Below are 72,089 nucleotides of genomic sequence, written 5' to 3' on the forward strand. Positions count from 1 at the left end.
AGTGTTACAAAGAACAGAAATGGAAGAAAAACTTCCAAACTCATTCTAGGAGGCCAGCATTACCTTGATTCCAAAACCTGACAAAGACCCCACTAAAAAGGAGAATTATAGGCCTCCTGATAACCCTGATGAGCATGGATACAAAAATTCTCAATGATATACTGGCAAATCTAATCCAGCAGTACATTAAAAGAATCATGCACCATGATCAAGTGGGATTTATTCCTGAGTTGCAAGGGTGGTTCAATATTCTCAAATCAATCAATGTGATACACCACATTAATAAAAGAAAGGATAAAAACTATATAATCATCTCAACAGATGCAGAAAAAGCATTTGACATAGTACAGCATCCACTCTTGATAAAAAGCCTCCACAAAGTAGGTATAGAAGGAACATACCTCATCATCATACAGGCCATCTATGAAAACCCACAGTTAATACAATCCTCGATGGGGAAGTTTTTCCCCTATAGTCACGAACAAAATAGGAATGTCCACTCTCACCATTGTGGTTTAACATAGTACTGAAAGTGCTAGCCTCAAAAATCAGACAGCAAAAGAAATAAAAGGCATCCAAGGAAGGAGTCAAATTTTCACTGCTCACAGATGAGATGATACTCTATGTAGAAAACCTGAAAGACGCCACCAAAAAATTGCTAGAACTGATACATGAATTCAGCAAAGTCGCAGGATACAAATCAATGTACAGATATCTCTTGCAATTCTATACACCAAAGAGAAATTAAGAAATCAGTCCCATTTACAATTGCACCAAAAACCATAAGAGACTTACGAATAAATTTAACCAAAGAGGTAAAAGACCTGTACTCTGAAAACTATGAAATGCTGATGAAAGAAATTGAAGAGGACCCAAAGAAATGGAAAAGCATTCCATGCTTATGTATTAGAAGAACAAATATTGTTGAAATGCCTGTATTACCCAAAGCAATCTACACATTCAACACAATCCCAATCAAAATAACACCAGCAATTTTCACAGAATTAGAACAAACAATCCTAAAATTTGTATGGAACCAGAAAAGACCCCAATAAGCCAAAGCAATCCTGAAAAAGAAAAGCACAGCAGGAGGCATCACAATTCTGGACTTCAAGCTATATTACAAAGCTGCAGTAATCAAGACAGTATGATACTGGCACAAAAACAGACACAGATCAATGGAACAGAATGGAAAACCCAGAAATGAACCCACAACTCTATGGTCAGCTAATCTTCGACAAAGCAGGAAAGAATATCCAATGGAAAAAGATAGTCTCTTCAACAAATGGTGTTGGGAAAACCAGACAGCAAAGGGCAGAAGAACAAAACTGACCATTTTCTTACACCATATACAAAAATAAATTCAAATGGATGAAAGACCTAAATGTGAGACAGGAAAGCATTAGAATCCTAGAGGAGAACACAGGCAACAACCTCTTAGACCTCGGCCATAGCCATAGCAACTTCTTACTAGACATGTCTCCAGAGGCAAGGGAAGGACACAAAAGCAAAAATGAACTATTGGGATTTCATCAAGATAGAAAGCTTCTGCACAGCAAAGGTAACAATCAAAAAAATTAAAAGGCATCCTACAGAATGGGAGAAGATATTTGCAAATGACATATCTGATAAAGGGTTAGTATCCAAGATCTATAAAGAACTTATCAAACTCAACACCCAAAAAACCAATCATCCAGTTAAGAAATGGGCAGAAGACATGATTAGACATTTTTCCAAAGAAGACATACAGATGGGCTAACAGACACATGAAAAGATGGTCAACATCACTTATCATCAAGGAAATACAAATCAAAACCATGATGAGATACCACATTACACCTGTCAGAATGGCTAAAATTAATGACACAGGAAACAATAGATGTTGGTGAGAATGCAGAGAAAGTGGAACCCTCTTACACTGTTGGTGGGAATGGAAATTGGAAAACAGTATGGAGGTTCTCGAAAAGTTAAAAATAGAACTATCCTACAATCCAGCAATTGCACTACTAGGTATTTACCCAAAGGATGCTGATTCAAAGGGACACTTGCACCCCAATGTTTATAGCAGCATTATCAACAATAACCAAAGTATGGAAAGAGCCCAAGTGTCCATCAACTGATGAATGAATAAAGATGTAGTGTGTGTGTGTGTGTGTGTGTGTGTGTGTGTGTGTGTCTATAATGGAATATCACTCAGCCATCAGAAAGAATGAACTCTAACCATTTACAACAATGTGGGTGGAGCTAGAGTGTATTATGCTAAGAGAAATAAGTCAGTCAGAAAAAGACAAATACCATATGATTTCACTCATATGTGGAATTTAAGGAACAAAACAGCTGAACATATAGGAAGGGGGGAAAGGGAGAGAGGGAAACAAACCATAAGAGACTCTTCAAAATAGTGAACAAATTGAGGGTTGATGGAGGGAGGTGGGTGAGAGATGGGCTAGATGGGTGACAGGTATTAGGAGGGAACTTGTTATGCGTAGCACTGGATGTTGCAGGTAAGTGATGAATCATGAATTCTACTCCTGAAACCAATATTGCACTGTATAAAAACTAACGAATTTAAATAAAAATTTGAAATAATAATAAGAAGGAAATCCTGCCATATGGGACAACATGGATGAACCTGGAGAATATTACCCTAAGTGAAATAAGCCGGTCACAGAAGGACAAATACTGTGCAATCTCATTTATGTGAGGTAACTAAATAATCAAACTCATAGAAGTAGAGAATACAATGGTGCTTACCAGGGTTTAGGGGGTGGGGAAATGGGAGTTGTTGCTTGGGGGCATGAATTTTCATTTATGCAAATGGAGAAGCTCTAGAGATCTGCCCTACATCATGATGCCTGTAGTTAACAATACTGTATTACACACAAAAAATTATTAAGAGGGTAGGTTTCCTGTTAAGTGAGCATTTAACCACATTTTTCAAAAACCGAAAGGGGCATGAGGAAACTTTTGGAAATGATGGATATGTTTTTTACCTTGATTGTGGTGATAGTATGGATATGTGCCTATGTCCAAATACATCAAATTGTATACATTAAATACGTACAGTTTTTATGTATCAATTATACTTCAATAAAATTGTTTTGAAAAAAGAAATAATATCTGAAGTTGTATGCACTGACTTATTCCCTTCTAGAATATACTCCCCTGCTGCTTTGATATTGATGACTTTATCTCCGGAAAACAGAGTATGATAATTAACTAATTATAACACTTCAGTGCAGTCTCCTTAATAAATAACCTTGAATGTAAAAAATGTGAAAAAAAGAAAAGAAAAGCATCTAGATGAGAACTAGGAGAATATCTTCATGATCTTGGGATAAAGAATATTTTTCAAACTGAAAACAAAAAAACACAAATTATAAAAGAAAAGTCTGGTAAGTTGGACTACTTTACAATTATGTCAATTTACAACTTGACAAGTTCAATCATCAAGAAACGTTAGAGTAAAAAGCAACCCAGACAGAGGGAGAATATATGCAAAATATACAACTTACGAAGGTCTCATAGACAGAATATATTTTAAATGTTTACAAATCACTAAGAAGACAGATGACTCTAAAACGACAGGCAGGATATTTGAACAGTTCTTCACAAAAGAGAATATTCAAATGGTTAATACACTTATAGATGAATCCATACAATGGAGTACTCTATAGCAATGAAAATAAGTACATTACTGCCACATGCAGAAGCATACATTAATCTCGCAAATATAATGTTGAGTGGAACCAAAAACAAACGAATACATAAAATTCCATTTGTAAAGTGCTTAGGAAACATTAATCAATGGTGTTATAAGTCAGGATATGGATTACCTTTGGGGAAGATAGAGAGTGTAATCATTTGTTTAAGGAAATGGGAAACTTTCAGGGTGTTAGTAAGTTCTATTTATCTTTGTGGCAATTATACAAACAAGTTCACTTTGCAATAATTAACTACATTTTCAGCATTTTTCTTACATATGTCATAATTAAATTTAAAAGTTTATTTCAAAAACAAAAGAATGAAAGCAAAACAAAGACTTTTCAGACAAAAAATAAATACTTTTAGACCTGAAAGCCCAGATTATAAGCATTAATAAAGGATGTTATTTCTGGCAGGAAAAAAAAAAATCTCAGATGGAAATTAAACAACACAACATTTAATATAGCAAATTGTGGAAACATGTTCAATTTGTGCTGAGTATGAGACCATTTTCATGCAGAGCAAGAGCCAAGAAATGTTTTTGGCAAATTATTCTAGGATAGGCATGCTTGGCATCATTCATTAAATTCAGGAATTTTCGAGCACTGCGCCTTGACAACCTTCCAACAAGAGCTTCTGTTGATGTTAATATTTACCTTTATAAATTAGATATGGCAAGGGGTAGTTCTTTAAGTGGGAAAAGGCTAATTCCTCCTGAAAATAATGTCTTTATGCAATTTCTGTAAAGTAATGCTGAAATAAATGACTGATTTTGGTATTGGTATATGTATTTATATAAATATATGATACATGTTAAGTCACACAAAGACAAATACTGTGATCTCACTTAGATGTGGAATCTAAAAAAAAACTGAATTCATAGGCACAGAGAGTAGAATGGTGGTTGCCAGGGGCTTGGAGGGGGGAGAATTGGGAGAGTGTTTGTCAAACGGTACATGGTTTCAGATGTGAGTCCTAGAGATCTACTGTAGAGTACACAACCTATAGTTAACAATACTTAAAAATTTGTTAGGACAGTAGATCTTATGTTAAATATTCTTACCACAAGGGGGAAAAAGAGGGAAAGAGGATACTTTTTGAGATAATAGTTAAGTTTATGGAATGGTTTCTGATGACATTTTCAGGAGTATAGATTTCAAATTCATCAAGATGGATACATTAAATACATACAGCATTTTTGCATGTCCATCATACCTCAGTATAAATAAATAAGTACACAAAAATGAATAAACAAATAAACTGCCACTTTAGAATCCATACTCAATTAAGATATCCTTAAAAACTAAAATTTGCTTCTGTTTCCAACAAAGATGAAGGAGAAGAGTTCCTTGCAGATCTTACAACTAAGAAAACCTGGAGACAACACAACAAACAAGCATAAGAAGAATCTGAAAGACGAAAGAAAAAGAAGACTACCTAGGGACCTCAAGAATGGAGGAAGAACATGACAGTGAAACCCCTGGGTTTTCTCTTACCTCCCATATATCCCAGACAGGGAACTTCAGAAGCTTTCAATCCAGAACCAACAGGCACAAAAATATAAAAACTCCAAAAAAGGCCTGTTTCTCCTAACCAAAGGACTAGGAAAAAGGTGGAGAATCTTTGGGGAATAGCTGCTCTACTCCAGCCAAACATCAACAGAAAAAATGCACACCCCCTCCTCTGCAGCTTCAGGGGAACCAGATAGGGAGCTTATCTTTGAGTCTGCATAAGTAAGTGGCACTGCTCTGATTTCCCCCACGAAGCAATATTGCTGGGCCTGAGGAGATAGCTTGTTGTAGCAGGTGGCTCTCTAATTCCTCCACCAAGTGGTGTCAGCAGGGCCAAGAGGGGAGCAGGTCTTCCATTCCCTGCTCCATGAAAGCAGCTCACTCTCTGATCTGCCAACCAGGGTACCATCAGTGAGCTGAGTAGGGAGCTGATCTTTCATTTTCATCCAGTGGAAACAGTCAATGCTTCAATTCCCCATACAAGGCAGGACCAGCCAGATCCAGTGATGAGCCAGCCTCCACTCCCACCTGGAGGTGGTGTTATTTGGAGCTTCATTCTACTTTCTTCCACCCTTACTGTCATGGAGTCCAATGGGGAACGAAAACTCCACACCCACCTGGAGCAACAAGACTGAATGAGGCAATGCAAAATAGGGCTAGGCAGCACTCTGGTCCTCTGCAGTGTAAGTGGGGCAGTGGAGAGCTGACCCTCCACTCCCATCTGGCATTAACAAGGCAAAATGATGCTGTGTGAAGTAGAGGCAGTGTGTATTCCACCTCCCCTGCCCTGTGTGAGCAGGGCGCAGCAGAGAACTGACCCCCCACCTCTACCTGTCATCATGATGTGGTACAGAGTGGAGTGAGGTGGGCCAGCTGGCCCCCACTCACCCACTTCCCCTGGCCAGCAAAGACTATCAGGGAACTGGGAAGCCCGATGGGGTGAGTCAGATCTCTGCTTGCCCTTCCCTGCTGAGTGCACATCCCTACTAAAAGGCAAAAAGACAGTGTGAATCGGTGCCTTACTTTCAGATGTCATCAGGGCCGAGAAGGAAGTTGCACTTGCACCCACCGATCTGCAATGGGGCAGCATGGGTAGACTGCTCCACTTTTGCCAGGATGGTGTTGGCAGGCCTGAGCAAGAGACCGAAAATACACACTCACTTGGCCTTGTGCTATGCCTCAACAGAGAGACCGCCTGCTAAAGAAATATATTATACAGGATTCGAAATATTATAATAAAGTTTCCAAAATATCAAGAAAATGGTAAAAAATTGCTAATCACATACAGAGCCAGAAATACAAAAACCTCAATGAGAAAAGACAATCAACAGATGCCAACATTAGGATGAATCAAATTTTGGGATTATCTCACAAGGATTTTAAAGCAACCGTCCTAAAAATGCTTCAGTACAACTGTGGATTCTCTTTATATAAATGAAAAAAATAGAAAATCTCACAAAGGAAGTTATAAAAAGGAATTAAAAAGAGATTATAAGACTTAAAAATACAATAACAGAAATTTTGAAAACTCATTGAATGACCCCATTAATAAAGATGACTGAAGACAGAATCAGTAAACTTAAAAACAGATCAGTAGAATTTACTCAACTGGAATGACAGAGACTAAATACATTTTTTTAAAATGAACAAAATCTCAGGCATCCATGGGACAATTAGAAAAGAGCTAACATTGATAAAATTGGAGTCCCAGAAGGAAAGAAGAGGGTAGAGCTGAAAAGGATTCCAAGAAATAATTACTGAAAACTTCCTAAATTTGAGGAAAAAAACACATAAACCTGCAGATTCAAGTAGCTGATCAGATTTCAAATAAAATAGAGCCAAAGAAATGCACACTGAGACACATCACAATTTTGGGGTGCTAATTATTTAGATGTGATAGTTCCTCAATCTATGCACTTCTTTTTTGTGTACTTTTCTTATGCTTGTTAAATTTATATATCAGATTTATTTTAAAAATAAGATGAAATAAAGAGATTTTCATATATAAAAAAAACTAAAAATACTTGCCAGGAGAAGAACCAGGCTATAACAAGTTATAAAATGTCAATGGATTAAAATGTCAATATCGTAGTTATACTATAGTTTTGCAAGATGCTACTATCTTGGGAAACTGGTAAAAGATACACAGGATCTCTCTGAGGCATCTCTCTGTATTAGAGTCTAAAATGGAAGAGATCACACGAAAGAAAGAATGGATAACAAGTAAAACTGTAAATACGCAGGTAAATATAAGTGAACATCTGCAAAATCAGTAATAGTTATACATTATGGGGTTTTAACAAAGCATAGAGCATAAAGGTATAAAATAAAAATGACATACTAATTAAGAGATATGAAATGAAGATAAAGCCCTACATTCCCTTTAATGACTGAGAGGAGGGTAAAGATACTAAGTAACTACAGATTTTGATAATTTTTTGTGCACATAACAGCTAGGCCTCAAAATTAGCAAAGTAAAAATTGGTAAACGTATAAAGATAGTTAAATGTAATATCACAGTGGGATTTTTTAGTCATAAAATCAATAGTAGGGCACTACAAAAAATATACAGATTTAAGGCACAAGATTAAAATCTGGACTTAATGAAAATATAGAAAATACACTGCAACCAACAAATTCAGAATTCACTTTCTTCCCAAGAACAAACAAATAAAAAACAAAAAAACAGACAGGACTTTTTTTATAATCACAAGAACCAGAATGCAAATCTCAAGGAATTTCAAAAGATTGGAAATATGGATTTATTCTCTGTCCACAGTATAATTAAGCCAGAAATCAATATGAAAAATATAACCAGCAAATACTAATATGTACGGAAAATTTTTAAACGCACTCCTAAATAACCTGGATATATTTCCAGAACAAACCTCTCTACATACACTGCAGCGTGCATATACAAAAATGCTCACTGCAGCATGTACAAAATTTCCCTGAATTGGAAACAACCTGAATTTCTATCCTAGTAAAATGGAAAAATAATTTTAATGATAAATTCATACAATGCAGTACAATGCTGTTGCATATTTTTAGAAATTATCTTAGATAAATTCTTTTTTTTAATATTTTTTATTATATTATGTTAGCCACCATACAGTACATCCCTGGTTTTTTATGTAAAGTTCAATGATTCATTAGTTGCATATAACACCCAGTTAGATAAATTCTTTATAGATCTTGGATACCACCCCTTCATGTGTTATATCATTTGCAAATATCTTCTCCCATTCCGTAGCTTGCCTTTTAGTTCTGTTGACTGTTTCTTTTGCTCTGCAGAAGCTTTTTATCTTGATGAATTCCCAATAGTTCATTTTTGCTTTGCATCCCTTGCCTTTAGAGATGGGTATTGCAAGAAGTTGCTGTGGCTGAGGATGAAGAAGTTACTGCCTGTGTTCTTCTCTAGGATTTTGATGGATTCCTGTCTCACATTGGGGTCTTTCGTCCATTTTGAGTTTATCATTGTGCATGGTGTAATAGAATGGTCCAGTTTCATTCTTCTGCATGTGGCTGTCCAATTTTCCCAGCACCATTTATTGAAGAGACTGTCTTTTTTCCATTGAATATTCTTTCATGCTTTGTTGAAGATTAGTTGACCATAGAGATGAGGGTCCCTTTTTGGGTTCTCTATTCGCTTCCATCGATCTATGTGTCTGTTTTTGTGCCAGTACCATGCTGTCTTGATGATCACAGCTTTGTAATATAGTTTGATGTCAGGCATTGTGAGCTTATCAAACGCAACACCCAAAAAAACAAATAATCCAGTCAAGAAATGGACAGAAGACATGAACAGACACTTCTCCAAAGAAGACATACAAATGGCTGAAAAAATGCTCCACATTACTTGCCATCAGGGAAATTCAAATCAAAACTACAATGAGACCCACCTGATACCAGTTAAAATGGGTAAAATTAACAAGACAAGGAACAACAAATGTTGGCAAAATGTGGAGAAAGGGGAACCCTCTTACACTATTGGTGGGAATGCAAGCTGGTACAGACACTCTGGAAAACAGTATGGAGGTTCCTCAAGCAGTTAAAGAGAGAGCTACCCTATGACCCAGCAATTGCACTACTGGGTATGTACCCCAAAGATACAGAGGTAGTGAAAAGAAGGGCCACATGCACCCCAGTGTTCACAGCAGCAGTGTCCACAATAGCCAAACTGTGGAAGGAGATGATAGGTCTTTCAACAGACTAATGGATAAAGATGTGGTTCATATATACAATGGAATATTACTCAGCCATCAGAAAGGTGAATACCGGGAGTTAAGATGGCGGAGGAGTAGGAGACACCGTTTTCACCGGTCCCCCGAGTCGAGCTGGATAGGTACCAGACCAGCCTAAACAACCACGGAACCAGCCTGAGACGCAGGAAGATGCATCTGGATCTCTACAAATGAACATCTCCAGCACTGAGTATTGAGGTACGAAGTGGGGAGCCATGAAACTGTGCACAGATATCGGAAGATAAACGGAAGGGGGAGGGAGCCGCTGCGTTCGAGCACCGGGAAGCGGTAGCCACTTGCACGGGAGAGCGGGCGGGGCTCGTGGTCAGCACCCGCAAAACAGCAGACTGAGACCGTGAGCCGGGTGCGCGCCATCAGGCATCTCGCAGAACACCGGAATCCCTGTGCTCTCACTGGATCCAGACAGAGACCGGGAGCTTCCGGAGCGCGCGCGGGGCGGCTGGCGGCGTTAGAAACACAAAGGACAGAGACGCGCCGGCCCTGGAAGTGAGGGCTGGGACACCGGGTGTGGGGCGCACATCCCGGGACACTGCAGGGTTGAGCAGCACCAACAGTAACAGAGGTAAAGTGGTCAGAACATTAGTAGAGAACGGGACGTAATCCCTCTGTTCTGTGACAGAGGCTGAAATTAGGCCGCTGCTGCTCTGACTCTCAGAAGAGGCACAGCAAACTGCCAGGGAAAGCCGCCAGAGAACAAAAGCCTGGAAATACCGGCTCAGACAGTACCCATCCCCATCCCCCCTCGCAGGGGACACGGAGACTCTACCCAAACAGGGTTGCCTGAGTATCGGCGCGGCAGGCCCCGCCCCCAGAAGGCAGGCTGAAAAATCAAGAAGCCCACAACCCGGGCGCCTGGGTGGCGCAGTCATTGAGCGCCTGCCTTCGGCTTAGGGTGTGATCCCGGCGTTCCGGAAAGGAGTCCCTCATCGGGCACCTCCGCTAGGAGCCTGCTTCTTCCTCTCCCACTCCCCTGCTTGTGTTCCCTCTCTCTCTGGTTGGCTGCCACATAAATAAATAAATAAAATCTTTAAAGAAGAAGCCCACATCCCTAAGATCCCTATAAAACAAGGGGCACGGCCTGGGACCCAGTCAATAATTTGGGCTCTGGACAACCCCGCAACCTCTCCTCATCAGAATGACAAGAAGGAGAAGCCCCCCCCCAGCAAAGAAAAGACAGTGAGTCTGTGGCCTCTACCACAGATATAATGGATATGTATGTAACCAAATTATCAGAAATGGAATTCAGAGTAACGATGGTCAAAATGATGAGTAGAATTGAAAAGACTATTAACGAAAAGGTTACTGAGAATATAGAATCCCTAAGGACAGAAATGAGAGCGAATCTGACAGAAATTAAAAATTCTATGAGCCAAATGCAGGCAAAACGAGAGGCTCTGACGGCCAGGGTCACAGAAGCAGAGGAACGGGTTAGTGAATTGGAGGATGGGTTAATAGAGGAAAAAATGAAAATAGAAGATGGTCTCAAAAAATCCACGCCCACGAATGTAGGTTACGGGAGATTACTGACTCAATGAAACGATCCAATGTTAGAGTCATCGGCATCCCCGAGGGGGTGTGGAGAAAAACAGAGGTCTAGAAGAGATATTTGAACAAATTGTAGCTGAAAACTTCCCTAATCTAGCGAGGGAAACAAACATTCGTGTCCAAGAGGCAGAGAGGACACCTCCCAAGCTCAACCACGACAAACCTACACGACGTCACGTCATAGTGCAATTCGCAAATATTAGATGCAAGGATACAGTATTGAAAGCGGCCAGGGCAAAGAAATTTCTCACGTACCAAGGCAAAAGCATCAGAATTACGTCAGACCTGTCTACACAGACCTGGAATGAGAGAAAGGGTTGGGGGGCCATTTTTAAAGCTCTTTCAGAGAAAAACATGTAGCCAAGGATCCTTTATCCAGCAAGGCTGTCATTCAGAATTGATGGAGAAATAAAGACATTTCAGAATCGCCAGTCACTAACCAATGTTGTAACCACGAAACCAGCCCTACAGAAGATATTACGGGGGGTTCTATAAAAGTAAAAAGGCCCCAAGAGTGATACAGAACAGAAAGTCACAGCCAATACAAACAAAGACTTTACTGGCAACATGCCATCATTAAAATCATATCTCTCAGTAATCAGTCTTAATGTAAATGGTTTGAACCATCCCATAACATGCCACAGGGTTGCAGATTGGATAAAAAGAAATGACCCATCCATTTGCTGTCTACAAGAGACTCATTTCGAACCCAAAGATGCATTCAGACTGAGAGTAAGGGGATGGAGTACCATCTTTCACGCAAATGGACCTCAAAAGAAAGCTGGGGTAGCAATTCTCATATCAGATAAATTGGATTTTAAACTACAGACTATAGTTAGAGACGCAGAAGGGCACTATATTATTCTTAAGGGAAGTATTCAACAAGTGGATATGACAATTATAAGTATATATGCCCCCAACAGGGGAGCAGCAAGATACACAAGCCAACTCTTAACCAGAATAAAGAGACATATAAATAAAAATACATTAATAGTAGGGGACCTCAACACTCCACTCTCAGAAATAGAACACCCTGGCAAAAACTAAGCAAAGAATCAAAGGCTTTGAATGTCATACTCGACGAGTTGGACCTCATAGATATATATAGAACACTACACCCCAGAACCAAAGAATACTCATTCTATTCTAATGCCCATGGAATAATCTCAAGAATAGACCATGTTCTGAGACACAAAACAGGTCTCAACCAATACCAAAAGATTGAAATTATCCCCTGCATATTCTCAGACCACAACACTTTGAAATTGGAACTCAACCACAAGGAAAAATTTGGAAGAAACACAAACACTTGGAGACTAACAACCATCCTGCTCAGGAATGACTCAATAAACCAGGAAATCAAAAATCAAATTAAACAATTTATGGAGACCAATGAGAATGAAAATACAACAGTCCAAAACCTATGGGATACTGCAAAGGCAGTCCTAAGGGGGAAATACATAGCCATCCAAGCCTCACTCAAAAGAATAGAAAAATCTAAAATGCAGTTTTTATATTCTCACCTCAAGAAGCTGGAACAGCAACAGAGGGACAGGCCTAATCCACGCACGAGGAAGCAGTTGACCAAAATTACAGCTGAAATCAATCAAGCAGAAACCAGAAGTACAGTAGAGCAGATCAACAGGACTAGAAGCTGGTTCTTTGAGAGAATCAATAAAATTGACAGACCACTGGCAAGACTTATCCAAAAGAAAAGAGAAAGGACCCAGATTATTAAAATTATGAATGAAAAAGGAGAGGTCACGATGAGCACCATTGAAATTGGAAGGATTATTAGAAATTTTTATCAACAGCTATATGCCAATAAACTAAGCAATCTGGAAGAGATGGAATCCTTCCTGGAAACCTATAAACTACCAAGATTGAAACAGGAAGAAATTGATTCCTTAAACAGGCCAATTAATTATGAAGAAATTGAGTCAGTGATAAACAACCTTCCAAATAACAAAACTCCAGGCCCAGACGGTTTTCTGGGGAATTCTACCAAACATTCAAAGAAGAAATAATACCTATTCTCCTAAAGCTATTTCAAAAAATAGAAACAGAAGGAAAGCTACCAAACTCATTCTATGAGGCCAATATTACCTTGATCCCCAAACCAGGCAAAGACCCCCTCAAAAGGAGAATTACAGTCCGATTTCCCTAATGAATATGGACGCCAAAATCCTCAACAAGATCCTGGCTAATAGAATCCAACAGTACATTAAAAAGATTATCCATCACGATCAAGTGGGATTCATACCTGGGATGCAAGCGTGGTTCAATATTCGCAAATCAATCAGCATGATACATCATATCAACAAGAAGAGACTCAGGAACCATATGATCCTCTCAATCGATGCCGAAAAAGCATTTGACAAAATACAGCATCTTTTCGTGATTAAAACCCTTCAGAGTGTAGAGATAGAGGGTACATTTCTCAATCTCATAAAAGCCATCTATGAAAAGCCTACTGCAAATATTATTCTCAATGGGGAAAAGCTGGAAGCCTTTCCCTTAGGATCAGGAACATGACAAGGATACCCACTCTCGCCGCTATTATTCAACATAGTACTAGAAGTCCTTGCAACAGCAATCAGACAACAAAAAGGGACCAAAGTATTCAAATCGGCAAAGAAGAAGTCAAAATATCTCTCTTCGCAGATGACATGATACTCTATATGGAAAACCCAAAAGAAGCCACTCCCAAACTATTAGAAGTTATAGAGCAATTCAGTAACGTGGCGGGATACAAAATCAATGCGCAGAAATCAGTTGCATTTCTATACACGAATAACGAGACTGAAGAAAGAGAAATTAGGGAATCCATCCCATTTACAATAGCACCAAAAATCATACGTTACTTTGGAATTAACTTAACCAGAGACGTAAAGGACCTATATTCTAGAAACTATAAATCACTCTTGAAAGACATTGAGGAAGACATAAAAAGATGGAAAGATATTCCATGCCTATGGATCAGAAGAATTAACATAGTTAAAATGTCCATGCTACCCAGAGCAATCTACACTTTCAATGCTATCCCGATCAAAATACCGATGACATTTTTCAAAGAACTGGAACAAACAGTCCTTAAATTTGTATGTAAACAGAAAAGGCCCCGAATCGCCAAGGAACTGTTGAAAAGGAAAAATAAAGCTGGGGGCATCACAATGCCGGATTTCGAGCTGTACTACAAAGCTGTGATCACAAAGACAGCATGGTACTGGCACAAAAACAGACACATACACCAGTGGAACAGAATAGAGAGTCCAGAAATGGACCCTCGGCTCTTTGGGCAACTAATCTTTGATAAAGCAGGAAAGAACATCCGGTGGGAAAAAGACAGTCTCTTCCATAAATGGTGCTGGGAAAATTGGACAGCTACATGCAAAAGAATGAAACTTGACCACTATCTCACACCATACACAAAAATAAACTCCGAATGGATGAAAGACCTCGATGTGAGACAGGAATCCATCAAAATTCTAGAGGAGAACATAGGCAACAACCTCTACGACATCGGCCAAAGCAACCTTTTTCATGACACATCCCCAAAGGCAAGAGAAACAAAAGATAAAATGAATTTATGGGACTTCATCAAGATTAAAAGTTTCTGCACAGCCAAGGAAACAGTCAGAAAAACTAAGAGGCAGCCCACGGAATGGAAGAATATATTTGCAAATGACACTACAGATAAAGGACTGGTATCCAAGATCTACAAAGAACTTCTCAAACTCAATACACGAGAAACAAATAAACAAATCAAAAAATGGGCAGAAGATATGAACAGACACTTTTCCAATGAAGACATACAAATGGCTAACAGACACATGAAAAAATGTTCAAAATCATTAGCCATCAAGGAAATTCAAATCAAAACCACACTGAGATACCACCTTACGCCAGTTAGAATGGCAAAAATAGACAAGGCAAGAAACAACAATTGTTGAAGAGGATGTGGAGAAAGGGGATCCCTCCTACATTGTTGGTGGGAATGCAAGTTGGTACAGCCACTCTGGAAAACAGTGTGGAGGTCCCTTAAAAAGTTAAAAATTGAGCTACCCTATGATCCAGCCATTGCACTATTGGGTATTTACCCCAAAGATACAGACGTAGTGAAGAGAAGGGCCATATGCACCCCAATGTTCATAGCAGCAATGTCCACAATAGCTAAATCGTGGAAGGAGGCGAGATGCCCTTCAACAGATGACTGCATTAAGAAGTTGTGGTCCATATATACAATGGAATATTACTCAGCTATCAGAAAGACCGAGTTCTCAACATTTGCTACAACATGGACGGCACTGGAGGAGATAATGCTAAGTGAAATAAGTCAAGCAGAGAAAGACAACTATCATATGATTTCTCTCATCTATGGAACATAAGAACTAGGATGATCGGTAGGGGAAGAAGGGATAAAGAAAGGGGGGTAATCACAAGGGGGAATGAAACATGAGAGACTATGGACTATGAGAAACAAACTGAGGACTTCAGAGGGGAGGGGAGTGGGGGAATGGGATAGACGGGTGATGGGTAGTAAGGAGGGCACGTATTGCATGGTGCACTGGGTGTTATACACAACTAATGAATCATCGAGCCTTACATTGGAAACCGGGGATGTACTGTATGGTGACTAACATAATATAATAAAAAATCATTAAAAAAAAAAAAAAAGAAAGGTGAATACCTACCATTTGCATCAACATGGGTGGAACTGGAGTATTATGCTAAGTGAAACAAGTCAATCAGAAAAAGACAATTATTATATGATTTCACTCATATGTGGAGTAGCGCAGAGAATCACAGGGGAAAGGAGGAAAAACTGAATGGGAAGAAATCAGAGAGGGAGACAAAACATGAGAGACTCTTGACTCTGCAGGGTTGAAGAAGGGAAGGGGTGAAGGAATGGGGTAACTGAGTGATGGGCATTAAGGAGGGCACATGATCTGATGAGCACTGGGTGTTATATGCAACTAATGAATCATTGATCACTACATCAAAAACTAATGATGTACTATACGTTGGCTAATTGAGTTTAAAGTAAAAAAGAAAGAAAGAAAAGAAAAAAAAAGAAAAAAGAAAACAAAGTGTCTTAGATTTCCTGGTCAGCATTAATAATGTAAGTTTCAGCAGGGCGTTGCATGTCCCTGAGGCAATGCCTGTGACTCCCAGGATTCTGAGCAAAATGAGCACAATTGGCAGGAAAAGAGCACGCTGGTGTTGAGACTGAGGGAAATTCTGTTGCACAAAAAAGTACAAAGAATACAGGTGATATGAGGAAGAAGGCCTGGGAGTGGGATATGAGTGGGGTATATAAAAATGAAACCAAAGGCCTAACACAAGTCAGTCTTTTGACAGAAACATCTTGTATAGAGAGGTTTCTATTTAAAAGATGCCGGTAAGCCCTGTGATCAGGACAAAGCAAGGGTCCTAAGTGTCAGAAGTTGAGCGTAACTAAGGTTGCTGATGGCAGTGAGAGTCAGTGAGCAGACCATGTACTTTTCCGTAATTCAGCAAGGTTTCTTTAAGGAAGACTTTAGGGCACTCTGTAAGGCCTGCAGCTTGAGGTTGGTAAAGGGGGTGGGGAGGAAAAGGTGTGGAGTTGAACCGAATGCCTTTTCAAGGGCCCAGCATTGTGTACTTTGAGAAATGAAGTAAATGCCTAGATCATTATCAGTAATGTCTGGAACTCTGAAGGGAATAAGAAGTGTCTTATTGAAGCCCGTGTTATGGCTTAAATGATAGCATGTCTAGAACGACAGATGAGTAATATTCCCTTCTAAGTGTCCACCATGGTCAGAAAATAGTAAGTATCCTCTGCAGAGGGAGTCAGTGACCCCATAAAATCTATTTGCCATTGGTTAATGGATAGTCCCCAGGGAAATGAGCCTCCTCAACTGTATAGACGGTGGCACATTTTCCCACGTACGGTACATGAGTTAGTCACTACGTTATTCATGGCTGAGGAGGACAGTCCCTTACATTCTTCTCAGGACCTCAGGGCAGTGGCTTCTCTGTGGCCTGATATTTCACAGGCCCACTAGTCCAAAGTTAGATCAGATCTGAGGCTGTGCCAATATGTGTCTCAGAAATCAAAGCCAATTTATCTGCTTGTGCATTGCAATGAGCCCCTGAAAACTGAATTCTTGTATGTGGAGAATATGTGTGGCCTTGATTTGTATTTTGGGTTTCTGGGAGGCAAGAAATTCCCAAAGTTCTTTTCCCCAACAGAGAGGGAGGAACACCTTAGATAAGGAATTGTTGTTGCTGCCATTAGTCAGACCAGATGACCATACCATTGACAAAGGCCTAGGGTCTATAAAAAGGTGCAGAAGGGACCAAGTGTTGGCCAGGACACCCTCTAGTGCTAAGATAACTGCTGACCCATGGTTCCCATCTTTGATTAGGGATGTTCCAGTTAGGAAATGGAATGCAGCAGCTCTTCAGTATACTCTATCATGCATGACAGTGCTGCTGACACCTATACCAACTACAAACTCCCTTTCCTATCATTCTGTTAATCCCAGTGGAGTCCCTAGGTAGCCAATGGATACAAGAGAGGAGTGACCTCTAGGCACTATTGCATCTAGCAAAGAACTGATAACCTACAGGTGGGATATGACCGAAAGCCCAGTTTGGCTCCATAAGCAGCATTTTCCTTTTCCTAATGAGGCCTCTATGGCCATGCCAAGTTTGTGGAGTACTGCCTCAATGACCAAAGGCACAATGGGCAACTGGGTTCAGGGAATCACAAGTTCAGGACCTGTGAAAGCATTCATCTCAAGAAGAGCCCACCATACAACCAACAGTTGCCATCCCAATGGTGTGTTGATTCAGCCAAGGAACACAGCTTCATGCCCTAGAAGACCATGAACAATTTATGGCCACTGTGGCGGATCTGGAAACTCTAGAAGGAATGCAAAGAGGTTGTTGAATCCTCTACAATGAAGGAACTTCTGGGGGAACACCAATGGGAGTGTCTATTTTACTGCAATTTAGACAGACTCTAGAGCCTTTTGTCATTGGATGGTCCATTCAAAGTGAGCCAATTGTGAGTAACAGCACAATGAATTTAAATAAAATTTGTACATGAAGAAGATATCACCTCTGAAACCCAAATAAACACAGTAAATGTTGAGTCTACTTTTTTTGTTTTTTTATTTTTTAATCTTTATTCTGTTGTATTAGTCACCATACAGTATATCCCCAGTATTTGATGCAATGTTCCATGATTCATTATTTGCGTATAACACCCAGTGCACCATACAATATGTGCCCTCCTTAATACCCATCACCAGCCTATCCCAATCCCCCGCCCCCCTCCCCTCTGAAGCCCTCAGTTTGTTTCCAGAGTCCACAGTCCCTCATGGTTCATTCCCCCTTCTGTTTACCCCCTCCCTTCATTCTTCCCTTCCTTCTCCTACCGAGTCTACTGTAAAGTAGTAACTGCTGATGTCAGTGAAGAGTTGGTTCCTTACTGCATTAGATGTGGATCATTCCTGGGCTAACAAGTAATGTCCAGAGATTTTACTGAAATAGCAGTGCCTTGAATTTTGCAAGATTCAATGGGCTACCTGATTGGAAAGTTTGAATTACCTTCCAGGAGGATGTTATCAATATAATGTCATACCTATGTTCTTAGAATAAGTTGAACATGGCTAAGATCTATAAAGGTATCGGCACTGGCAAGGCTCCCCAAATATCCCATGGGGGGTGAGTGAAAATCTATCATTCCTTCAAAGGTAAAGAACTACTCATAGAGCAGAACATATCAGCCAAATCTATAACGGTAAAATATTTTCCAGTTGCTGATTCCTATTAATTTTAGTAAAATTAGGTATGCAGATCTTAATGGAGGCTATGAAGGCATTAAGGTTCTGGTAACTCACTGTGAAGTGAATTCATCTACTTCAGGTTTGAGCACTGGCCAAACTGCATCATTAAAGGGAAAGATAATAGGAAGATTGAGTAGACCAGGCACACCAATCCCCAGGGATCTCGCTCCATTGCTCTTAACTGCAAACCTCATGTCTGTGACACATTCTCTCATGGAACCCATATCATGGTCTGTCTGGACCTTCTCTCCTCAGCCATATGTTTACAACTTGTTCTCAAAGTTGTCAACAATTGAGATTCATGTGAAGCTTTTAAACTTAAGTCCACAGGGCATGTTTAGCTTCTTCAGGAAATTGATCCCCATGGGCCTGTTCTCAAAAGAGCAGATAAACCCTGTGTCACTCTGCCTAACACAGAGATTGCAGAGAAGCCCAAACCCTGCCTTCTGACTTCAACATAATCTCCCTGAGAACAAAAATATTAAGGAATTGTCCATCTATCAAAGTCTACTTCTCTGATTCTATCATTGCTGGGATAGGGATTACTTGTTTATTTGTTTTTCTTTTTTATTATATATGTGAGGGACTGTGTCCCTCTGGAACTATGATTGGATTCTGGTTTGGATTCATAGAATGGAAGGTAATACACGTCCTCGGTAAGCCCCACACACTCGGGTACTTTCATTAAGAAAAGAGTACAAAGTTTACATGTGGAATCTAAGAAACAAACCCACAAAACAAAACACAAAGTGACTCATAGATACAAGAATGAACTGATGGGAAAGAACGATTACCCAACATTTGCAGCAACGTGGACGGGACTGGAGGAGATTATGCTAAGTGAAATACGTCAAGCAGAGAAAGACAATTATCATATGGTTTCACTCATTTATGGAACATAAGAAATAGCAGGAAGATCGGTAGGAGGAGAAAGGGAAGAATGAAGGGGGGGTAAACAGAAGGGGGAATGAACCATGAGAGACTCTGGACTCTGGGAAACAAACTGAGGGGAAGGGGGTGGGGGATTGGGATAGGCCGGTGATGGGTATTAAGGAGGGCACATATTGCATGGAGCACTGGGTGTTATATGCAGACAATGAATCATGGAACATTGCATCAAAAACTAGGGATGTACTATATGGTGACTAAGATAACATAATAAAAAATTTAAAAATAAATAAAAATAAAAAGAATGAACTGATGATTACCAGAGTGGGGAAAAGCTGGGATGAGAGAAGCAAAATAGGTGAAGGGGATTATGAGGTACAAACTTCAGTTATAAAATAAATAAATCACAGGGATATAATGTACAGCATAAGTGATAATCAGTAATGCTGTGATAACTTTTATGGTGGCAGATAGTAACTAGACCTGTTTTGGTGACCATTTCATAATGCATAGAAATATCAAATCACTATGCTGCACACCTGAAATTAATGTAATATTGTATTTCAATTATAATTCAATTTCTTAAAATAAGAAAATATAGTCATCTATGGCTAATGACTCCTACAACAAAGGGAGAGAGAGAGATGGGTAGAATGTTGATGGGAAGCCAACAGACAACATATTAAATTTGATACTACTCAGAGACTCACATGGCCCATCTTACTTTTTATTTACCTCTTAGGAACAGGCAAACATCCCACCACAGTCATTCAGATTGTCAAGGATGTGAGCACTGGATGTTTTTAAAGTCACTGATGTTATTATTCTATAAATGTGGGTCATGAAGTCAACCAATTGTGAAAATCGGGATGAAAATGCAGTACTTGCCAAAGACCACAGGTTAGTACAAACAGGGAAGGGGGGTTGAAGGAGAATCCAGGTCAAAGTTTAATATCACCTCATGCCTCCAACAGTTGCGTGGAATAATGGGGAGATTGACAAAAATGATTCTGAAGATATGATTTTTTTCTAACCCGTATGCATGTGAATTAGAGGGACCTTTCTATTCCCTTTGCCTCTGAATGAGAAAAATTGAAAAATGCACAAAGGACACCACTGACAAAGCTTCCTTCCTTGGGGATTACAGATTTATCTACAAAGGACTCTTCTTGTCAGAAACATGAATGTCCCTTTTCCTGGTTTCTACAAGCCAAGAATAGAGAACAAGAACGTTTGAGGCATGATAAACTGTCATCCTTAATTTGTCTTGAGGACACTGTAGACTTTGAGCAAAATCCACTCTGAGGTGCTGCCTGTGGATATTTCAAAATCTCTATTCTCAGAGATCTATCCCAAATCTACCTACAAGACTTTGAACACAGCAGAAAAACATAAGAAAATGCTAATTATTATGATTTATGGATACCAGTGCCTTGTTCAGGTAGTCAAAAATGCTCACAATACGAGATCATACTGAACCAAAGATCTTAAAGGCCTATTACAAATTTATGCTTCCAAAGAAATAGGGGTGCACGAAAAAAATCACTGACGCATCAAAACCTTCAACCATATCCATGTGATGACTGTCCTGGTGGTTGCTGAAACAAGGGAGTTAGAGGTTTGGACAATAATGGAGGTGAGGATCTATGGCAGACAGCCAGTGAAACGTCAAATACTGCAGGGAAGGGAGAAGAGCACGAGCAGGGGAAAGGGAAGCACAGAAAACAGAATCTGATAGAAATAGTTCCACCAAAAGCACAGAAGTATGAGAAATTAACAGAGTCAGAGGAAAATAACTTCAATGCGGAGATTTCGTAAACACTTTGGGATTAAAGGATAGGTTCGAAATGTTACTCTTCTGAAAAAAATGTGAGTAATTATTCTGTAATAGAGTCTGGAAAATGTCCGTGAATACGTCAACTTGGGAAATTAAAAACACTTTAGGAATAAGGTCATTCACATAGAAGACGATTGGGCTTCCATAGAGCCAAGTCCAGGGCAACACGATGCTGGTTTAGGTCAACTGCATGGGGATTAATATATGACATGACTCACTAGGATCAGCTTTGTCTCTCCTACCTAAGAAATGTGAGTTTTCATCATTCACCTCTTTCCTTTAGATCTCCAAGAGGTCAATAATGAAAAACAGGACGTTTACTGAGTTTATTCTGCTGGGCTTCACCAATCAACCTGAGGTCCAGGCTGTGATATGCATCTTTCTGTTCCTCACCTACGTGATAAGTGTCCTAGGAAATCTGACTATCATCATTCTCACTCTAATAGACCCTCACCTCCAGAACCCCATGTATTTCTTCCTCCGGAATTTCTCCTTCTTAGAAATTTCCTTCACATCCATTTTTATTCCCAGATTTCTGACCAGCGTGACAACAGGAAATAAAGTCATCAGTTTTGCTGGATGCTTGATTCAATATTTTTTTGCTATATTCCTGGGGGCAACAGAGTTTTACCTCTTGGCTTCTATGTCCTATGACCGCTATGTTGCCATCTGCAAACCCCTGCATTACCTGACCATCATGAGCAACAGGGTCTGCATACAACTCGTGTTCTGCTCCTGGCTGGGAGGATTCCTAGCTATCTTACCCCCAATCATCCTGATGAGCCAGGTGGATTTCTGTGCCTCCAATGTTCTGAATCACTATTACTGTGACTATGGGCCCCTTCTGGAGCTGGCCTGTTCAGACACAAGCCTCCTAGAAGTGATGGTCATCTTCCTGGCGGTTGTGACTCTGGTGGTTACTCTGGTGCTGGTGACATTTTCTTACACATTCATTATCAGGACCATTCTGAGGATCCCTTCTGCCCAGCAAAGGACAAAGGCTTTTTCCACTTGTTCCTCCCACGTGATTGTCGTCTCCCTCTCTTATGGCAGCTGCATGTTTATGTACATCAATCCCTCTGCAAAAGAAGAAGGTGCCTTCAACAAAGGAATAGCTGTGCTCATTACCTCAATTACTCCCTTGTTAAACCCCTTCATTTACACTCTAAGAAATCAGCAAGTGAAGCAAGCATTCAAGGACACCATCAAAAAGATTGTGAAGCTTTAAAAGACAATACATTTCCGTGAAAAATAGATTTCACTTGCTAAATGTGTATTGAGTGTCTCCTATGTTTCAAATGCTGAACTGGCCCTTGAGGATAAATATATGAATGACATATGTCCTAAGTTAAGGAATCTGCAGCCTACTAAGACAGAAAGGTGTTAAACTGTAAATTCATGTAGTAAGTTTACAAAAAATAAAAGAACATGGTTAAGTGCTGTTAAGGAGGAAAAATGAGAATCCATAAAAAGAACAGTAGGAGGGAATTAACTATTTTCCAGAAATGACTTGAAATTTAAGAGGCAAACATATTGCTTATTTAGAAGAGTGGAAAGATAAGGATTCAGAGTGAGACAGAGAGGCCATGATGAAGGTATTTTTTAATTACAGACTATGGAGTTTCATCTTTCAGTTGACATTGGTGAGTCCAGAGAAGTTTTAAGAAAGGAAGTTATATTATCAGCATCATTTTGAAGGAAATCCGGCATTGGCATTGTTCTTCCTCATGGAGCCGTGGAGACTATGCTTTGGACAAAGTGTCAATAATTTTGATTCTCCTCCCCTTTATCATTCATCTTTCAATTGTAGCCATTACAAATTTCATCCTTCCCTAAAGGAAAATTAAAAGGCTATACATGTAGTCCACTTCTCTTCAAATGAGGTGAAAACCCCCAAGATTTTATCAACTTACATTCTCTAGAAGTTGTGGTTAGAAGACCTTCTAGAGCCAAGGTAAAAAGCCTCCTACTTCTACAAAGGATCTATTGTTGCTTTTCTAGCTGGGATCTTTTTAGATTAATGGCTCAGATCTCCCAATCTCTCTCTTTTGTAGTTTCTGGTGATTTCTTTTTCTATTGTAATTTTATTTTCATCTGTTTGTTTACTTTTGCTAGATACTAGAAAGGACAAATTTTGTGATATGACTCCATTCTTTTAACTTTTCCCCAAGTTTTTGTTTTTGTTTATAACATAAGCCATGGATACCTGTTTCATAAACTAAAAATGAATATAAAGTATTAATATGGATTTATATTTAGAATGTTCCAAATTATGAGCCTTAAGCAACCAAATAGGACTACCGTACCAAGAACTCTACACATGGATTCAAGGTAACCACAGCTTGAATATGAACTGGTGGTAGGGCCTCAACTTCAAAGGAACTGAAAACAGTTTTTGGAAACCTGAGTACTTGCACATAGCTTAGTAATATCCTAATACACTACAGATTGTTCATTACCATTTGAGGTACAAGTGGAGCATCATCTGGTGTGTCCATGTGTTTTATATGTGGTAACATTGTTGAGTGGAATGATGCTTCTTGGGCATTTAAGAAACAAGCTGTATTGGACTGGTTAGGAGACAAAATTTCCAGAACCACAGAAAATATTGAAGAGTGCATGTTATTTAAAATAAAAGGTCTTATATGTAAAGTCATTGTTATTATGAATATCTGGGATTCTTTGGTGGCTAAGCTAGAGATTAGTGCTGATTTTTAATTTATTACAAATTGTTGGGGAACACCATCAAAAAGACATGACCCCAGCAATTGACTGGTGAGCTGAACCTGGTACTTGGAGGCTCCCTCCCCTATCTTTGAAATGTGGGTTCCACTTGCCTTTCCTGCTCCCAGGGGCTGCTCAAAGGACACAGCCTTGGGATGTGGTGTTGACAAGACCTGCATGGTATACATGACTGAATCCAGTTACGGCCTCTTTATAAACTCTTAAGACACAGTGGGTGGGTACAGGGATCCATTCATCTTGCTGCTGCCCAAGACAAGCCTCATATGTAAGTTCCCTTTGCTTATTAAAACTGCCACTACCCACCTAGAGTGCCCTCTTCTTTCTTCCATCTCTCCCTGTGCTCTGAGTACGAGGGCCATTTCAGATTTCACCCAGGAAGCTTCCAAGAGGGTTACAAACCAACACAAGTTCACTGAGCTATCAACTGATATAGAGATGTTCTTAAATAGCCATATTTCAATCATTAAGTTCACCCAAATCCACATTTCTACTACAATCTGTGCTGAAGTAGAACACAGTGCCACATACTGGTCAAAAATAGAGGCTCTAGTTCAAATCCCAGATTCCCAACCTTCTACAAGAGTTGCCTTGGGATTGTTATTTGACCTCTTCTCAAACTCTAAAATGTGGATAGTAATCATATCTATCAAATACAATAGTTTTGAGCATTAAATGAGATAATAAGTGTAAAACATTTTAAAAGCCAATACTTAAGTGTTTAATAAGTGATACCCATTATAACAGTATGAACAACAACCTTCTCAAGAAACTGGGGCTTAATTAGTATGAATAGATAGTAAATTTATTGGCTTAAAATAATGGGATTATAAACATGTTGGCCATTCTACTTGAAATCCCTCTGCAGCAAGGCCAACTTATTCACATCTCTCTTATGTCCAGTCGCATCCTTCGGTAGCCAGATCGATGAAGGTCTTATGCACTCTTCACATAACACCAATCAGAACATTTGGCAGGAATTATTAGAGCTGACTACATCAACTCCATGTGCCCTGGAGATCTCTAAATATGCTGAGATAAGGAAGGAGGGTACTTGGTGTAAGTCAAAGTTTAAGAACACTAAGCAGGGCTTCACCCAGCCTTCATAATATAAGCATTTACAAATTAATTAGGGAGGGAACACATCAGCTTCTAAATGAACTTGTCAAAAAAAAAAAAGACAGGTCATGCACTTATGAAACTGTTCACTAAACTGGCTTTATGCTGGCACTTTTGGAATGTAATCCAAGTCACAGATAAGCAAAGAAATGAGTTTACTGATTCTGTGGCTGAGTCTGAGAATGTTCAATTTCTAAATGTTGAGTTGGTGGGCTTTATCCTTCCTGTCACCACTGTAGACAAGAATCAAAAGAAGGGTGCCTGGATGGCTCAGTCAACTGAGCATCTGACTCTTGGTTTCTGCTCTGGTCATGCTCTCAGGATAGTGGGATTGAGCCCCGAGTCAGGCTCTGCACTGAGCATCGAGTCTCCTTGGGATTCTCCCTTTGCCACTCCCCCACCCCTCTCTTACATACATGATCTCTCATTCTAGAATAAAATAAAACTAGGTGCTCCTGGGTGGCCTAGTCAGTTAAGCGGCTGACTTTCACTCAGTTCACTATCCCCAGAGTCCTGGGATTGAGCCCCACATGGGGCTCCTTGCTCAGCAGAGTCTCTGCTTCTGCCCTGCCTGGCACTCCCCTTGCTTATGTTTGCTCTCTCCCTCTCTGTCAAATAAATAAAATCTTTTAAAAACTAAAATTTAATTTGACTTAATTCAATTTAAATTTAAATTATTTCTTAAAAAGAATCAAAAGAAACAGTTTTAGCTACTAACATTCTCAGGATAACATTAGAGCCGTGCTAGAGCGAGGAGACAATAAAAACAAGTGCTGCCACACTTCAGCACCATTTCCTCTATCCTCTCTCCCTAAAGCCCCAAAGATTATGGACTACGGATTACAAATTGAAACAGTATTCTCCCAATGCTGCTCCTTGCAAAATGTTTAAAACAGAATTCATGGGGCACCTGGGTGGCTCAGTTGGTTAAGCGCCTGACTTGATTTGGGCTCAGGTCATGATCTTAGGGTCATGAGATCAAGTCCCATGTCCAGCTCCATGGCAGGTGTGGAGCCTAAGATTCTCTCTCTCTCTCTTCCTTGCCCCTCCCCTACCTTGGGCGTGTATGCACACGCACGCTTTCTCTATCTCTTTTTCTCACAAATAAATAAAAAGAAAAGAAAAGAAAAAAAGTATTTTTTAAGATGACAGTTTAGGAAGGAACAGTTCTATAATGACTTGGGCTATCTGGCCTGAGGATCGTCCTTGTCATTCCTTTAAGTTATCCAGAAGGTCACAAACCAGGGCTTAAGCTTCTGTTCATATGCATCACTAGACAGTAGAGCTAATGCTATACAGAGGTCATGAGTTCAGAAGCCAAAACAACCACCCATCTTAGGAATATATCCACTGAGAGAGAGGGGCAAGATTACACACCAGATAACATATGATGCAAAGATGAATTACTGGAACAGAAGCAGCAAGAATTTAAAATAAGTATAATTTGGGACGTCTGGGGAGCTTAGTTGGGTAAGCATCTGCCTTTGGCTCAGGTCATGATCTCAGGGTCCTGGGATCAAGCCCAAGCCCCATGTCAGGTTCCTTGCTCGGCAGGGAGTCTGCTTCTCTGTCTCCTTCTGCCCTTCCCCGCACTCGTGCTCTCTCTTCCTTGCGCTCTCTCTCTTTCAAATAAATAAAATCTTAAAAAAAATAAAATAAGTATAATGTCCTAAAAAAGATAAGAATGATATTGGCAAAATGAAGGACAAAACATTATAAAAATAACCAGGTAAAAATAGTGCTGGAAACCACAATAAATGAAATAAAGAATAAAACAATGAGGCTAATATTGGAGAGATAAAACCAAAACAAAAATGGTGAGCTGGATCAGCTCTGATGTGGTCTCCCATAAAGCAACAGAAAACAATAAGGAGATTAGACATAGAAATAGGTAGTTAGATATATAGGCACCAAAAGACAAGTGCAGATACCAAAATAAAAATATATAATGAGAGTTACAGGTAAAGAGAAGGTGGGGAGAGAAGGCAATAATAACATATTTCGTATAATAGAGAAGGATGGATATTTCTAAGTATGCTGAAATGGGATTGATAAAGAAAACATACACCTTAAGAAATCAGACACTTAAATATGATGGTAAACTAGAAGAACACCTCAAACAGCTTGCCACACAAAGAACAAATATGAAAGCACTTAAAAGAAATACTCAAATAAGAGGATAAATAAACCCAGAAGGATGATGCAAATAATATGAAACATAAAAATGATAATATAATTTATATTAATCATATAAAGTACATTATTATCTTTTTATTTTTTATTATGTTCATTTAGCCAGCATATAGTACATCATTAGTTTTTGATGTAGTGTTCAACGATTCGTTAGTTGTGTATAACACCCAGGGCCCAAGACCTATAAAGAACTTACCAAACTCAACACCCAAAAAACATTTTTATCTTTTTAGAAAGTATTAGTCAAAGAATAAAAGAAAGAAAATCTATATGCATAACCAGAACTAAAATTCTAGAAAACATGTACATGATGGGTTGTGAAGATAGACCAAAATAACATACAGAAAGATAATATACTTGTTATGATCCAAAGAAATAGAATTGTATATGTTTAAGGATTCAATAGATGGAGGGGCGCCTGGGTGGCTCAGTCGTTAAGCGTCTGCCTTCGGCTCAGGGCGTGATCCCAGAGTCCTGGGATCGAGCCCCACATCGGGCTCCTCCGCTGGGAGCCTGCGTCTTCCTCTCCCACTCCCCTGCTGTGTTCCCTCTCTCGCTGGCTGTCTATCTCTGTCAAATAAAGAAATAAAATCTTTAAAAAAATAAAAGAAATCAATAGATGGAAATGAACACAGATGAATCTTAAAATATCCATGCTAAGAATGAAGTAGAATTTATAACTTTTAATCAACAAACTAAGAAGTATCCCTCCATCCCTCTAATGAGAGATAGGAAATAGTTGAAAAGTAATAACAAAATAAATGGAATAAGAACAAGATGGCAGAAATCAGTCTTACTATAATAGTAATTATAAAAAGAATACATCAGTGAACCCCATGATGAAAAAGATACAGATCCTCAAACTGGATTACAAACAAAAATAAATAAATGCAGCAATGTGTTGTATATAAGAGACACACTTAAAGTGACAGGATATTAAAAAGTTGAAAATAAAATGAATAAGTGACCATCATTTACATGGCAGAATAGGTTTTCTTTTTTTTTTAAGATTTTATTTATTTATTTATTTGACAGAGAGAGACAGCCAGCGAGAGGGAACACAGCAGGGGGAGTGGGAGAGGAAGAAGCAGGCTCCCAGCAGAGGAGCCTGATGTGGGGCTCGATCCCAGAACGCTGGGATCGCGCCCTGAGCCAAAGGCAGACGCTTAACGACTGTGCCACCCAGGCGCCCGCAGAATAGGTTTTCTACCATCTTCCCCCCACCAAAGAATATCAAGTTTGAAAATCACCACAGAAAAGAGTACCTTTGTGGAAGTCTGAAAGTCCAGTGGGGAAATGCCAGCTGACTATTGAAGGGGAAAAAAAATCTGAGATTGAAAGCACTGAAGAAAGGAGAAGGAATAGTTCCACTTTGGCCATATCATCCCTCCCCCAAAGGGGGCACACCTCAATGCCAAAAGAGACCTGGTAGGCCCATAATTTTTCATATGGAGGAACATAGGACTGCATGAATGAGCACCCAGCTCCCCCATCTGTGTGAGAATTGCCAGAGAGGCACATTTCTTTCTCACCCCATCCAGAACACTGAGTCATAAACTGCATGACTGAGGATCAGTGAACAGCTTGGGCTCAGAATGGAACGTGTGGGAGCAATATGGATTCTACTAACCACTTTGAGGACTCATGAGGAACCCCACCCTGGAGAGCTGGGGATGCCTCACCTTCAGATCCCCTCAACTGATCCATGGGCATCCCAAATGCTTTACAAGCTTCAACCACACACCTTCGCACTTTGTGGCCAGCTCCCAGTGTGTGCCCCTAAGAGTAGTAAGAATGAGCCTTTGCAAATGGCTACTCAGCACGTGCAGAAATCTGGCCTAACCTTACAGGATGGGGACAAAACACACAAGCTTGGAGAGGTGGAAAAAAACTGCCAACCAAGAAAAGTTGTCCTTCAGAAATGAAGGAGAGATAAGGACGTTACCTTATAGCAAGACTAAATCATGAAGAAATAGAAAACATGAACAGACCAATAACTAGTAAAGAGATTGAACTGGTAATCAAAACTTTCCCAACAAAGATATGCTAAATTTAAAGACAAATCATAATTAAGTGATGTGTTATCAGATAAATTATAAAGTAGTGGTAAAATTAAAATAAGCAGGAAGATAATAGACAAAAATACCTATAATATTAATTATAAGACTGCTATTTTACCAAGAATATAAATTTTACTTTAATATATTCTGGTAACTATGAGTAAGAATTAGAAATAGCACTACAGTTCTACAGAAAAAGCTAGAGGTTAATATTAAAGTTCCAGAAAATTGCTTAAAAAAAGACATTTTAATCAAAATGCAAAATGTCCTTCCTATTTGTATTCTAAGGCAGTTGTTCGCTTGAATGTAACCAATGTATGAAATGGGGTTAGAGATAAAGTGTTATTTTGGCACTGTATTTTTATAAAAGCCAATATTTCCTACCATATACCCCTAAGGAGAAACCTGGACGTCATTCATCACCATGAATAAATGACAGGTAAACACGCTCTAAATAACAATAAACAAACAAACAAAGAAGACCCACGGCTGAGTGTAGGCAGCCCATGAAATCATTTGCATGATTTTCTTCAGCGCTCGTTTTCCCAGGTTTTTAATCAATACAGTAATTTCTTTCACCCCTCCTGTCCCTCACTGACTCAACATTAACTACATAGCTGTACCAAAGAGGTTCATGAGGCTCCCAGTGTGTGCATTTATCCCAACACCACTCTCCCACTAGTAGGGCAGTTTCTCCTTGGGAACATCCCATCCAAACAGTAGAAATATTGTACATACGTAAGACATCTACTTCCAAAATACATTCAGCAGCATCAGTGACAACTACTTGGACATATGAAATGTTCATCAAATATTTTGACTATCAGCCTATTGCTAGATGGCTTAATGACAAAATATACAAATGTCAACTGTGGATGGTCTGAAATGTCAATACAATGACAGTTCAATTTCAAGGGTGAGACAATTGTTGACTGATTATCCTAAATCATGCAACTTCACTTCTACCACACTCTCACAATCTAAAGCAAGTCAGAGGTCCAGCCAAGTTAAAGGGGAGAAGAATTTACATCCCTGGATGGAGAAATTGACATTGAAGAATTTGAAACAGTCTTTAATCCACCATAGCCGTGAATCTGAAAATGCCTCTAAGCTCAAAAATAGCTACATACAATCAGCTCATCCTTCAATATTTCTACCTTTTCCAGAATCTTGGGCCTTCTGATCCTCATGGTTTGCGCAGCAATCTGATGACTTTAATCCAGTGATTGGGTGCTCTATTTGGCTTTTTCAGTTGTTCTGTGAACAATTACTCAGAGGCAGAAATGTATCAATAATTGTTAAAGCTTATATTAAAATACCTCTCTGTACTGCTAAGGGTTTTGCCAGTTGTTTTTATCATGATTTTAATACATTCAGGTAGGAAGGAACAAGGAATTTTATTATATTCTTATATTAGATTCCAACTCCTGACCTCACTCCACATCTACAAACTGGTCCTTGGCATTCTATTATAAGCAAGAGCACTCCCTTCTCTTCAACTTAGAATTGCTCCATTGATTGCTTATGTATATGGATTCATGAACTTCTAATTTTCAACAGCTGAGAGCTCATTGCTGTACTTCATAATTATGGTGCTCAAACTGCCCCACATTTTGTCTCTTGTATGAGTTCCTCATATATTTTCAGCGATCCATTCTGGGAGAGGAATAGTAATACCACAGTCTGAGCAGATGAGACTGGATCTTCTGAGTTCAAACAACTGGACATCATCTATGTAATGAAAACTCTGGACATCAGAGGGCAGAGGCACTCACCATAAATCTTGACCCACCCACTGCTTGCAAATGGAGTTTGTCTCATTAGCACGTCTCTACCTATGACAGAGAACTGCACAGTGCAATGTCTTTGACACTTTACGAGCATACACAGGACAAGAAGGAACACATGAATTTCATTATGCATACAATAATGAAAGTTACAATGAGTGTATACTGAATCAGTGAGAGGCTTCATGCATAAGGTCACTTGAACCTTTTTTGTCACTGTGAGTATTGCCTAATTTTATCAGTTGAATTCAGGCACTCTTTTTCTCTAAAACAGACCAACGTGTTTTAGCACTTGTGCACTATGGTTTATAACAGCTGCCAGAAAGTCGTGGCATCCCCAGCTGGGAGCTCAGAAAGTACAGGAGATGGGAAAGGATACCCAGGGAGCATGGAAATGGCCAGACCGGCAGAAAGGTTTTCTTTTCTTTCACTTTTCTCCCCAGGGTCAGTGCCACCTCCTCCTCTACACATCTCTCACTGTCAGGAAAGCCCTGGAGCTCAGGGGCTCTTTCATTTTGCCCCTACACATGCCATCATGGCTTTGCCCCACAGCACTGAAAATGTTCTGCCAACCTCCACCCAATGCTTCCTTCCCCAAAGGATTGGGGAAGGTGAAACTTGGTTCCTTGTAGCAAACAGATTTATAAAAATGTCTATCTCTTCTCTTCCCCAAAGTTTCCCAGCATACTTGGCCCTTTTATTTAAAGCAGCTGAGATCAAGAAAGAAAAATCCTTCATTGACACCCAGGGGTGGCCTAGAATGTGATTAATCTTCAGCCTATACCTACTGACGAGACCAACCTTCCAATGATTCGGAACACTCATAATCCCCAAAAACAGAGGATAGAGCTCTAGACAATGGAGAGATGGTAATGAAGAAAAAGTAGTTACACTTGTGGAAAGCATAGCATAACATACACAGATGCTGAATCACTACACTGTACACCTGACACTAATACAATGTTGTGTGTCAACTATACTCAAACAACAAAAAATTTTAATAAAAAATAAAAGGCTAACACTTTTCCTACACCCTATTTCAGTTAAAAATTGCTGTGTAACAAGTCACCCCAAATCTTTGCATCTTAAAACATAAATTTATTATTGTCCATGATTCTAGAGGCTGACTGGGATCAGGTGGGTGGTTCTCACTTGGTTCCATCATTTAGTTGCAATCAGATAGTAATTGGCATTGGATGATAAGAAGGCTGGTGTGGAGTTTATCTAAGATGGCTTCTTCAATCCTGTGTCTGACGCCACAGCTGGAATGGCTGGAAGAGATGGGCTGACCAGGCATCTCTCTATGGTCTCTCCATGGGGCTAGCTTAGGCTTCTTCACTGCATGGCAATATCAAGGTATTCAAACTTTTCACATGGCACCTGGATTCCCCCAGGGCATGTGTTCCAAAAAAAGAAGCTTCTCGTGCAACTTCCCTTATACCACATTCTCATGATCAAAAGCAAGTTACTGACCCAGCCAAGTGAAAAAAGAGAGGAAGGAATTTATATCCTGTAATGGAGAAAATGACATTGATCCACTACAAATGATGTAATCCACCACAGCCATGAATCTGAAAATGCCTCTAAGGGCAGAATTAACTACATACAATCAGTTCAAGCTTCAAAAGTTCTACCTTTTGCAGTCTTTGCTCTCTGATCTTCATTAGTTCACCAGCAATCTGATGCTTTAAGCCAATGCTTTTGGTGTTGTACCTGGCTTTCCTGGGAGTTCTTAGAACAATTACTGGTGGAGGAAGAAATCAATCGATAAACTCTAACAACTAGAAAATTACACTTCTTTGTATTGTTGGGGTTTTGCCAGTTGTTTTGTCATCATCTTCAATACATTCACATAGAAAAGGAAAGGGAATATAATTATGTTCCTAATTTTGTACACATGCACATACTGTTTATTTTGAGATGGCATTGACAAGCCTGAAGTGAAGATAAAGGCTGCTTTACATCCTGAAAATCAGCATAGTTATCCCCTTGAAGAGGGAAGACACTTCAAAACAGATTGCAGTGCAAGGAGGGGAAAGCAGTAACGTGTCCAGAATAGTTTTGACATGAAAAACTAATAACTAATGAACATTAAAGATGACTTAAGTCGAGCTGATTGAATTCAGGTTAGAAGGAGATATAATGGGTTGTAAAGAAGTAAAGAAGTGCCCATTTCATAATACTGGGTCCTTCAGCACTCTTTATTAGATGTTCTTCCAAACTTTCTTTAATGCCTGTCAAAACTTGCCATTCTCAATGGCTTCAATTTCAATCCATATTCTGAGCATATATCTTTTATTTTTTTATGTAGTAATATTTTTATTATATTATTTTAGTCACCATACAGTATATCCCTAGTTTTTGATGTAAAGTTCCACGATTCATTACTTGCATATATGAGGATATATCTTTTAATTTGAGTTCCCGGTCTACTATTTCTTTGAATGAAATACGAATCTTTTGAGAACATCACGGAGAGACTGCTTTACTTGTTTATTTCTCAGGGTATAAATGAAGGGGTTCAACATAGGGGCAACAGATATAGTGAGTAGAGAAACTGCCTTATTAATGGCCACTTCATCCTTAACTGAAGGTTTGACATACATAAATATGCAGCTGCCATAGGTCATGGAAACCACAATCATGTGGGAAGAACAGGTGGAAAAGGCTTTTTTCCTTTGCTGGACAGAGGGTAATCTTAGAATTGTCCTAATGATGTATATGTATGACAGAACTATACACACAAGGGTCATTATGAAGGTCAACACAGCACAGATGACAACCAGCTGTTCTATGAACCAAGTATCTGAACATGAATTCTTCAGTATTGGAGAAGCATCACAATAAAAATGGTCAATAACAGAGTCACAGAATTCCAGGTGGAGACTCAAACCAAGGGGTGGAATGATAATCAATAAGCCAGATACCCAACAACAGAGGATGAGATCCCTGCAGACTCTACTGCTCATGATGGTCACGTAATGCAGGGGTTTGCAGATGGCCACGTAGCGGTCGTAGGACATCACAGCCAGGAGAAAAAATTCTGTAGCTCCAAAGAGGACAATAAAAAAGATTTGGCTGAAGCAAGCCTTGACGGTGATGGTTCTGTCCCCACTTGATATGATGTACAGGTATGGGGGGACACAGGCAGTTGTGAATGAGATTTCTAAGAAAGAGAAATTTTGAAGAAAAAAATACATAGCTGTTTTTAAATGAGAATCCACCAAGGTGAGAGAAATTATGGTCAGATTCCCAATTACACTTAATATATATGTGATAAACAGAAAGATAAAAACCAAAATCTCTAGCTGTGGGTCATCTGTCAAACCCAGTAAGATGAACGTTGTTACTGCTGAATGGTTTCTCATCACTGGCTTCATACCACTGCCCAATCTTCACGTAAAAGTCACAGAAAATGGATCTGAGGAGCAATGTCAAAATATGACAGGATCAATAGTGACTATAAACAACAATTAAACCTAGTCGCATGCTGTGCCTGGTATAACCGGAAAACTGGTCTTTCATGAGGTGATGACCTCAGCCCCACTGAAGGTACCACAGGGAAGCAAACCCAGTTTGTCCAGTTTCAAAACCTATATTTGTCATCTACTACATGAACTACGTTGGACAAGTAAGTCATTTAACCAATCTGTGCTCCCAATTTCCTCCTCTGTAAGATGGGGTAATGATAATACTGCATCTTCGAGTTACTATGGGGTCTAAATGAGATAAACCAGGTACATGCTTATAATAGTACCAAGGAAATAATAAGCAGTGTACAGATATTACTTTTTTATTTTCTGAAGCCAATCTCTGATCACCTCAAGAAGACATTTCGCTCTTCAGGTAGCAGCTCTCCCTCTCTGTTTTTCACACCATTAATTTCTTCCCCTTTCTAGATTAATATCACCAGCACACAAATGTGCTCTGGTATGCCCTTATATAATTACTTTAAGTCCTTTCCATTAGGGAGTGACATTTCCACCATATACTTTTAATAGAGTTTCATATAGTTGTTGTGTAGTTTTGCCTTTTGTGAAGATTTTAATATGAATACTCAAAACAAAATCAACTTAAGTCAATGAAGACAGGAAGGAGGACCTACAACTGAAACCTGGATTGAAAAAAATCAACAAATTTTAATCTCAAATGAATACCATAACCATACCAGTGGGGAAAAGAAAGGACTAATGCAAGTTCCGATGAATACATACAACTGTATTGTCTCAGTCTTAGTCTGAAAAGAGGATAGGAAGAAATGTGAACAAATCCGGAACTCTTTTTAGTACACTTGTTTTTTCTAGTAGTATGGATGAAACCGTGCTGAAACTATTTTAGATTTATTATAGGACTGAGTAATGAGAACATGCTGATTGTCAGAGTTTTCAACAAGGAATTAGAAAGATACTAATATGGATTGGGGAAAAGGCAAAAAAGAATCCTAAATGGATGGACTGGAATGGGAGGTTTCGTATATAAAGATATATATACATTTTTATATATGCTTATGTGAATGTGCCCATGTATATTTGTATACTGTATTATACATGTATATGCTTGCTTGTATTTTTTAGCCCACTAAAATGGCTAAGTAAAAAGATACCCCAATAGCACTGAGCTCATTCTAGAGCCCCAAAATGAAATGAACCAGTGTCCCCTTAAAAAATGGCTGATTCAGGACTGATTCAGGACTGAAACAGAGTAAGTACAGGTGAGCATGCAACATCTTGCTATGCCAAAAGTAAGGAAATCCTCAAACAATGGGGTTTGTAACAAGGTCCACTGAAACCAGCTTGACGGAGGTCTCACTGACAAAATGTGTGACAATTTGAGCACCATAATTAGTAAGTACAGCAATGAATTATAAGCATTGAAAACTAAGAATTTATGAGTCCAAACATATAAGCAGTCAATGGATCACGTATAAATTGATAGGAAGGGAGAACTCTTGTTCACAGTAGAATGCCAAGGACCACCCAGTAGCTGTGGAGCAAGAGCTTGAGTTGGAAATCAGATTTTGGCAATCACTACAACAATGACTGAATCAGGCAAAAACCATCGAGAGATGCAAAATCAGGGGGAAAGTTTTGTTGAGGAATAGAAAACTTGTATGTTCTTTAAGTGTATTCATATAATTGCTTATTAGTTACCAAAAAAACATAATGACTACACAATGGAGAAATTGGACAACTTGACCTGGTGATCAGATGTGTCACCCTGAAAATAACCATACCATCTATATAGTACTCTGAGAATGAATAACTTGAATTGAATCAGGAGAAAACATCAGGGAAACCAAACTGAAAAATTCCTTTGAAAACGGAAGGAAACTATATTCTACAAAAATGTGCACCTCAAAAAAAATAAAATAAAATATACGGGCTGTGGAAATATTAAAAACAAAGAAGGCTAAAGAATCATAAAAATTAAATGCAATGCCTTAAGGAAAACAAAAGCAAAAATGAACTTTTGGGACTTCATCAAGATAAAAAGCTTCTGCACAGCCAAGGAAATAGTCAACAACACAAAGAGGCAACCCACAGAATGGCAGAAGATATTTGCAAATGACACTATAGATAAAGGGCTGGTATCAAAGATCTATAAAGAACTTCTCAAACTCAATACCCAAGAAACAAATAATCAAATCAAAAAATGGGCAGAAGATATGAACAGACACTTTTCCAAGGGAGACATACGAATGGCTAATAGACACATGAAAAAATGTTCAACATCATTATCCATCAGGGAAATTCAAATCAAAACCACATTGAGATACCACATTACACCAGTTAGAGTGGCAAAAATTGACAAGGTAGGAAACAACAAATGGTGGAGAGGATGTGGAGAAAGAGGATCCGATCCCTCTTACACTGTTGGTGAGAATGCAAGCTGGTACATCCACTTTGGAAAACAGTGTGGAGGTTCCTCAAAAAGTTAAAAATACAGCTACCTTATGATCCAGCAATTGCACTATTGTGTATTTACCCCAAAGATACAGGTGTAGTGAAAAGAGGGGCCATATGCACCCCAATGTTCATAGCAGCAATGTCCACAACAGCCAAACTGTGGAAAGAGCCAAGATGCCCTTGAACAGACATAAGGATAAAGAAGATGTAGTCCATATATACAATGGAATATTACTCGGACATCAGAAAGGATGATTGCCCAACATTTGCATCAACATGGATGAAAATGGAGGAGATTATGCTAAGTGAAGTAAGTCAACCAGAAAAGACAATTATCATATGGTTTCACTTATTTGTGGAACATAAGGAATAGCAGGGAGGACATTAGGAGAAGGAAGGGAAAAATGAAGGGGAGGAAGGTGGGGGGGGGAGATGAACCATGGGAGACTAGGGACTCCGGGAAACAAAATGAGGGTTTTAGAGGGGAAGCGGGTGGGGGGATGGGCTAGCCCAGTGATGGGTATTAAGGAGTGTACGTATTGCATGGAGCACTGGGTGTTATACACAAACAATGACTCATGGAACACTACATCAAAAACTAATGATGTACTGTATGGTGACTAACATAACATAATAATATTTTTTTTAAAAAAGGAAAATACTAAACGCATAAATAAAATAAATAAATAATAAATAAGTGCAATGCCTGACCTAATTTGGATAGTGTATAGAAGGGAGAAAAATTCAATCAAGGATATTATTGGTCAGGAACAAAGTTGAAGTACGGATGGCAAATTTGATAAAATTATTGTTTTGGTGTTAAATTCACTGAAGTCAATAACATTACTGTGGATTTGCAAGTAAAAATCTTATTCTTAAGACATCACACCAAAGTACATAGGGATACAATAGTAAAGGGCCATAATATCTGTATTTTAACCACAAATGTGTCTTAAAAAGTATTATGAAGAGAGACAGAGAGCAAATAATAAAGTAAATAGGATAAAAGATTAACAATGTGTGCCTTTGATATTCATGGGTTTTGGTACTACTCCTAATTGTGCAAGTTTTCTATAAGCTTGAAATTATATCCAAATAAAATGTTAAAATTAAAGACAGGTCCTCACACTGTCTATTACTATTCATCTATCAGCTGAAAGAGAGGGAAAAATACACACACACACACACACACACACACACACACACACACAGAGATGGCCCTTGAAAAACAGAGAGGTTAGAAGCACCAACACGCTGCACAGTCAAAAATCTATATATAACTTTTGACTTCCCCAAAATTTAACTACTTCTAACATACTGTTGACCAGAAGCCTTACCAATAATGGTCAATCGACACATATTTTGCATATTGTATGTATTATATACTGTACTGTTGCAATAAAGTAAGCTAGAGAAAAATGGTTAAGAAAATCATAAGGAAGAGAAAATTCAATTACAGTACTCTACTGTGTTTATCAAAAAAGAAAAAAACATCTCCACATAAGTGGACCCGCACAGTTCAGATCTGTGTTGTTTAAGGGGCAACTGCAGGGGCACCTGGGTGGCACAGCTGTTAAGCGTCTGCCTTCAGCTCAGGGCGTGATCCCGGCGTTCTGGGATCGAGCCCCACATCAGGCTCCTCCGCTGTGAGCCTGCTTCTTCCTCTCCCACTCCCCCTGCTTGTGTTCCCTCTCTCGCTGGCTGTCTCTCTCTCTGTCAAATAAATAAATAAATAAAATCTTTTTTTAAAAAAAAAAAGGGGGGGGGCAACTGCAGCATCTTATTATACTGAAATACATTTCTAATCCAACAAAAGCTCACCAGCACCAACATACTAGACAAAACCCCCACATCTCTCTCTGAATTGATTTCTCTGTTTACCCTCTTGCCCCCACTCAGCTACTCTTGCCTACATGGCAGCTGGAGGGACTTTTTTTAAATGTAATTCGTCCACGTCCATCCCTAACTTAAAATGCAACAATAGCTTCCTATCATCCACAGAACAAAGCCTATGCCATAGCCTACCAGTCATTTATAATCCCCACTGTCTTTGACCACATCCTGGTTATCTGGCTTTCTCTCTGATCCTCAAGGCAGCCCTACTTTGGCTTCTGCATATGCTGAGCCGTCTGCCTACATTGTTCTTCTGTCAGGACACTCCCAGATACATCTTGTCACTGCGGGTTCAACTCAAATGTCATCTGCTTCTAGGACTTACCCCTGACCACCAAATTTGGTGAGACTCCCCACCACCTGTTCACTCTCATTTACACCTGCCTTTTTAAATGTCTTTCTAATAATCAACACATTCCAAAATTATGTCTTCCCCTCCCTTAAAACCAACTATAATATAAGTGCCACTTGGGAAAGGAACTTAAACATCTTATATTCTCCTTTATATCCAGCACTAAATATAGTGCCTGTCACAGAGCTTTGCATGACAAATTTTGATGAATTTACCCTTTCACAACCAGAATCATTTAAACAGATATATTAAATATAAATAAAGAAATGAATCTCTACAGTCGATTTTTCACATTAGTGAAAAAGGATGAGGATGTATTTTGGAGAAAGTGGGCAAAAGATACCCTTTCATGAGATGCTTTTTGCCAACATCTATTAAATTATATTTTTAATGGACTGGTCATATCCACTCTGTTGAGGAAAAATGACCATATGTTCCAGATTTTTCCTCCATATTATTGATGTTCTCCTTAATATAATTTATACCTCATCAGTATATCTATCAATTTGGTAAGAAGACCAAAGGCCAACTACACAGTCACTCAGGGTCTGAACAAAAGCAACATAATTGTTGTCCTGAAACGCCTAATTGATTACATGATTTAGTCAACTCTTTGCTACCTTCAGTCAATGTTCTAGGTCTCTGTTCTCTAATACAGTAGCCATTAGCCACATATGATTTTTTTTTAGCATTCAAGTGGCCTGGATACTTTTTTTTTTTTAACTAGTTTCAGAAGTAGAATTTAATGATCTATCACTTGCATATAACACCCAGTGCTGATTACATCCAGAGCCCTCCTTAATGCCCATCACCCAATTATCCCTTCCCCCCACCAACCTCCCCTCCAGCAACCCACAGTTTGTTTCCTACCGTTCAGCATCTCTTATGGTTTGCCTCCCTCTCAATTTTCATCTTATTTTATTGTTCCTTCCCTCCCCCTATGTTAATCTGTTTTGTTTCTTAAATTCCACATATGACGAAATCATATGGTATTTGTCCTTCTCTGACAAATTTCGCTTAGCATAATACCCTCTAGTTCCATCCACGTCATTAAAAATGGCAAGATTACATTCTTTTTGATTAGCCACGTGTGAATTATTATCGAACACTTAAAATGTGGCTGGTCTGGCTCTCTCCTTCAGCCATCTAAGATGCCAAAAGGAAAGAAGGCGAAGGTAAACAAGGTGGCCCCAGCCCCTGCTATCATGAAGAAACAGGAAGCCAAGGGGTGGTCAATCCCCTGTTTGAGAAAAGGCCCAAGAATTTTGGCATCAGACAGGACATCTAGCCCAAAAGGGACTTCACCTGCTTTGTCAAATGCCTCCGTTACAACAGACTGCAGCAGCTAAGGGCTATTTTCTATAAACATCTAAAAGTACCTCCTGTGATTAACCAAGTCACCCAGCTCTTAGACCATCAAACAGCTATTCAACTGCTTAAGCTGGCCCACAAACACAGACAAGAGACAAAGCAAGAGAAGAAGCAGAGATGGTTGGCTCAGGCGGAGAGGAAAGCTGCCGGCAAAGGGGACGTCCCCACTGAGAGGTCGCCACTCCTTCAGGCTGGCGTTAATACTGTCACCACCTTGGTGGAAAACAAGAAGGCTCAGATGGTAGTGATTGCACATGCTATTGACCCCATCGAGCTGGTCGTCGTCCTGCCTGCCCTATGTCATAAGACGGGGGTTCCCTACTGCATTATCAAGGGGAAGGCCACGCTGCAGCATCTGGTCCACAGGAAGACCTGCACCACTGTCACCTTCATACAGGTTAACTCAGTGGACAAAAGAGCCCTGGGTAAGCAGGTGGAAGCTATCGGGACCAATGACTGACAGATGCAATGAAATCCACTGTCACTGGGGAGGCAACACCCTGGGTCCAAAGTCCATGGCTCTCATTGCCAAGTTGGAAAAGGCAAAGATTAAAGAACTGGCCACCAAACTGGGTTGAGTGAATGCTGTTGAATTTTCTGTACATAAAAGTAATAGAAGGTTATCTTTCAAAACAAAAAAAATGTAACTGGTCTGGATGACATATGCAGCAACTATAAAATATACATAACATTTAGAAGATTTAATAAGAAAACAATATAAAATATCTCACTAATAATTTTATTATGGATACACCCTGAAATTATAATATTCTGATATACTGAGATAGAGAAAATATATAATTAAAAATAATTTTGCTTGTTTCTTACACTTTTGTAAATGGTACTATTGGAAAATTTTGAATTGCAAATGTGGCTTACATTGTATTTATATTGGCTGAAGTTGTTATAATATTTCATGTCTTCTCCCACTAGAAAATAAAAAAAGGATCCCCATAAGACCCAATTAGTTTGGCATCTAAATACCTTTCTCTGGTTTTTTATTATTCCCAACAATTATCCCTAAAATGCATGTTTCCTGCATCAAGGATATGAAGCTTCCTTTACCTTTGTGAAATGAGTGAACAGTATCAGTTCCCACTAAGTAGAGATCCCCAATATAATGCCAAGGTTGCAGATATTATAACAAAGAGGTGCGTGGAGAGACATTAACCTGGGTTTATGAGACAGATCATTGGCAGATAGGTGATATTGGTGCTAAAATAGAAGATTTTTTTTAATTGAATCTTTACCATTGATAATTGAGATAAATGGAATAGATATGTAGACAGATACTTGATAGGAGAAACAGACAAACTGAGAGGCTTGTAGGCACCTGGAGACTTGTTTCTGTATGCCAATCAAACCACTGTACCTGGGAGGCTATCAATTTAATGATACATTAAATAAGTCCTGCCCACTTTGTCGATCTGATGAAGGTTCATTTGCTCCTTAGAATCTCAAAAATTCTCTTAATAAAATATCAAAAACAAAGTCTCAAAGAAGTATTTTAGGGGAGGCTGATCGGCTCAGTCAGTAGAGCATGCGACTCTTGGTTTCAGGGTCATGAGTTCAAGCCCCATGCTGGGCCTGGAACCTACTTTAAAAAAAGTTTTAAAAAGGGGGCTCCTGGGTGGCTCAGATCGTTAGGTGTCTGCCTTTGGCTCGTGATCAGCTCCAGTCATGATCTCCGGTCCTGGGATCAGGCTCCCAGCTCCTCAGGAGGCCTGTTTCTCCCTCTGCCTCTCCTCCTGCTTGTTCTCTCTCGCTCGCTCTCTCTCTAATGAATAAATAAAATCTGTTTTAGAATGTAAAAAAAAAGGATTTTATTTTCTCTCCCAGATTAAAATACGTAGTGAAACATATTATATAGAGCAAAGCAGAAATATCCTCCCCACCCCTTACAAACACAACAGTACCTGACACGTAACAGACCCAGTACTGACCTTTGACATGCTTCATTGTCTCACTCGGAAGCCGCACCTCAAGTGACAGACGTGACTTCAGCTGAGCAACAATCCAGCAGTAGCAGCATCGAAGTGCATCTCTGGGCCCTTAGGAACCCGTCCTCACTGTGAATATACACACGGTTGCTGGGTTACAAGATAACCATCCTATTTGTAAATGAGGAACTATTTCTGCGCACTCTGAGTAATGAAAGGGAAGATAACTAAGTTCAAGGAGTAAAGGGAAGTTAAGCAGCCTCTCTAGGTTTTCAAAAATGGGTGTTCTCATCTTCTACAGGGGCAAACAGATTTTTAAATTAAAGATCCGCCTTATCACTGGAGGAGATAATGCTTAGTGAAATAAGTCAAGCAGAGAAAGACAACTATCATATGATTTCTCTCATCTATGGAACATAAGAACTAGAATGATCAGTAGGGGAAGAAAGGGATAAAGAAAGGGGGGGTAATCAGAAGGGGGAATGAAACATGAGAGACTATGGACTATGAGAAACAAACTGAGGGCTACAGAGGGGAGGGGGGTGGGGGAATGGGATAGACCGGTGATGGGTAGTAAGGAGGGCACATATTGCATGGTGCACTGGGTGTTATACACAACTAATGAATCATCGAGACTTCATCGAAAACCGGGGATGTACTGTATGGTGACTAACATAATATAATAAAAAATCATTATTAATAAAAAAAAAAAGAATGAAAAAAAAATAAAAAAAATAAAAATAATTCCCTTATCCAACAGTAAAAAAAAAAAAAAATAAAGATCCGCCTTATTACCTTCTTCAAATACGGTGCATAGAAAAAAACTCCATAAAAAGGTCCCTGGGGGCCCTGAATCAAAAGCCTCTGATGAATCTAAAATATAATTTATTTTGGCAAAAAAATCCCAACCCAAGCACCAATGGGGTTAATACACTTGGAGAGAAAAAGATGTAATAAGAGCAACCAACTCGATCCAGGCATAGAAAAATGAGATTCTAATTACAAATCAGAACCTATGCTACATCATTTATTCACACGTGTTGTAAGCAGTGAGGTGCGTTAGGCAATAGTCCATATAAAATTACACGCACATGCATATTTAATATAGAAGATTCAAAAGTAGATACGAAATATTAAAAAAAATCATAGAACCTCTAATGCCCAAAAATAAACATTATTATTTTGGTGTTTGTCCTTCAAAATGTTATCCATGTTCATATACGTACATATATTTTAAGTATAATATTACACAGCATTTTAACTTACATTTTTACCTTAAAATGTACAGTAAATATCTTTCTTTCTTCAAGATTTTTTTTTAAGATTTTATTTATTTGTCAGAGAGAGCACGAGCAGGGGGAGGGGCAGAGGGAGAAGCAGGCTCCCCGCTGAGCAGGGAGCCCAATAGGACCCTGGGATTATGGACTTGAACTGAAGGCAGATGCTTAACCAACTGAGCCACCCAGGCACCCAGTAAATATCTTTCTATTTAAGAAAAAAAAAAAAGATGCATAGGCCAGTATTTATTTCACTATGCTCTTTGCTGTAGATTATCCTTATTCATGCTAAGGAAGTACCTTTCCATTAATAATTTCCTAATATTTTTTTAAATAATTGATGAATGGATATTGATTTTCACCAATGCCCATTCTATATCTATGGAGATCATAACATGTTCCTCTTTTAATTCAGTTAAAGTGCTGAAAAATAAATAGATTTTTCTAATATTAAACCAACTCATTTCTGAGATGAATACACTTCGGCTGAACTGTATTATACTTACATTACTGATTTGGTTTACTGATATTTTCTTTAAGATTCCTATACCTGTGTTTTTGAGTGAGAATCCTCTGTAATTTCCTATTCTTGATAGCCCTTGTCCGGCTTCGGTATTAATGCTACAGTGTATTGAGGATACATCTTCTATTCTCTGAAAGAGTTTGTGTAGTAATTCCTTTTTAAATGATTGGTAGAATTTTTATTTCAACCATACAAGCTGGAAGTGTTTGGTGAGATTTTTGACCACTTATTCATTCCTTTAATGGTTACAAGAAAATTTTCCCATTTTTAAATCAGTGTTAAGAGTGTAGTAGGCCCCAAGTCTCAGAGATACAAAACAGGGATCTGATACAGGCCCTCAGACCTCAGGCTGGGGAAGGAAGAGGAGGGTAGAGCTGCAGGGTTACCAGACTGCTGAGCTGGGAGCAGAGACCTGCACAGCGGAGGAGAAGGGAGAGACGTGTGTCTCACGGGTGCCACCAAAGCCACGCATTGAGTGCCTTGGGGGGGAGGGGCTGCGGACAACAGAACTGGCTCTGTGTTGATAACCTTCAGAAAGGAGTCCACAGAAGGGGGAATGAACCATGACAGACTATGGACTCTGGGAAACAAACTGAGGGCTTCAGAGGGGAGGGGCGTGGAGAATGGGATAGGCTGTGATGGGTAGTAAGAAGGGCACATATTGCATGGTGCACTGGGTGTTATACGCAAATAATGAATCATCGAACTTTACATCAAAAACGAAGGATATACTGTATGGTGACTAACATAACGTAATAAAAAATTATTATAAAAAAAAAAAGAAAAAGAAAGAAAGGGGACCAACCCCGGATGCAGGCTCTTGCTTAAAGAGACAGCTCTCCTCCTCTGGAAAAGCACAGGAAGAGGAGGAGGGCAGCAAAGCCAGCAGACCACTCCACCTCCTATACTCCAGGCTTGTATTTTTGATCCATTATTTTTACATCCAATCTTTGAGGATTTTTTCAAGTTTTTAATTAACATTTTTTGGATGTATTGTACATACAGAATGGGGGGGGAAACTCAAAAATCTACAGCTTGAAGACTTTTCATTCAGGCCTCTCCAGTGTCCAATATGGTTTCTCTAGCCTTGTAAGACCACTAAAAGATCTGCTGTTTCCCTGGCAAATCATTTACTCTGGACCCTATTTTTGAATACCTACTGCTGTGTAACACATCACTCCACATTTTAGTGGATAAAACAACTGTTTATCACTTGCAGTTCTAGGAGTGGACGGGACAGTTGGGTGGTTCTCACATGGGTCTTTCATTTAGTTGTAATCAGTGGCGAGTGGATTTGGAGTCATGTGAAGGCTCATCAAAGCTGATGTCCAAGATGGCTTCTTCATCAGATGTCACCAAAGCTAAGATGGCTGAATGAGATGGGGACTGAGCAAGTATTTCTATGTAGCCCCTCTGCAAGTATCTCTCTCCTCACTGCATGGCAATCTCAGGGTATTCAAACTGCTCACCTAACACCTGGGTTCCCCAAAGCATCTGTTCCAAAAAAGAAGATGAAAGCTACAGGTCTCCAAAGACCTAATTTCTGAAGCGATATAACTTCACTTCTACCACATTTTCATGGTCAAAATCAAGTCATAAAGAGAGTCAAGATTAAAGGGGAGAGGAAAGAAGTATACCTTCTGATCCGGAAAGTAGCAAATAACGTGCAAGTATCTTTAATCCACCAGAGTCATGAATCTGAAAATGCCCTCAAGAGTTAAAGCAGCTATTTACAATTAGTTCATCCTTCCACAGTTCTTCCCTTTGCATAATCTCAGCCCCTCTGGTCCTCATTGTTTCAGCCACAATCTGATGTTTTCAAGTCAATGATTTTTGTGTTTTACCAGGCTTATTAGTTGGTTTTAGAACAATTACTCAGAAGAGAAAGCCTATCAATTATCATTAAAGACTATTTGGCTACATTTTTGTTTATGTAATGATTTTTTGCACATGTTTTAATAAGTTCAGATTAGAACAGGCAAAGATGATTATTAGAATTTTGTTCAACTGCACATATTTATTGTGAGGTAGCATTAACAAAGCAGAGTTGAAGGTGGAGGGAGCTTATGTGTCCTAAAAATCAATGTTCTTGTCGTCCTGAAAAGAGAAGATACTTTGAAAGAGGGAGTGTTGCAAGGAGGGAAAAGCAGTGACAGGATGGAATAGACTCAATGCACAAGACTAATGACTAATGTATTCCTGACAAAACTAAGAAGAGTTGATTGAAATGTAGATTAGGAAGACATAGAAGTTCCAGAAAAGGTAGAAATATCCACCTGCATAATGCTGGGCCCATCACAATTTTTCCTTAGACTTCCTTCTCAATTTTTTAAATTGTTCCTCAATATTATGAGAACTACACAACTCCCATAACTCAATTTCCACCTATATGCTGAATTGATAAATGGTTTGTAACATATGATTTCATGTTGATATATGATAAATTGTTTTTTGTTTTAATTTAACTTCCCAATATGACAATCTAATATTTCTGTGAAAGAAATGCAAGTCTTTTAAGGATGTCATGGAAAGACTGCTTTACTTGTTTATTTCTCAGGGTATAAATGAAGGGGTTCAACATAGGGGCAACAGATACAGTGAGTAGAGAAACTGCCTTATTAATGGCCACTTCATCCTTAGCTGAAGGCTTGATATACATAAATATGCAGCTGCCATAGGTCATGGAAACCACAATCATGTGGGAAGAACAGGTGGAAAAGGCTTTTTTCCTTTGCTGGACAGAGGGTAATCTTAGAATTGTCCTAATGATGTATATGTATGACAGAACTATACACACAAGGGTCATTATGAAGGTCAACACAGCACAGACGACAACCAGCTGTTCTATGAACCAAGTATCTGAACATGAATTCTTCAGTATTGGAGAAGCATCACAATAAAAATGGTCAATAACAGAGTCACAGAATTCCAGGTGGAGACTCAAACCAAGGGGTGGAATGATAATCAATAAGCCAGATACCCAACAACAGAGGATGAGATTCCTGCAGACTCTACTGTCCATGATGGTCACGTAACACAGGGGTTTGCAGATGGCCACGTAGCGGTCGTAGGACATCACGGCCAGGAGAAAAAATTCTGTAGCTCCAAAGAGGACAATAAAAAAGATTTGGCTGAAGCAAGCCTTGACGGTGATGGTTCTGTCCCCACTTGATATGATGTACAGGTATGGGGGGACACAGGCAGTTGTGAATGAGATTTCTAAGAAAGAGAAATTTTGAAGAAAAAAATACATAGCTGTTTTTAAATGAGAATCCACCAAGGTGAGAGAAATTATGGTCAGATTCCCAATTACACTTAATATGTATGTGATAAACAGAAAGATAAAAACCAAAATCTCTAGCTGTGGGTCATCTGTCAAACCCAGTAAGATGAACGTTGTTACTGCTGAATGGTTTCTCATCACTGGCTTCATACCACTGCCCAATCTTCACATAAAAGTCACAGAAATTGGATCTGAGGAGCAATGTCAAAATATGACAGGATCAGACAGTGTCTAGCAATACCAAGCAGATCAAGTTACAAGCATTTCCTTCTATAACTTGATGATCAGGTTTTGATAAGGTAATTCTCTCAACTCTACTGAAATATATTACTGGGAATATCAGCTTATTGGCAGTTTTCTCGAAAATTACTGCTACGTCCATGTTTTGAAATATTCCAGGGTCTCCCAATTCACAGCACTCATTTTCCATTCCATTTTTAAGCCCACGCTTTGGTTGAGATTTACCCTATTAGGTCAGGAGTTGAGCACTTTTGAGCTCTACTTTGATGGGTCGTAGCATCTCTTTAATCCAAACCTTTTGTATTCAGAAACTAAATCCTAAAATTCCCCTGCTTCAAGTTGTGGTACCTGATAAAATACAAAATATATGGAGGATGTTGGTTATGCCCTACCAAGATTCTCCACATCCCTCCTCTAGTAAACTAGGCATTATTTAAAGGTCAAGGTAGATTTCTCCCAGAAAATAGTCCTTCAATGGCTCTTCCTCCAGACTTTTTCTAAGTGCCTCTGTAATTCCCTTATTTTCCGTATCTGTGCTCAGCAGAAAGGGCTTGAGTGGAGAGGGCTATTATGTTAAAATATTATAATTTGAAAACCATGGGTAAAAAGTACAAAGAGGTGAAGGACACCAAGACATACCTTGCTTTCCCTCCTTCATGACAACTGAAGTGTAATACATGTTTCAATTATGCAGAGGCATTAAGTGTATGGACCTTGGAACGGTTTGTCTGGGATCATGTCAGACCTCTGTCATCTAGGTGAGTGATCTTAGGCAAGTCATTTACTCTGTCTGTACTCCCGGTTCCTAATATGAAGTGGAGTTAACAGGAATAGTACATCATAAGGTTACTGTGAGGTTTAAATGTGTAATATCGACTCCCATCATGCACAGGTTTAGTATGGTGCCTTGCCAAGTTACAGATATCATGATAGAAAAAGGGACATTAGGGGCGCCTGGGTGGCACAGCGGTTAAGCATCTGCCTTCGGCTCAGGGCGTGATCCCGGCGTTATGGGATCGAGCCCCACATCAGGCTCCTCCGCTATGAGCCTGCTTCTTCCTCTCCCACTCCTCCTGCTTGTGTTCCCTCTCTCGCTGGCTGTCTCTATCTCTGTCAAATAAATAAATAAAATCTTAAAAAAAAAAAAAGAAAAAGGGACATTAACCTGGGTTTATGAGACAAATAGCTTGCAAATAGGATATACTTGTACTGAAACACAGGGGATATAAAAAAATGGAATGTTTACCAATGGTAATTGAGACATATGGGGTATAAATATATAGACAGACACTGGATAGATAAATGAGAGACAGAAATAGGCAGAGAGGAGAGGTCTAGAGAAAGTGATTAGAAAGTTGTTTCAGGGGCACCTGGGTGGCTTAGTTGGTTAAGTGTATGGCTCTTGATTTCTGCTCAGGTCATCATCTCAGAGTCACAAAATCAATCCCCACCTTGGGCTCCATGCTGAGCGTGGAGCCTGCTTAAGATTCTCTCTCTCCCTCTCCCTCTAACCCCCACCCCTCTTGTGCACTCTCTGTCTCTTCTCTCTAAAACTAAAAAAAATAGGGGCACCTGGATGACACAGTCGGTTAAGCCTGCCACTCTTGGTTTCAACTCAGGTCCTGAGCTCAGGGTCATGAGATCAAGCCCCATGTTGGGCTATGCACTTGGCACGGAGTCTGCTTGGGATTCTCTCTGCCCTCCCTGCTCATTCTCTCTTTCTCTCCCCCTCACTCTCTCTAGTAAATAAATAAATCTTTTTTTAAAAAATAATAAAAGAAATAAAAAGAAAGTTGTTTCTGTGTGCAAATCAAATTACTGTACATGGGATTGCACCAAATTAACGATGCATAAAATGGTCCCGCCCGCATTTTTTTTCTGGTGGAGGTTGACTGCAAAACACCCCAGTACTTACCTCTGACATTCTTCACTGTTTCACTAGGAAGCTATACCTCAAATGACCTTAGTGAGTCTCACAGTTGAACAAGAACCTACCACTAGCATCAACTAAGTATATCCCTAGCCGCTTGCCCCCAAGAACCTATACACACCATATATGTACATTTATGGTTTCTGAACTTATAAAAAATACCAATCTAATTTAAAATTAGAAAATATTTCTATGCTGGGAAACTGAAAGGAAGATAATAAATTTTAAAGAGCAAGGAGGAATTAAGAAGCCTCTCTAGTTCTACAAAAGCAGATGTTCTGATTTTCTCTGGACAAACAAGTTTTTACACTTACAACCCTGTTCGTTTCCTCCATCCACAACACACATGCTGAAAACTACTTTAAAAAGTCCTTGGAGGCCCTAATTCAAAAGTCTCTAATGAACTTGAAGTGCAATTTACTTTGCCAAAGAAAATCCTAAGCCAAGCACAATGGGAATAATGTCCTTAGAGAGTAAAAGATGCAATAATAGCAACACAGTCCAAGCATAAAATAATAAGATTTCACTGACAAATTAGAAATCTGCTCTTAATTATTTGTTTACACATGATATATACAACGCAGTGAGTAAAAAGATGGCCATATTGTCTAAAATTACATATGTAATAAATATTTAATATAGAAAAATTCAAAGATATGAAAAGTGAAAAAATTCATAGAAACTGCAACATCCAGAAATAAACATTATTGTTTTAGTGTCTGTCCTTCCAAATATTACCTGTAGTAATATGCAAGTGATGTACCCACTACTACCAGTGATTATAAAGGAATTCACTCAGGAACAGCCAAATGGAAGAGGTTCACGGGGCCAGGTGTGGGGAATGGGAAGGCATGGAGTTTCCATGCCCTCTCCTGACACACCATCCTCCCAGCACTTCGATGTGTTCACAAACTCAGAAGGTTCCCAAATCTCCATGTTCAACGTTTTAATAGTGATTAATCTCCATCCTCCCCCCACCTTGCCCTCTGCAGCAAACAGTGAACGGGGCTAGAGGTTCCAATCCTCTAGGCGTGTGGTCTTTCTGATGATCGGACAATCTGAGACTCTCTAGGGTCCCCATCCTAAGTCACCTCATCAGGAAAAACTCAAGGTAAAACGCATTCCTTTTTTTTTTTTAAGATTTTATTTGTTTATTTATTTGAGAGAGAAGAGATTGAGAGAGCATGAGCAGTGGGGAGGAGCAGAGGGATAGGGAGAAGTAGACTCCCCGCTGAGCAGGGAGCCCAACACAGGGCTTGATCCCAGGACCCCGAGATCACAACCTGAGCCGAAAGCAGACGCTTAACCCACTGAGCCACCCAGCCGCCCCAGTAAAAGACATTCTTATCAATCAGGAAATTCCAAGAGTTTTAGGAGCTCTGTACCAGGAATATGAGCAAAGACCAAATATTTTTTATATATATGTACAAGGTACATATATCCACAAGGTGAAATAGCCAGATGCAACAACAGAGTAAAAGTTCTTAATATTTGTATCTCAGTAATTAATAGAACAGGAAGAAAAAGAAATGAGGAAGTAAAATGAAGATTTAATCAATACAATTAACAAGCTAGATAATAGCTATATGTAGAAAAATGTACCCCAAAGCTGCAGAATACATTTTTTTTGCTTTCATCTCTATAAACACATTTGAAAGAAACAACTGAACTATAGCCAGATATACCTTTATAAGAATTCCATCACTGAAGAAAAGAAAATGGGAAATATTTGAGGGGCATATCCTATGTACCAGGTATTTGTCCTTAACAATTATAAGTCTGTTTAATGGGCATTATGATCTCCATTTTACAGAATAGAACACTGAGATTCAGAGACATGAATTTCTTGTGTCATTCAAGATGGAGCTGATTGTTGTGTTACATTTGGTTAGACCATATTCTCTCTCTGGCCCTCACCATTGTGAGAATTATACGAAAACTTTCATAGGGAAACTGTAAGACATTTGTGTAGTGGGTATCTTTGTCTCTAATTCTGGCATTTTGTTCCCAAGGCTAGCACTGCTTTTTCCGGTGCTTGCACTCTATTGATAAGTAAATGATAAACCTGATTAATTAACTGCTGTGAAGGCATCTTTGGGGGCAAAAGTTTAGCCTTCCAGGTAATATATGCATGTCTAACAAGTTCTTCACGACCTTACACTGAAAATTTGCAAGTGTTTTTTTTTAAGATATTTTCCCTCTTTTTTTTAAGATTTTATTTATTTATTTGACAGAGAGAGAGAGCACAAGCAGGGGGAGCAGCAGGCAGAGGGAGAGAGAGAAGCAGGCTCCCCACTGAGCAGGGAGCCTGAAGCGGGGCTCAATCCCAGAACCCTGGGATCATGACCTGAGACAAAGGCAGATGCTTAACCAACTGAGCCACCGAGGCACCCCACAAGTGTTTCCTTGGAGGTACTTCACAGGCAATACAAGGCTCCCACCCTCACCTCAACCTTCCACTTTCATTCATTCTGTATTTTATTTCTACATGCAACATGAAAGAAAGAAAGAAAGAAAGAAAGAAAGAGAAAGAAAGAAGAAAAGAAAGAAAAGAAAAGAAAAGAAAAAAGAAAAGAAAAGAAAAAAGACAAGAAAAGAAAAAAGAAAAGAAAAGAAAAAAGAAAGAAAAGAAAAGAAAATTACTGCTTACTATCTTTAGCCAATAGTCAGTAAATGGCCTAATTACAACTAGGCTAGCAATGTTTAGAAACTGACTTTTAAGGACCTTCATGACCTGCAAAGAGTTCCAGCTAAGCTGTTTATCCATGGTAAAGGGCAGCTATGCCCATCCATGGGGAAGACAAATGCCATGACTCCATAGTCTTCCTCTTCTCTGCAGCTGATGCTCTCTTGCTCCTCCCAACCCCACCTCTAAGCTAGTCTCTCTGGACTCTCATCCCTTAACTGTATGTTTAGAATTTGTTTCCAAAATATCAACAAAGGACATTCATTAACCTATCCAAACAAGGATTCCCCAGGGCAACCTGGGCTTCTTCATTCAGTTGCTTCCCCATTGCAGGCTCTCAAGAGAGCAAATACAATCTGTGTCACTCTAGGTAAAGCACAAATCTGGGGTGGGAGGGGGAGTTCATAATCTGCCCTCCGAGGTCATCAACCTCATTTCACCTAGAACAGAAAAATCCAGAACTACTCTACTCCTCACATCCTCCTTCTGGTCTCCTATATATTGGTTCATTTTATGAAGATAGAATATCTAAAAACACTGCTTCATCTCCAGTCTGAATTAGTGGGAGAACAGAAATGAGCAAATCCCACTAAACTGACAAGGGACAGCAGAAGACGATTTCTTACAAAGAAAAGCCCTGAAGTTTTGTTATTTCTGTGAAATGCAGGATAGGACTTGGTGGTAGATAATGTAGAAAATGCAAAAAAAATTTATATTGTTTTTTAATTATGTGGCCTTAACATCTTTATTCACCTCTAAGAATATTTAGGACTGAAATCCCACTATGACCAATAAGATAGTCAAGTGAGGAAGTATGTTCCCGTCTATAATTTCATTGATTTTACTTCTCTGTGGTGGTGAAGCCTGAAGCTGATGCAGATGTGAACACACAACCACTCTCTGAAGATTCCAGGTTGGTAACAGGGACGGCAAGGGCGTCCAGAGCAATGTGTAACTTTTCTTGATCCCTGATTCCAACTGGGGAGTGCAAGCCATTAGTGGGGTATGGATTCAATTTAATGGGTTGCAACCAGCATTTTAAATCAAAATGTTTTAAATAGAACAAAATAAAAGATATCACATTGTAGCACATGTAGTAAGAATTGTTCTGTAAAACCTTTATTTAGGTTAGATATATATGTATGCCGGAAAATGATATAAATGTAAACTGCATTATGGTCAAAAATGCTTGAAAGCTACTGCCTTATAAACGTTTATAAGAGCAAAACAAAGAAAGTCTTGAATAAATCAATAAGCACACTCCCACATAATGTGACCCTTTAGCCACACAAGTTCACAAATCAGTAGAGACTTAAAATGCTCTGTAAGTGCTTAAATACAGAGCCTCATAGAAAACCCTGGGACATAGTTTCATATACTTCCCCCATAAAATTTCTATACCTACATACACAAAATGTTTTACACATGATTTAGTGGATTCGTCTACATGGTAAATCCAATCTAGGAATTATTGGATACCCAGTTAAGGACTTCTTCAAATATTTTGAGATAAAATATAAATATGGGAAGGGACAGTAAAATAAAATAGAATAAAAACAGAGAGGGAGACAAACCATAAGAGACTTTTAACTATAGAGAACAAACTGAAGGTTGCTGGAGGGGAGGTCGGTGGGGGGACCGTCATTAAGGAGGTCCAACTGGGTGACAGGCATTAAGGAGGGCACTTAATGTAATGAGCACTGGTGTTACAGGCAAGTGATGAATGACTAAATTCTACCCTGAAATTAATAAGACACTATATATTAACTAACTTGAATTTAAGTAAAATCAAAAAAAGTCTATTGGAGAAGAGAAAAAAGGAAGAAGAAGAAGAAGAAGAAGAAAAGAAAGAAGAAGAAGAAGAAGAAGAAGAAGAAGAAGAAGAAGAAGAAGAAGAAGAAAGAAGAAGAAATTGACCATGGAGAAGGGGGGCATAAAGGAATAAGAGAGGGGCTGCCCCAGGACCTCCCCACACCGCCCCCCACCCCCTTCAGTGGCCATCCAGTGCTGCCAGAAGTACAAGGAATGCTCCACCTCGCCTGGCACCCCCTCCCCCACCAATGGAACATTTCTTGGACGCCTCAGCTCTCTGCTTGGGCCGGCCAGCAGCCACCTCCCCAGTGCAAGTACCCGTAATCTCTGATGGGAGGGGCTCTGCTGAGCAGGAAAGCAGGGGGGCAGGGGCCCATGGCTGTAGCTGGGAGTTAGCAGCTTTCCTCTCACATGCTGGGGCTTAACTTGGGCGTAGTCACATGTAGGGCAGTGGTGGGCCCAGGACCCCTCTTCCCTACTCTCTTGTGCTCTGGGGTCTCTGCTGCTGCTGGGGAAGGGGTCCCGGGTGTGAAGTAGGTCAGGGAAGAAGAACTCCTAAAATGTCCTTGGAATGTAACAGAACCTTCCTGTCCTTATAGGCAAGCAAAACTCTAGATCTAAATACTCTGAATTAGTTTGAGGAAATAAATGCAGGTTTCTATTCTAATGTATTATTTACTGAACCCTAGACAGGTATGTGGAATAGTTCAAAGGACAGAATGACAATCCTAATACACAGATCTTTGCATTCAAATGGACAGACAGGGGCCTGAAGGGTCCATTGGGAATGAGTGAAGAACTGGTACTTTTTGGCATTAGGGGACTTATGGGAGTTGGACCAGAAAGAAAATGAGAGACTGCTATAATTATGACAAATAAAAATAGAAACAGCAGGAAGACTAGGAAAAACAGCAAATCTAAGAAGCATTAGGCAGTCAAAGGAAGTAAGGCAGTGAAGAGAATCAATGGGAAGGAAAGAAAGTGAATATGGGGATAAACTTAGTAACTATTCTGGAAGGAGGCAGCTGCTGGAGGCCCTTCTTTATTCACTCATTCCACAACCTTTTTAACATCACCTGCAAGAAAGAGACTTGCTTCATGTTGGCACTGGGGAGAGTACCCTGTGGGGAAATAACAGCAAGAAGTTTTCTCTACAGGGCAGATGGAACTGGAAAGAATCCAACACCATTCAAACAGCCCACCGGTCTGGGTCAGGTCATCAGGAAAATTCACGGTCCATCACTTTGGGTTCTCTTCCCATTTCACCTGTCCGTTTCAGAGCACCTCTTCCTTTCTCACCTTTTATTACTATCACTTTTTTACCTTCAGACTCAAAATTTTTCAACAATGAAAAATAAAACCATGTTGACTGAGTTTATCCTGCTGGGTCTGACAGATGTCCCTGAACTCCAGGCAGTGGTCTTCACCTTTCTGTTCCTTGCCTATTTACTCAGCATCATCGGAAATCTGACAATCCTCATCCTCACCTTGCTGGACTCCCACCTGCAGACTCCCATGTATTTCTTCCTCCGGAACTTTTCTTTCTTAGAAATGTCCTTCACAAACATCTTCATTCCCAGGGTCCTGATCAGCATCACAACAGGGAATAAGAGTATCAGTTTTGCTGGCTGCTTCACTCAGTATTTCTTTGCAATATTCCTGGGGGCAACAGAGTTTTACCTTCTGGCCACCATGTCCTATGACCGCTATGTGGCCATCTGCAAACCCCTGCATTACCTGACCATCATGAGCAGCAGAGTCTGCATCCAGCTGGTCCTCTGCTCTTGGCTGTCTGGGTTAATGGTTATTATACCACTGATCTCTCTGATGAGTCAGCAGGACTTTTGTGCATCCAATAGGCTGAATCATTATTTCTGTGACTATGAGCCCCTTCGGAAACTCTCCTGTTCAGACACAAGCCTCATTGAGAAGGTTGCTTTTCTTATAGCATATGTGACCCTAGTGGTCACTCTGGTACTAGTGATTCTCTCTTATATGTTCATAATCAGGACTATTCTGAAGCTCCCCTCTGCCCAGCAAAGGACAAAAGCCTTTTCCACTTGTTCTTCCCATATGATTGTTATCTCCCTCTCTTATGGAAGCTGCTTCTTCACATACGTAAAGCCCTCAGCAAAAGAAAAGAACACATTCAACAAGGGAGTAGCTCTACTCATTACTTCGGTTGCACCTTTGTTGAACCCCTTCATTTACACCCTAAGGAACCAACAGGTAAAACAAGCCTTCAAGGATATAGTCAAAAAGCTTGTGAATCTCTAAAGAATTTCAGAATTAAAGCCTTAATGGCTAAGTTCTTACTGTGCACCAAGCTCTCTGCCAGTGACTACATATCCAAGAAAGAGTTAAACTCCAGGCCAGTGAGAGAGACATGGAAATAAATAAGTTACAACCTACAAAGTGTTCATATAAAGAAATGGTTCAGGGGCACCTGGGTGGCTCAGATGTTAAGCGTCTACCTTCGGCTCAGGGCGTGATCCCAGGGTCCTGAGATCGAGCCCAGCTTCAGGCTCCCTGCTCTCGGGAAGCCTGCTTCTCCCTCTCCCACTCCCCCTGCTTGTGTTCCCTCTCTCGCTGTCACTCTCTCTCTCTCTCTCTCTCTCTCTCTCTGTCAAATAAATAAATAAATAAATAAATAAATCAGAAAGAAAGAAAGAAAGAAAGAAAGAAAGAAAGAAAGAAAGAAAGAAAGAAAGAGATGGTTCAGGCTTTATAGATGAAAAAGTGACCCAATCTGAGTTAAAGAGTCAATAAATGTTTTCAGAGCAGATGCCATTTAAACTGAGTCTTGACCAGTAGGAATAAGTCAAGCAAGCAGAAATAGAGGAAGAGAAATTTAGGTAGAAAAAATACTGTTGGTAGGAGCACAAAATTTCAATCCAAGAAGACTGAGTAAATGTCATTAATTACACTGATATAAAAAAAAGAGGAAAAAAGTTTGTGAAGATGATAGTTTTAGTTCTGAATTAAGTTAAATCTCATTTTGCATAAATGAAATGCCCACAGGGTCAGGGCATTTGGATTTGGGACCATATCTACGAATTTAGCAATCTTTACCATGTACAGAGTAATTGATGTGGGACTAGAGGAAGTACAGAAGAACAGAAGTAAGTATAGAAGTTCAAATATTAAACTCTAAGAATCCTCCCAAAATTTAAAGAGCAGAAGAGGCAGCAGAATGATAAGAAATGCCAAAGATCTATGGAACTCATGGAAAGAGAATGTCTCAAGAAACATAGGTAGTTGGCAATGTGAAATGACTCAGAGAGCAATTAATATGAAGAATCAAAGTTTGAGAACTGACAATTAGGGTGTTGTTGATCTCAGCCATTTTCAGCAAATGTGGAAATTGGGGTGGGGGAGGAAGAAGCCAGATTATAGTGGGATACTGGTGAGGGGGAGCCAAAAATGAAGAGAATGGTAAAACGGAAGTTCAAGAGTGGAGAAATGAAAAGAAGAATAACCTCTGAATTATGCTCCCTATGGTTTCTCATTACTAGTGTCTGTGTTTTCTCATTACTAGCAATGTCACAGTAACGGTTATATACAAAGCCTGTTTCGGGACACCTGGGTGGCTCAGTCAGTTAAATGTCTGACTTGATTTCGGCTCAGGTCATGATCTCACGGTCATGGGATCAAGCCCCGTGTCAGGCTCTGCACTGAGTGTGGAGCCTACTTGAGATTCTCTCCCTCTCCCTCTGCCCCTCCCTGCCCCAACTCATGCACTCTCTCACTCTCTTTCTGTTGAATGGATAAATAAATAATCTTTTGATAGATGGAGGAAAGGACAAATGAATAAGGGGGCTCAGAACTGATTTTTTTAAAGTGAAGAACCTTGATATTTGACCGTTTGTATCCTGAGAACAATGAATTACTGAGGCATGCCTCAGATGAATTTATGAGATCTGTCTGGAAACTCCACTCTATTTTACAGATAAGAACCTGAAGCTTAATAAAGGCAAAATAACTTGTGCAAGATGACACAGCTGAGTGCCTGAACTAGAATTAGAAGCCAATTCTATCTGATTCTGTCAGAGTCCAACTGCCTAACTACTGAGCAACGCAATCTCTCACCATTCTAACTGGTTTTAGATTTACTCTCCTAAGAGTTTGTAAGTATTTTAGGTAGCCATGGCTTTCCACCTGTTTCCCATGTTTTCCAAGCTCTCAACAAGCTTTGGCTAGAAGTCTTTAGGATGGGAATCTCCTTATGACGTTGAAAGCATACAAAAAGCCCATATTAGTCCACCTATGGCCCTAACATCTCTTAAGAAGCTTCTCTTTTCCGTGCCCGTATCTCTTCTGAACAATCTGGGTCTTTTTTCTCTCTCTCTTTAAAAGGAAATAGACCCCAAGAGCAAGCGACCTGAGAAACCAGTGTATTCTTCCTCCTCCTTTATCCCCAATAAGCTTCTAACAAAGATTCAGTTATGAGAAGGGAGGCTCATATCTCCTACTAACTGTGCTCCCTCTTCCCTATTCATCTCCTTTCCCATGTACTGGTCAAAGGCTTTGACTCCTGGCCTTGCAGCATCTAACACAGCACCATGCCCATTACGGGCACCCGGTAAATGTTCAATTAATAAAACAGTAAAGAATGAGTAAATGATGTCTTTATTACATAAATTAAATCATTTTCATAAGCTTATCTATCACCTATTAACTTTTTAAAGGGCCAAACTCTTTCTCTTCTAAACACTTTTAAACATATTTTGAACCACACAGCTATTTCTTTGTGGTAACAGCTACAAACAGTAGCAGAGATAAATCCATGCTTAAGACTTAAGGGCAATTTAAGCATATTTTCAGAAGCCTAAGAGACACATACACCTTTAAAAAAAAAAAAAGGTATTCCCCATTAGTTTATCTTTTGTAACTACGAAGGATTAAATGATTTTATTTTAAGTCTTTCCTCCTATTAAGATGCAGTTAAGAGAGGTGGTGTACTGCTGCACACTGGTGCAAACATTCCCAAAATCTCAGTGGCTTAAATAACAAAAGTTTCTAATTTCTCATACTATATATCCAATGTGGGTCAGCAGCAAACTCTGCTCATGTGCTCTTCCCACATCACCTATTTAGGCTGCCATTTCCACGTGCCATGCTTCAAGAGTCACAACAGGAAACACAAAGGACACAGAATGTCTCAAACCTGCAATTACTTGCTCCACTCAAAACCTACCAGTTAAAATGAGTTAACAATTGCAAAGAATCCAAGAAGTGTGATCTACTCACACACAGAAAGGAAAGAGACCATAAGAACTTGTGCGCAAAGGTGAGAACACCTTATAGGCTAGAATAGGTGACATTCCTTCCAAATAGCAGCCAAGTTGTAAATGGGATTGGCTACGGAAATTTGGCAGAGCAAATTACTGCCATGAAAATTGTAGTGAGGCGGAATGAGGAAAACAAGTTCTTGTGGTTTGATCTTTTTCAAAATATAAATCTTATCATGTCATTCTCTTTCTTAAAACCCTCTATGGCTTCTCATAGATGAGAGAAATCATATAATATTAGTCTTTCTCTGCTTGACTTATTTCACTTAGCATTATCTCCTCCAGTGCCGTCCATGTTGCAGCAAATGTTGAGAATTCGTTCTTTCTGATAGCTGAGTAATATTCCATTGTATATATGGACCACAACTTCTTAATCCAGTCATCTGTTGAAGGGCATCTCGGTTCCTTCCACGATTTAGCTATTGTGGACAATGCTGCTATGAACATTGGGGTGCATACGGCTCTTCTCTTCACTACGTCTGTATCTTTGGGGTAAATACCAGTAGTGCAATGGCTGGATCATAGGGTAGCTCAATTTTTAACATTTTTTTAAAGATTTTTTATTTATTTATTTGACAGAGATAGAGACAGCCAGTGAGAGAGGGAACACAAGCAGGGGAGTGGGAGAGGAAGAAACAGGCTCATAGCGGAGGAGCCTGATGTGGGGATCGATCCCGCAACGCCGGGATCACGCCCTGAGCCGAAGGCAGACGCCTTAACCACTGTGCCACCCAGGCGCCCCCAATTTTTAACTTTTTAAGGGACCTTCACACTGTTTTCCAGAGTGGCTGTACCAATTTGCATTCCCACCAACAATGTAGGAGGGATCCCCTTTCTCCACATCCTCTCCAGCAATTGTTGTCTCTTGCCTTGTCAAATTTTGCCATTCTAACTGGCATAGGGTGGTATGGTATCTCAATGTGGTTTTGATTTGAATTTCCCTGATGGTAATGATATTGAACATTTTTTCATGTGTCTGTTAGCCATTTTTATGTCATCATTGGAAAAGTGTCTGTTCATATCTTATGCCCATTTTATGATTTGTTTATCTGTTTCTCGCGTATTGAGTTTGAGAAGTTCTTTGTAGATCTTGGATACCAGTCCTTTATCTGTAGCATCATTTGCAAATATATTCTCCCATTCCGTGGGCTGCCTCTTAGTTTTTTTGACTGTTTCCTTGGCTGTGCAGAAGCTTCTTATCTTGATGAAGTCCCACAAGTTCATTTTATCTTTTGTTTCTCTTGCCTTTGGGGATGTGTCGTGAAAAAGGTTGCTTTGGCCGATGTCGTAGAGGTTGCTGCCTATGTTGTCCTCCAGGATTTTGATGGATTCCTGCCTCACATCGAGGTCTTTCATCCATTTTGAGTTTATCTTTGTGTATGGTGTGAGAGAGTGGTCAAGTTTCATTCTTTTGCATGTAGCAGTCCAATTTTCCCAGCACCATTTATTGAAGAGACGGTCTTTTTCCCACCAGATGTTTTTTCCTGCTTTATCAAATATTAGTTGCCCAAAGAGCTGAGGGTCCATTTCTGGGTTCTCTATTCTGTTCCATTGGTCTATGTGTCTGTTTTTGTGCCAGTGCCATGCTGTCTTTGTGATCACAGCTTTGTAGTACAGCTTGAAATCCGGCATTGTGATGCCCCCAGCTTTGTTTTTCCTTTTCAACAGTTCCTTGGCTATTCGGGGCCTTTTCTGGGTCCATACAAATTTAAGGACTATTTGTTCCAGTTCTTTGAAAAATGTCCTCGGTATTTTGATAGGGATAGCATTGAAAGTGTAGATTGCTCTGGGTAGCATGGACATTTTAACTATGTTAATTCTTCCGATCCATGAGCGTGGAATATCTTTCCATCTTTTTGTGTCTTCTTCAATGTCTTTCAAGAGTGATTTGTAGTTTCTAGAATATAGGTCCTTTACGTCTCCAGTTAAGTTAATTCCAAGGTAACGTATGGTTTTTGGTGCTATTGTAAATGGGATGGATTCCCTAATTTCTCTTTCTTCGTTCTCGTTATTCGTGTACAGAAATGCAACTGATTTCTGAGCATTGATTTTGTATCCCGCCACATTACTGAATTGCTCTATAACTTCTAATAGTTTGGGAGTGGCTTCTTTTGGGTTTTCCATGTAGAGTATCATGTCGTCTGCGAAGAGAGAGAGTTTGACTTCTTCTTTGCCGTTTTGGATACCTTTGATCCCTTTTTGTTGCCTGATTGCTGTTGCCAGGACTTCCTGTCTATGTTGAATAATAGTGGCGAGAGTGGGCATCCTTGTCATGTTCCTGATCTTAAAGGAAAGGCTTCCAGCTTTTCCCCATTGAGAATTATATTTGCTGTAGGCTTTTCATAGATGGTTTTTATGAGATTGAGGAATGTACCCTCTATCCCTACACTCTGAAGGGTTTTAATCAGGAAAGGATGCTGTATTTTGTCAAATGCTTTTTCTGCATCTATTGAGAGAATCATATGATTTTTGGCTTTTTCCTTCTGGATAAAGTCTAAGACACCGATCAATTTGCGAATGTTGAACCACCCTTGCATCCCAGGGATGAATCCCACTTGGTCATGATGAATGATCCTTTTAATGTCTGTTGGATTCTATTGGCGAGGATCTTGTTGAGAATTTTGGCGTCCATATTCATTAGGGAATATTCTTTTGGATAAGTCTTGCCAGTGGTCTGTCAATTTTATTAATTCTTTCAAAGAACCAGCTTCTAGTTCTGTTGATCTGCTCTACTGTGCTCCTGGTTTCTAATTCATTGATCTCTGTCTAATCTTTATCAACTGCTTTCTCGTGCATGGATTAGGCACTTGGAGAGATGGTTCCCCCTTCTTGGAATGCATCTGGATAAGGTGACATTGCCTCTCTGGGGACAAAAGAGCCGGTGGTGCCATTTCCCTCCCCTGCCCCTCAGAACAGGCTCAGAGACACCTGCTGAGGTGGCTAACTGGGACACTGGCACTTTGCTGCACTTTACCTCTGAACTCCACGTCCCTGTGTTTTGGTGCAACTGCCCTTCTGGGACAAACACGCATCAATTCCAATGTGGCAAGACCTTCCCCCAAGAGAACCAGCATGAGTTCCCACCACACAAGGTCCCTAAACTTTGGAGTTTTAAAACTCAGCCGACCTGCCTGGATTAGACCCCAAGGCGCACCACACTGCCAGGTGGGCAGATAGCCTAGACACTGACAGGGTGAAGGCAGCAATCTAAGAGAAGCCTGGGACACAAAGCAGAGATTTTCTGCTCTTCTGGGAGGGTTTCCTGGACAGCAACAGGAGTGAACTTCCCTTTCCAGGGACTAGGGAGGTGTCTGGCACCATTTTCCTCCACCACACCTTAGCATAAACTAACTTCAGTAAGCAGCACAGAGCCAACATGGGAGACTTAAACTGCTTACACCTGGCCCCACCCCCCTGTGCTCTGAAGGTGCTTCTGAACTAGGGCAAATGTGCCTGAGAGTCAGAGCAACAGCAGGCCTGTCCTCCAGAAGACCGGCACAAAGTCCCCACACACACCACATCTACTGACCATAGAGTTCTGCAAAGCTTCAGCTCTAGTGGAAATAGCATCAGGTCTCTTTTAAAAAGCAGACCAGAGGACACTTAGTTATATCTGCCACACTCTGGCCAATATCCAAACACCCTCCACTGAAGGCAAAGAAAAACTATCCAGAGGACTAACCTGAGAGAAAGAGCAGCCAAAACACAGCAGCAGACTGCACATAACATACACCAGAGACACTTCCTGAAGCAACAGGCCCTGGACATTATATGACCTCTTCTTCATAAAGCCATCACTCTCAGGAGCAGGAAACATAATAGCCTTTCATAACACACAGAAGACAGAAACCTAGACAAATGACAAGACAGAGGAATTCACCCCCTAAAGAAAGAACAAGAAGATATCACAGCCAGGGATCTAATTTAACAGATACAAGTAATATGCCTGAACCAGAATTTGAAGCAACAATCATAAGGATACTAGTTAGGCTTGAGAAAAGCATAGAGACACTGGGGGTACCTTAATGCAGACATAAAAGAACTAAAAACTAGTCAGACCAAAATGAAAAATGGTGTAGCTGAGATGTGAAACTGACTGGATATAATGACAAGGATGGAAGAAGCAAAGGAACAAATAAGTGATACAGGAGATAGAATTATAGAATATAATGAAGCTAAAAAGAAGAGGGAAAGAAAAATACTAGGTCACCAATGTAGACTTAGGAAACTCAGTGACTCCATAAAGTTTAATAACATTCATATCATAGGAGTCTCAGAAGAAGAGAGGAAGAAGGGAGCAGAAGGTTTATTTGAGCACATTATACCTGAGAACTTCCCTAATTTGGGGAAGGAAACATCCAAAGCCAAGAGGCACAGAGAACTCTCTTCAAAATCAACAAAAACAGGAGGAGTTAAGATGGCGGAGGAGTAGGGTCCCCTTTATCAGCTGGTCCCCTGAGTCAAGCTGGATAGGTACCAGACCATCCTGAACACCCACAGAATCAGCCTGAGACGTAGGAAGATACATCTGGATCTCTACAAATGAACATCTCCAGCGCTGAGTATTGAGGTATGAAGCGGGGAGCCGTGAATCGATGCACAGATATCAGAAGATAAACGGAAGAGGGAGGGAGCCACCGCGTTCGGACACCGGGAAGCGGATGGGCCCTCGGACTGGCACCCGCGAGAGAGCAGACTGAGACCCTGAGCCGGGAAACGCGCAAGACCAGTCTAAAAACCAGAGCTTGGGAGTGCACGAACCACACTGAAATGGAGCTCTGGAGCACACCGGGCAGCTGGCGGCTGGCGGTGTTAGAAACACAAAGGACAGAGACTTACTGGCCCTGGAAGTGAGGGCTGGGACGCTGGCTGTGGGGCACACATCCCCGGATGCTGCAGGGTTTAGCAGCACCAACAGAAACAGAGGTAAAGTGGTCAGAACATCAGTGGAGAGTGGTCTGTGATCCCTCTGTTCTGAGACAGAGGCTGGGATTCGGCTACTGCTTCTCTGACTCTCAGAAGAGGCACAGAAACCGCCAGGGAAAGCCACCAGAGAACAAAAGCCTGGAAAGACCAGCTCACAGTGTGCCCATCCCCATCCCCCCTCGCAGGGACAGGGAGACTCTACCCAAACAGGCCTGCCTGAGTATCGGCGTGCCAGGCCCCACCCCCAGAAGGCAGGCTGAAAAATCAAAAGCCCACATCCCTAAGGTCCCTATAAAACAAGGGCGCACTGCCTGGGTTAGTGTCAATAATTTGGGCTCTGGGCAACCCCGCAACCTCTCCTCATCAGAATGAAAAGAAGGAGAAATCACCCCCAGCAAAGAAAAGACAATGAGTCTGTGGCTTCTGCCACAGAACTAATGGATATGGATATAACCAAATTGTCAGAAATGGAGTTCAGAGTAACAATGGTCAAGATGATGTGTAGACTTGAAAAAAATATTAACGAAAATATTAACGAGAATATAGAATCTCTAAGGGTGGAAATGAGAGCGAATCTGGCAGAAATTAAAAATACTATGAATCAAATGCAGTCAAAACTAGATGATATGACGGCCAAGGTGAATGAGGCAGAAGAACAAATCAGCAAATTGGAGGATGGGTTAGTAGAAGAGAAAGCTAAGACAGAAACTTGGTCCAAAAAAATCCAATCTCAAGAATGTAGGTTACGGGAGATTACTGACTCAATGAAACGTTCCAAAGTCAGAACCATCGGCTTCAACAAAGGGGTGGAGAAAAACAGAGGTCTAGAAGAGATATTTGAACAAATTGTAGCTGAAAACTTCCCTAATTAGCAAAGGAAACAAGCATTTGTGACCAAGAGGCAGAAAGGATCCCTCCCAAGCTCAACCACGACAAACCTAGGCCACGTCACGTCACTGGGCAATTCGCAAATATTAGATCCAAGGACACAGTATTGAAAGCAGCCAGGGCAAAGAAATTTCTCACATGCCAAGGCAAAGGTATCAGAATTACGTCAGACCTGTCTACACAGACCTGGAATGAGAGAAAGTGTTGGGGGGGCATTTTTAAAGCTCTTTCAGAGAAAAACATGCAGCCAAGGATCCTTTATCCAGCAAGGCTGTCATTCAGAATTGATAGAGAGATAAAGACCTTCCAGAATCACCAGACACTGACCAATTTCGTAACCACGAAACCAGCTCTACAGGAGATATTAAGGGGGGTTCTATAAAAGTAAAAAGGCCCCAAGAGTGATACAGAACAGAAAGTCACAATCCATAGAAACAAAGACTTTACAGATAACATGGTATCATTAAAATCATATCTCTCGATAATCACTCTCAATGTAAATGGCCTAAATGCTCCCATAAAACACCACAGGGTGGCAGATTGGATAAAAAGCCATGACCCATCCATTTACTGTCTACAAGAGACTCATTCTGAACCTAAAGATACATCCAGACTGAAAGTAAAGGGATGGAATACCATCTTTCATGCCAATGGACCTCAAAAGAAAGGTGGGGTAGCAATTCTCATATCAGACAGATTGGATTTTAAACTAAAGACTATAGTTAGAGATACAGAATGGCACTATATTATTCTTAAGGGATGTATCCAACAAGTGGATATGACAATTGTAAATATATATGCCCCCAACAGGGGAGCAGCAAGATACACAAACCAACTCTTAACCAGAATAAAGAGACATATAGATAAAAATACGTTAATAGTAGGGGACTTCAACACTCCACTATCAGCAATAGATAGATCACCTAAGCAGAAAATCAACAAAGAAACAAGAGCTTTGAATGCCATACTAGACGACTTGGACCTCATAGATATATATAGAATACTACACCCAGGAACAAAAGAATACTCATTCTATTATAATGCCCATGGAATATTCTCAAGAATAGACCATGCTCTGGGTCACAAAACAGGTCTCAACCAATACCAAAAGACTGAAATTATTCCCTGCATATTCTCAGACCACAATACAAAACATTGAGATCATACCATGCATATTTTCAGATCACAATGCTATGAAACTTGAAATCAACCACAAGAAAACATTTGGAAAGAACACAAATACATGGAGGTTAAAGAACATCCTACTAAAGAATGAATGGGTCAACCAAGAAATTAAGGAAGAAATTTTAAAATACATGGAAGCAAAAGAATGAAAACACGATGATCCAAAACCTATGGGATGAAGCAAAAGCAGTCCTAAGAGGGAAGTATATAGGAATACAAGCTTACCTCAAGAAGCAGGAAAAATCTCAAATACACAACCTAACCTTACACCTAAAGGAGCTAGAAAAAGAACAGCAAGTGACCTAACGCCAGCAGAAGAAGGGAAATAATAAAGATTAGAACAGAATAAATGATATGGAAACAAACAAAACAATGTAGGACAGATCAATGAAACTAGGAGCTGGTTCTTTGAAAGAATTAATAAAATTGATAAACCCACAGCCAGACCTACCAAAAAGAAAAAAGAAAGGACCCAAACAAATAAAATCACAAATGAGAGAGGAGAGATCACAACCACCACCACAGAAATACAAACAACTATAAGAGAATATTATTTAAAATTATATGCCACCAAGTTTGACAATCTGGAAGAAATGGATAAATTCCTAGAAACATATAAACAACCAAAACTGAAACAGGAAGAAATAGAAAATTTGAACAGACCCATAACCAGCAAAGAAATTGAATCAGTATTCAAAAATTTCCCAAAAAAAACAAAAGTCCAGGGCCAGAAGTCTTCCTAAGGGAATTTTATCAAACATCTAAAGAAGAGTTAATACTTGGTCTTCTCAAACTCTTCCAAAAAATAGAAATGGAAGAAAAACTTCCAAACTCAATCTACAAGGCCAGCAACACCCTGATTCCAAAACCAGACAAAGACCACACTAAAAAAAAAGAGATCACAGGCCAAGATCCCTGACAAACATGGAAACAAAAATTCTCAATAAGATACTAGCAAGTCGAATCCAGCAGTACATGAAAAGAATCATGCACCGTGATCAAATGGATTTATTCCTGGGTTGCAAGGGTGGTTCAATATTTGCAAATCAATCAATGTGATACATCACATCAATAAAAGAAAAGACAAAAGTTATATGACCATTTCAATGGATACAGAAAAAACATTTGACAAAGTACAACATCCTTTCATGATAAAACCCTCAACAAAGTAGGTTTAGAGGAAACATACCTCAACATAATAAAGGCCTCAGAGAAAAAAACCACAGGAAACATCATCCTCAATGGGGAAAAACTGAGAACGTTTCCCCTAAGGTCAGGAACAAGACAAGGATGTCCAGTCTCACCACTTTTATTCAACATAGTACTGGAAGTCCTAGCCACAGCATCAGACAGCAAAAAGAATTAAAGGTATCCAAACTGGTAAAGAAGAAGTAAAATTTTCACTGTTTGCAGATGACATATTATATACAGAAAACCCAAAATATTCCACCAAAAAATTATTAGAATGAATTTAAATGAATGATAAATGAATTTAGTAAATGAATGATAAATGAATTTAGTAAAGTTGCAAGACAAAAAATCAATGTACAGAAATCTGTTGCATTTCTATACACCAATAATGAAGCAGCAGAAGGAGAAATTAAGGAATCAATCCCATTTACAAAAGCACCAAAAATAATAATATACCCAGAAATAAACTTAAACAAACCCTAAGAGACCTGGATTCTGAAAACTATAAAACACTGGTGAAAGAAATTGAAGACAACACAAAGAAATGGAAAAACATACCATGCTCATAGATTGGAAGAACAAATGTTGTTAAAATGTCTATACTACCCAAACTAATCTACACATTTAATGAAATCCCTATCAAAATACCCACAGAGTTTCTCACAGAACTAGGACAAACAAAGGTAAAATTTGTATGGAACCACAAAAGACTTTGAATAGCCAAAGTAATCTTGAAAAAGAAGAACACAACTGGATATTCACAATTCTAGACTTCAAGTTATATTACAAAGTTATAGTAATCAAAATAATATGGTACTGGCACAAAAATAGACACATAGATCAATAAAACAAAACAGAAAACCCAAAAATAAACTCACAATTATATGGCAAATTAATCTTTGACAACACAGGAAAGAATACCCGATGGTGGGAGCACATTGGTAGCTCAGTCAGCTGAGCATTTGACTCTTGGCTTCAGCTCAGGTCATGATCTCAGGGTTGTGGGATCCAGCCCCATGTCAGGTTCCATGCTCAGTGTTGAGTCTGCTGGAGATTCTCTCCCTCCTCCACTACCCCACCCCCAGCTTGCTCTTTCTGTCTCTAAATGAATAAATAAAATCTTTTTTTAAAAAAAGAATATCCAATGGGGGGGGGGACCATCTCATCAACAAATGACATAGGGAAAACCAGACTGCAACATGCAAAAGAAAGAAACTGGACCACTTTATTACACCATACTTGAAAGTAAATTCAAAATAGGTTAAAGACCTAAATGTGAGACAGGAAACCATTAACATCCTAGAAGAGAACACAGGCAATAATTTCTTTGATATCAGCCATAGCAACATTTTTCTAAATATGTCTCCTGAGGCAAGGGAAACAAAAGTAAAAATAAATTATTGGGACTACATCAAAATAAAAAGCTTCTGCACAAGGGAGAAAACAATCAACAAAATTAAAAGGCAACCTATAGAATAAGATATTTGCAAATGACATATCCAACAAAGGGTTAGTACCCAAAATATATAAACAACTTAAAAATTCATCACCCCAAAATAATCCAATTAAAAAATGGGCAGAAGGGGGGCGCCTGGGTGGCTCAGTCATTAAGCGTCTGCCTTCAGCCCAGGGCATGATCCCACGTTCCTGGGATTGAGCCCTGCATCGGGCTCCCTGCTCCACTGGGAGCCTGCTTCTCCCTCTCCCACTCCCCCTGCTTGTGTTCCCTCTCTCACTGGCTGTCTCTCTCTCTGTCTAATAAATAAATAAAATCTTTTTTTAAAACAGATGGGCAGAAGGCATGAACAGACATTTCTCCAAAGAAGACATCCAGATGGCCAACAGGCACATGAAAAGATGCTCAACATCACTCATAATCAAGGAAATGCAAATCAAAACTACAATGAGACATCACCTCACATCTGTCAAAATGGCTAAAATCAACAACATAAGAAACAACTGTTGGTGAAGATGTAAAGAAAAATGTACCCTCTTACACTGTTGGTAGGAATGCAAACTGGTACAACCACTCTGGAAAACAGTATGCAGGTTCCTCAAAAAGTTTAAAGTAGACCTACCCTATGATCCAGTAATCACACTACTGGGTATTTACCCCCAAAACACAAAAATACTAATTTGAAGTGATACATGGATTCCTCTGTTTATAACAGCATTATTTACAATAGCCAAATTATGGAAGCAGCCCAAATATCCATCGATAGATGAATGGATAAAGATTAGATAGATAGATAGATAGATAGATATAATGGAATATTATTCAGCCATAAAAAGAATGAAATCTTGCCATTGCAATGACATGGATGGAGCTAGAGAGTATAATGTTATGTGAAATAAGTCAGCCACAAAAAGACAAATACCATATGATTTCACTCATATGTGGAATTTAAGAAACAAAGCAGATGAATGAAGGCAAAAAGAGAGAGAGATGGAGAAACCAAGAAACAGACTTTTAACTATAGGGAACAAACTGTTGGTTGCCAGAGGGGAGGTAGGTAAGGGGATGGGTGAAATAGGTGATGGGGATTAAGAATACACTTATCTTTATGAGCACTGAATAATATATGGACTTGAATCACTATAATGTATACCTGAAGCTAATACAATATTGTATGTTAACTACATTGGAATAAAATAAAATGTAGTAATTTAATATAGTAAAATATTTAGAGATCTATAGTGCGTGGATTTGAAAAGGTTTGAGCAGGAGTGTTAGGAAGTGGAGGAGAGATTTTCAAGACTTTGAGAGGAAATGGAGGAAGGACACAGGGTCTCCAGTCTTCCATAAGAGAATAGTCATCAGGACAAAAAGACCGATGGGAAGGAAAAGGGTGCAATAGGGAAAATGCTAATCTCTTTCTTCATATCTCATGTTACTTGACCAATGTGAAGATTGCCACAGCAACAGAAAGGAGAGGCCCCAAATGCTACTACTATCTTGCCCTTGAGGAGACATAACAATGTTCTGAACATCAAGCAAATAATTAAGGTATATTGTCTTGAGTCATATTTAAATATAATAAAGGTATCTTTAGCATTATGCCCAGAATGTTGTAACACTGCTCAAAAAAATGTTGTTTTAAAAAAAAAAAGTTGTTTCCTATTTCCTGATATTAATCATTATCATTGCTGCAGTTTCCACATGGCTTTTGTACTACACAGACAGTCTCCTGTTAACTTCCTCAGAGTCCCTTTGGATTTCTTCCCTAACACCTTATTAAAAGTTCAATTCCAGAGTTCTCAACAAAATAGGGTTCATTAGTATGCTCTGAATGTTGGCCTCCTGGGATCTTTGGTTTCTTTCCTCAACTGATCACCCTGAGGTCTCTTCAAATTAGGGCATTTAAAATACACTTCAGTCTGGTATAAAACCACAAGCAGCACATACTCAGCCTCAAACAAGTCAGAAAAAGGGAAACAAGACTTTGAAGGAGGATGCTTTTTAATATCACTACTTAAGTATGCTTAATTTAAATAAATCACATCTCAAGGGTATGAGGTCAGGGTGCAGTTTAAATTATTGTGGAATGAAGCAGTGGCAAATGACAGCTAAGCTGATATAGATCAGGATGAGTATGATTTTAACTATCAAATTTTCATAAGTTTGGGAACTTTTGTGAACAATTGGGTCAATAAGTAGTGATGAGAAAGCAAACAAGATCAGTTTTATGCCACCATTCATCCACATCAGACTTCTAATTGTGATTCATCCCATGGACATGGATGGGTAATATCCTGCAGAACTTGCCCTGAAAGTTAAGTGTAAGTATATTCTCAGTTTATAATTATTCCTGTTTGTGCTTATGGAGCATGAAATCATGTAACTTTTCCCATTCGATAGGTTGCCTTTTCATTTTATTGATGGTTTTGACCTAGAGAATATCATG

At 39.6% G+C, this 72,089-nt stretch overlaps 4 protein-coding genes and 1 pseudogene across 4 annotated transcripts; 3 read left to right on the plus strand and 2 right to left on the minus strand.

Moving 5' to 3' along the window:
* Positions 1-21,890: 21,890 nt before the first annotated feature.
* LOC113255928 (olfactory receptor 6C4) lies at positions 21,891-22,817 on the plus strand. Its single transcript, XM_026499634.3, has one exon. The coding sequence runs from the start codon at positions 21,891-21,893 to the stop codon at positions 22,815-22,817; it is 927 nt and encodes a 308-aa protein (XP_026355419.2).
* An 11,105-nt stretch (positions 22,818-33,922) lies between these two features.
* On the minus strand, positions 33,923-34,858 carry LOC125281359 (olfactory receptor 6C2-like). Its single transcript, XM_048214616.2, has one exon. The coding sequence runs from the start codon at positions 34,856-34,858 to the stop codon at positions 33,923-33,925; it is 936 nt and encodes a 311-aa protein (XP_048070573.2).
* A 5,928-nt stretch (positions 34,859-40,786) lies between these two features.
* LOC113249870 (60S ribosomal protein L7a-like) lies at positions 40,787-41,590 on the plus strand (annotated as a pseudogene).
* Positions 41,591-47,234: 5,644 nt separating this feature from the next.
* LOC125282660 (olfactory receptor 6C2-like) lies at positions 47,235-48,173 on the minus strand. The gene has a single exon (XM_048218119.1). It carries the CDS (start codon positions 48,171-48,173, stop codon positions 47,235-47,237), a length of 939 nt encoding a protein of 312 aa, XP_048074076.1.
* A 7,877-nt stretch (positions 48,174-56,050) lies between these two features.
* Positions 56,051-56,980, plus strand: LOC113250178 (olfactory receptor 2AP1). The gene has a single exon (XM_026491541.2). The coding sequence runs from the start codon at positions 56,051-56,053 to the stop codon at positions 56,978-56,980; it is 930 nt and encodes a 309-aa protein (XP_026347326.2).
* Positions 56,981-72,089: the final 15,109 nt, after the last annotated feature.

Source organism: Ursus arctos, unplaced genomic scaffold, assembly GCF_023065955.2.
Source record: "Ursus arctos isolate Adak ecotype North America unplaced genomic scaffold, UrsArc2.0 scaffold_21, whole genome shotgun sequence".
In the NCBI taxonomy this organism is placed as follows: Eukaryota; Metazoa; Chordata; class Mammalia; order Carnivora; family Ursidae; genus Ursus; species Ursus arctos.

Excerpts from the sequence above, each read along its gene's own strand:
- LOC113255928 (XM_026499634.3), top strand. The coding sequence starts at position 21,891 with ATGAAAAACAGGACGTTTACTGAGTTTATTCTGCTGGGCTTCACCAAT.
- LOC125281359 (XM_048214616.2), bottom strand. The coding sequence starts at position 34,858 with ATGAGAAACCATTCAGCAGTAACAACGTTCATCTTACTGGGTTTGACA.
- LOC125282660 (XM_048218119.1), bottom strand. The coding sequence starts at position 48,173 with ATGAGAAACCATTCAGCAGTAACAACGTTCATCTTACTGGGTTTGACA.
- LOC113250178 (XM_026491541.2), top strand. The coding sequence starts at position 56,051 with ATGAAAAATAAAACCATGTTGACTGAGTTTATCCTGCTGGGTCTGACA.